A 72089-nucleotide genomic window follows, 5' to 3' on the forward strand; every position below is an offset into this window, starting at 1 on the left:
ATCTTCCTGCCTCTGCCCTGGATTAAAGGCGTGTGCCCCCACCACCTGGCTGTTTTCATCTGTTTGAATCAAGGGCAAGGATTATGGAGCACACACTCCGTGGGGAGGTATGGAATCCACAGTGGCCTGTAGCAAACTGTCTAAGGGGAAAAGGAGTCGGGTCAGACGTTGTGGCCTCTTTGGTACTCCTCAACTCAGGGAGAGCATCACAGGCTTCCTACCAGAGGTTTTCCTTGATGACTTTCTGCTCCCAAGGGCCTTTCCGTTTTGAACCAATGTCCTGCAAGCGCTTTGTGCAGTGTCTCACAAATTCTTTAAAAATAATTTTTAAGTACATTGACATTTTTACGTTGTGTAGTTGCAAAGAGTGAGTTTTAAAATATTAGAAGCAAGCTTTTTTTTTTTTTTCAAAGAAGTCATCCTTTAAAGTATTATTTCCCGTCAACAAATTGAATTGGGTTATCATATGACAGAGAAATTCTACTCCAAGTTACACATGCTTGTACACAAACACTCAGCACCATTCATGAGAGAATCAAATGATACAACAAAGCAAATGACCTGGCGTGACAGGATAAGCACAATGCCTGGATGCAGCCACACAATGGACTGTTATTCAGGCATAAAAAGGAACGAAGTGCTGACACACGATACATGAAGGAACCCTGGGGACATTAGGTCAGAAGAAAGAAGCCAGATGCGAAAGGTCACATTTCCTATGATTCCACTCGCATGACATATCCAGAAGAGACTGTTTTTCGGAAAGAGTACTGGTTGCTGCCTGGCCTGCTGCTGAAAAGGAACTGGGGAGCAAGTGCTAGTGGGGACAGGATTTGCTTTCAGAGTGATACAAATATTTTGGAATCAGATAGTGGTGGTGGTTAGAAAACCTTGTGGGAACATTCCAAAGTGCTGAGTTTGGTATTGCAAGGGGGTAAACTGCATCTGATTCCCACAATATTTTGAAAATAGAGAAAGAGGAAAAAGATTGTCTTTCTCGTCTTTGAGAGTTGCACGCGTCTCGTAGCCACAAGAAAGCACAGCTTATGCCCGTGGGCTGGTGGCATCCAAACTCACATTCAATGAGACAGCAAAATATTGAGTTCTTTATGTTAAGAATGCAACCTCTGTAGCCATGTTGCCTTGGGTTCCAAGGCTGAATTGCCACTTGTACCAGGATGAGCAGGTTGCTTCACAATTATATGGGTCTCCTTTCTCACCAGAAACATTTGGATTCTAGTAACTGCCTTTCAGAGTTAAGTTAGCTTAAACATCATTTCTGTGTTTTTTTTTTCCGTCATTGTCAAAATCATCATATTGAATGGTACAGCAAAAGCAGTATGGTGGCCCATTTTCAATCTGCTTCTTTTGACATTTCTTTCTTAGTTATTTATCATTATCATATATACCTAATTGCATTTATGAACCATACCTGTTCCAGTATATTTAGGAATTATTTAAGCACAAGAGCCTGCTTTTACCTTTCCAACTTGTTCGTTACCCAGGAGAGCCTTCCCAAAGACTCTAATTAAACAGACACTGCTTGAAGTTCCTCCCGCTCCAAGGAGCAACTACTGAGAAAGTTTCAAAGGCCAAAACCTTAAGCCCACAAAGACCACCCGCTCAAATTCCCCAAAAGATTCCTTGGTACTTTGGGAATTCTCAGCCTTAGCTGGTGTCTCAGACATCTCATTCTCAAAGAAGGAGAAAGAACACACTTCGGGGAGAGTAGAGGCAGTCCACACAGTGGCCCAGGGAGGAGCCAGAGTATGAATTTAGAGAGTTGTGTCAGTAAGGAGAGTCCCAGGAAGTGTTCTGTGATCAAAAACTGAGGCCGCTGTGAGAGATAATGAAAATTTATCTCACTTCTTCCATGTACAGGATTTTTTCGGCTTTGTGCCCCTAATTAGCAGTAACTAATTAATCCTCAAACACCTTATTGGGGCCAGGAGAGAGGAAAGGGAACCACAGTAAGAAGTGGTTGTCAACGGCCCTGAGAGGCGTGGAGACAGGATTCTGTCCCAAGGTTTTCCAGCTGCCTGGAGGTCTTTGAGGAACAGCGGCCCATTTCCTGTCTGGAAACTTTGGCATGCATCTTTCTATGCCACCAAGTCTTTGAAATAAAGTTACGCTTTGGGTAGGGGAAAGCCTGACTTTGATATATTTCCATTTGCTCTTGTATGCAAGGCAGGGGTGCAGCAGTCCCAAGAACCACCCATGAAAACATCCGCTTCTTCAGTTACTGAGAGGGCACTCAGTATTCCTTGTGTGTTTTCAGGGCAGTGATAATGGCGTGGAATAAATAAACCAGCAAAACTCTCCAGGGAACACTAGTGAATTTCCGTACTCAGTCCACCTGCGAAGGGCAAAGTGTTTAGAATCCCTCTTGCCGAATCTCAACTTCGAAACCCAAAACCCAGCGGGAAGCACAACTATTTTGACTTGGCAAAGTGAACCAAACAGCATACACCTGCAACCGGGCCTCCTTGACGTGAGGTAGCTGTGGCTAGAGGGTCAGTCTGTTCTCAGTGAGTGTTTCACGTGCTGCAAACGGAGAAAATGCACACACATGCACTCACACACTCACACGAACACATAACAATGTTGGATTAGAGGAAATCCTCGCCACCGAGACTAAGCATACAACTTTAATTAACTCATCATTTTCTAATTAGCATCCCCAGAGCCCTGTGCACGGGCAGCTTAGGCCACAGAATGAGCCATCCAGCTTTTCCAAACAGTTTGGTAAAATGGAGTTTTGTTTTCATAAACATTCATTATGGAAAGTTGGAAAATATTTTTTTTTTTTTTGAGAAGAGGGAGGGTGGACGACTTGGAAGTCATCCTTTCTCTAAACTCTCTTAATATCAGAGCATTTCCTCTCGGCCCTTGTGTCCCTTAATATTTGCAATGTTCCTAAGAGTTGGGACAATCTAAGGCATTAGAGGACACTTAGCTCTCCATTGTGTAAGCATTCCCCATCTTGATATCAACTCTGCATAGATACCACAGACAACATCTGCATATTGCACCGAGCAGCAGGCCTGCAAGGCCTTCAAATAGTATTGCTGTTTATATTCCAGGAAAACTTCAGAACTGAAGATTTCAAGTGCCTAAAACTCCGATGGCATTTTCACGTGACTTAATTCAAATAAGGATGTTAATGTGCATTCTTTTTTCCTTCATAAAAAAATATACAGAGGTTCACAGAACTGGCAGGCTTTATCTACAGCATGATGCTATATTACATTATTACATACACAGAAATATGTCTGAGTTATTTTTTAAAAGTGTGATGGAAAGGAAAAAGGTTTTTTTTTTTTTTTTTTTTTTTTTGTCAGTACATTCCCCTCTGGGAAGGGAGGGATTTAAGTCAATTAAATGTTTATGAATGCGATAGAAAAGTAAATCCATGAAAATAGTTTTGGGCTTATTTTCTTTGATTGCTGTAGGAGAAACGTCTGGAAAGTGAGTGGAAAGGTACACGTACTCCAAGTTTGATAGTCATTGCCACGCTGCCCTTGAATGTGACTGCACCCATTTACTTGTCTATTAATAGTGAACTGAAAATTCCGTTTTCTCTCATTGAACGCTATGTAAGCTTAATTTGGTGAAAAATATAATTTCAATGCAATTTTTAATTTCTATTTCCCTAAGTGTTGTTAAAGTGGGATGTATTTTCTTATATTTTGGCAATGCAGTATTTCTTCTTTGAGTTGACTTTGCATATTTCCTTGTTAATCTTAAGCTGGGTTTATTCACTTTATCTCTTATGTTGCATATAAAGGTCTTTATCCCCCGCTTACACTACAGATTACTCCCCTTCCAGAACGTCCTCCTCTTTTAAGACTATTTTATTAATTTTCCTCATTTGGTATCAGTCATAATTTTTATGTTTTCTGATTTTCTACAATACTAAATATTGTAAGTATTTAAAATATTTAATCTCCCAACCTGTGTAGAACTTAGGTTTTACATACAAAACGAAGAACATGTACATTTATTTGCTGTGATGAGTGTCCAGATATTGAAATTCTAGGACGTGGAAAGTCTGAAAAGTTTAAATGCTATGGTAAAAGGTCCCAAGTAGTGGTGGTTTGTGAGGGAGGAAGCCTTCAGAATGGAGCATCAGCTCCCTTTCTCATGACCAGGATCTCAGTACTACCATCTTGCATCTTCCTAGAAAGTACGCATCTTCTAACTCATAAGTCTGTTTTCCCAGTCACCACCTTGTGCATTTTTCAGTGCCAGAGAGGAATACTTCTTATGGGTGGGGCCCAAGATTGTATTCATCAAATACACTCCTATCCCACTGGAGGAAAATGGAAATCATCAATAACAAAACACAAGAGCTTGATTTCACAGCAATCGCCAGGGAGACAAAGAGATGTGACTCTAGCAAGCAGGAAACATGGACTCTCCCAGCACAGAAGGGAAAGCACACGTAGGGACTGCCAATAGCTGCTACTGTACTATGTTGAAGGATTTCCCCCTGCTTTTTGCATAATGAGAGTTCTTGCCGGAAATGGTGCTTAAACTTCACTGTGTATGCTTTTAACCATCTGCAGAGATTGCTAAAGTTCTGTTTGCAAAGTTTGTCAAGGATAAGTTCCACAGGGAGAGAACTGATAGATAAGTATTACTTTTATTTGGGGGTTGGACATAATTAGAAGGTGATTTTTGATTATGACATTGCTATGTTAATATTGTGAAATTTGAGGGTTTCTTAAATTCAAAATCTAAGTCTCTTTTCTAAATCAAACCTATTATCCAATTATTTAACTATTTAAATTATTTTTAGTTTGTATAAACAAAAACAAAACAAGCCATGAAAGAGCTGAGGGATCACTTTATCAGGAGAAAACTTGGTTTTTTAATTACTCCCCTTGTTTAATGGATTCCTTAATGTTCCATATCATTTTAATCAGCTAAATAATTGACATTTTCTTATATGTACTAAAATGTCAGTATTTTCCATAATTTTATGAATTGAATGAGTTATTTAGAAAGCGAAACCATTGCTTACATTAATATTCACCAATACACATGATTGGTAGGTGCATCAGCATTTACATTTGACCATTCAACTTTTTAGGATGAATTTGATATCCAGGTGATCTACACTGTAATTCCTTTAAATGCCTCCCTGTCTCAATAGAATTTGTACATGAAGGCATTATTCTCAGTGGAATCAGATTCTCTCATTTGATTTACGATTTCTTATAGCACTACTCAGATTATTGCTACACAAATACAATTCACGAATCTGTCCACTCCAGAACTAAAACTACACCGTTGAACTCTAACACCCACTCTTAGAAAGTGAATTACTTGTCTGGTTGCTGTGGCATGAATAGCTGTGCTCTTCCAACTTTCTTTTCTTGTTTTTTCAGTCTAAAACCTACTAACACCCTCCAGGAATGCTATTGTCTGCATGTACGGTCTTCCCATCCTCAAATGCCCTCATCTAGATAATCCTGCAGGCACACCTAGAGGCTTGTCTTCTCCATGATTCTAGGTCCTGGCATCACATCTTTATAGTAGTAATATTTGCCTTGGATTCTAACGGTCACTCTCTGATAATTTTGTGGTTATAAGAAGTTAATATTCTGAGATAAACTTTTGGGTAAGTTAATCAACCAAACAATTCCAAAACCAATTAGAATTGCATAAAAATCTAACATTAATACTCCAATGAAGATAGGTGACGTCACTTAGCCTTCTTAGACTGAGTCTATTCTTTTGGTGATTGTAATAAAATTTGCAAATTTTTCTACTGATTTAACTTCCACATGTCATATCTATGTTCATATGTCTACATATATGTCTACATATATACCTAGAGTAAGTGAAGTATTTTTTTCATTACATTCAATTTGTTTGTGTATTTGGGATGAGCTCTTTCACTAAAGCAGCTTATATGGTTTCCATAGCTTTTTTCTTGGAGTTCCAAGTAGGCAGCAGAATTCTTTTTTTGACATTAGATATTTTCGTTCTTCTATTTCCTTGACTATGCCAGACTTATTCGGTTTCCAGATTCTGCTTATTTGGAGCAGGAAACTGTCACTTATGGGATCAAAGTCTGGAGAAAGGGCCAAGATAGTGGCGAGGTAAGAGAAGTGTCTGAAGATGCCAAATTTAAGGGGTGTCAAATGCTCCACAGTTAACATAAATCATGTTTTGATGGAATAGATTTTTTTTAAAGTAAGTACCAAAAGGAATGGATGCAAACTGAATGCAGAAACCCATGTGGAGACTGGAGAGATGGCTCAGCAGTGAAGAACACTGGCTGCTCTTCCAGAGGGCCAGAATTTTGTTCCCAACAGCCACTTTGTGGCTCACAACCACTTGTAAATCCAGTTCCAGAGGATTTGACACCTTCCTGACTTGAATGAGTATCCACGTACGTACATGTGGCATGCTCTCACACACACACATTAAATAAAAATAAATGAAAAAAATCCATAATGAACAAAATGCCAATATTTAAACAAAAGCAAGATCATTGAATAGAATCAAGTTCTAAAAATAAGACCACAGAAGCCAGGTAATGTGGCGATGAGAGTGACTGCTTCCAGTGAGAACCTCGTATTTGCTGCTCATAGGATGGGTCATCTTTGAGAATATAGTTGGCATCCTTGACAGAGCACTGTGACTAATCCTCTATGACTAACACAATGGAAAAAATATCATTTCCAAAAGGCCATAGGGGAATTATTGCCCTGAACAGTTGTCTACCATATTAGAGGTGTATGGTTCTTATAGTCTTACCCTACCTCCAATTCAAACTGTAGCCTTCATATGTTAGGGCTGCACCTCTGCGATCACATACTTGTAGTCCAGATCTCCTTGCTTCCAGTTGTACTAGCCACTCCAAACTTCTACATAGAAGGAACATCGAAGATACTGATAGGGACATATTAAAGACTTCTACCAATGTTGGAGCATAGTGCATTTCAATAGGGAGTACTTGACCAGCATGCTCGAGTCCCTGGGACCAATCACCATCACCCCAAATAGGAAGGGCTCAGTGAAGACTGGAAGGGGGTGGGGGAAGGAATGGAGATGAGGGAAAAGAGAAAAAGCAAAGGACAGTATCTATTGAGAAGTTAAGTAATCCTGTTTTGAGGATTTTGAGGTCCTGTTTTGAATAAATCCCTGGGGTGTATATACTTGGCAGAGAACATTCCAGGAAGGTCAGAATCTTTTCTTTTCTCAACTGATAATTTTCAAAAGTATATCTAGGTCAGTTTTTCTTATTCTAGATTTATAGGGTTTGTGTGGTTGCTGAAAATTCTTCCCCAAAGAATTGACTTGTAGTCTGTTATTATTTTAATGAAAATTATATTTAATATAGTTGATGGAAAGATGAATTTTATATATGCTATTTTTGTATATTTTATTTCTTTTTTCCCCAATCTGTGATAGTTAGCTTTGTCAACTTGATGCAACCTAGAATTAGCTGGGGGAGAGAGCATCAACATCAGGTTGGCCTTTGGGCATGCCTCTTGGGAGGTTGCCTTACTTTCCATAATTGATGTAGGAGTGCCCAGACCATTGTGGGTAGCACCATTCCTTAATCTGGCCCCTGAACTGTTTAATTTTCAGTTTGCCATGATCTAGAACCACATGAAAATAGTCTTAGTGAGGAATTATCTAGATCAGGTTGGCCTGTGGGCATGTCTTTGGAGAAATGTCTTGATTGTTGATTGATGTAGAAAGACACAGTCCACTGTGGGTAGTGCCATTCCCTAGTTTAGGAACTCCTGAATTACATAAGAGTGAAGAAAGCTAACCAGCAAGAAAGGATCCACATGCATATTCTACCTTTGCTCTTCCTATGGATGTGAAATGACTAGACACTGAAGTTCTCAGTTTGGCTTCTCCAAAATGACAGAACGGAACAGGAATTTTAAGCCTTAATAAATAAACAAACCCTCTTTCTTCTCTAAGTTGCATTCGTCAGGATTGTCTGTCACAGCAACAAAAATGGAATTAATTAGAACAGAACACAATTTTGAGGTGGCTGGAGCTAGCCTGCTCCTGGGTTGGGTCTGAGGGGATGAATATGTGGAACCTTGTCTGGTGTTCACAAGTCACTGAGGTAGATACAGTTTATTCCACACGCTGAACTACATCAGACAGCAGCCTGTCTCTGATAAACACTTAACAATAGAATTTTCCATGAGAAACATGAGTCATGGCTAATAATGTCTAGTATGAGCATTTATTTATTTATTTGCTTATTTGTTTATGTATCTATTCATTTATTTGTTCTTTCAGGAAGCTACATTATAGGCTAAGCAGCTGTAACTGAGGTTTTGGGGCACTTCAAAAATTTATTTGCTTTACATGTGTGTATGTGTGTTTTGCACCTATGCTTGTATACCATATCACATTCCTGTAAGTGTTTGCAGAGATCAGCAGAGATTGCCCTGGAACTGGAGTTACAGACAGTTGTGAGCTCATATGTAGGTGCTAAAGACTAAATATGTGTCTTCTACAAGACCACTATGATTTATCACCAGCTCCAGAAGTCCTATTAGTGTAAAGTTGCTCAATCATTCCAATTCAAAGGATTTTTCAGGTTGTCTAATACTGACATTCCTGTTCTAATTTTCTTTTTCCTGGACTCTACTTGGAATTGATCAAGATCTTAGATTTCAGTATTATCTAGCTATTATGCTTTATATGAATCTTTAGCAGAGAGAATATCATTAAATTTTTTTTTATTGCAAGATGAGTATTGGTTGTAAAGAAATCAAAATCATTTTTAAGCACGACTTTATTTGTATATTTTCCACCATTAGAATGCTTGACCCTCTTTCACTGGAGGTATTCAAAAATCTTTGCTGCATTCACAAGCACTGCCTAGTTGTCCCCTTACTTTCTCTCAGAAATCTGTGGTGAATCAATGGGCGTTACCTAATTTTATGTTTCTTTACTTTCTCGCCTTTCAATATAAACGTTGTAAAATTTGTTCTTCTACGGAGATCCTGTTTATAATTTTATTATAGTTAATTAGAGGTTTTTAGAATATATTCTGCTTGTGTGTGTGTGCTCGAGCTTTATAAATACCTATTTAAACTGTCACCACAGTTCTGAAGTGTGTGCTGCTTTTTGCGTACATAGCAGACTGGGATCAGTAATTGACAGTCTTCATGTTAGAGAAAGAAAAGAAAGGAATACAGGGTTAGTTCAGTAGGTAAAGGCTCTTACTACCAAGAATTACTTGAATTCAATCCCCACGACTCACATGTTGGAAAAGAGATCTAACTCCAGAAAATTGTCCTCTAAGGTACACATGTGTTTCATGGAATGTGCCTATGTATGTGCACACGAGTGCGTGTGTGTTGTACAGACATGTACCCATGCAAACACATAGACACAATAAATAAATGTAATGATTAAAAAATAGAATCTCTCTATATATAATAGCAAAAAGCAGAGAGTAAAAATAAACATTTCAACAAAAACTGAATGAGGAAATTCTTGTCAAGGCATTGGTTCAAGGCTAGGCAACAATTATCTGGGTCCCTTACTGGATTGATGGTTCTGGGAAAACCTGAACTTTATTGAGATTGTGGCTTTATCAGCCCTAATTTGAGAAGTACAGTCAACTGTACCTCATGCAATTAACACACAGACCTTAGAACAGATCCTGGGTCCTCTTGATATTTTAGTGAGCTTGTTTTAGGGTTTTATTTTTTCTTTCTTAAAATTGTGTGTGTGTGTGTGTGTGTGTGTGTGTGTGTGTGTGTGTGTGTGTAGGTCAGAAGACAAACTGAGGGAGTTGGTTCTTTCATTCCACCTATGGGTCTAGAACATAGAGCTCAGCTCAGCAGACTTGGAGGCAAGTGGCTTTACCCATTGAGGCATCTTGCATACCCATTTTCTTTTTTAGTATTTGAGTGCAGAAAAACAACCTCTACAGTATTCACCTTTTGATGAAAGAGGAGGGAGAGAACACTGAAGAACTCAGTAACTGTAAAACTGTGGTGTCTGACTAGGGCAAAAAAAGTTGATGCTGTAGCTCTTGACTGCAGAACCGTGTTTCCACTTTTCTGTCAAGTAGGGAAATATCTAATGCTGACTTCATGTAAGAATCCTAAGAATTGTAACAACAGAAATGTCCTATAATGTTTGATTCCAATGCTACTAAGAATGGATTGTGTTTGATGATAAAGACTATTAGTCTGTTCTATGACCATGTGGGTACATCCTATTCACCTACTTTCCTAGCCCCACCAACATCCGGAAAAGATTCTGCATCATTGTGAACAAGATCTTGATCTCCCTTACTTTCCCATCCCTTGGGTATATTTCATTAGCAAATCTGGATACAATCACCGCATGCAGTAGAAATGAGACAATATTTTGTGAATTTTACATAACTTTCTAACTTTCCATTTTGGCAGAGCTCAGAACCAGCCACTACAACTGTCAGGATGATTTATGACGTTCTTCACCGGGCTGACAGCGAGTGGAGAGAAAACTCCATGCAAGAAAAATTCCTTATATTTATTCTACCTAGTTTAATACCTGATGAACCATGCTATAAGAGCAATTCTTAAAATAGCCATGAGGAGAGCATCTCTACACTTCCCGGGACACACAATCCATCATAGGAAGGCTCCTGGGGAGTCCAGAGTAGACAGTGGCTCTGCTGTGAGTCTGACTCCATTACAGAAGAGACAGTGATTGGAGCCATGACAATAAAAACAGCAGGCTAATATACATTACACACTAACTGACTCTTCCACCCACCTTCAATTATTTTAGTCTTCCAGTAAGTCTTCATCCCAGGTGATAATACTGTCATGTAAATGTGACCGTAAACTGAAGCAGCTGGTAAGTCTGAGGAAGATGAGGTGGGTGGGAGGGGGTCACACCCCCAGAGACACTGGAGAGAGGCAAAAAAAGAAATCAGTGGGTCCTCCACAAGGTCATCTGTGCTTTGTGACTTCTGAGACCTCTGATTGCCATTATGAATTTTGTCTGTATAAAGTTAGCACTTCTCATACATTGACTCGCTTGCATTGTCCCATCAAGTTCTATGACTTGCATGTGCCTTTTCTTCTTACCTGGATGGGAGTGCAACTAACCTCTCATAACCTCTTCCTCCAGTGCAACCAACCTCTCATAACTCCTTTCTTCAGAACAACCAAACCTTAAGCAACCTTCCTCCAGGACAACCAAACCCTAGGTACCCTTCTTTCAACTTGGCACCCTTCCTCCAGGGCAACCAATCTCTCATAACTTCTTCTTCCAGACCTGTAAACATATGAAAAATCTTTTTAGAGAACCAATACACCAAACTGTCAAACAAATGAAGAAAACAATTTCCTGTCTTCTCAGTTTACTTCTTTATCTAGCCGAGCTTCCCATTTTCTGAAAGAGTGAGCTGCACTCACGTGATGTCTTAGCTGTTGCTCTGTATTTGCTGGACTTTGAAGTATCCCTCCCTTACTTCTGTCTGATGCTCTTTTTTGTTTTCTGCTCCTTTGCTGGGATTTCTTTGACCTGTCTTCTCCCAAAAAACCACATGTCCTAGGACTCATCTAGTTTTAACATTCCATCCAAGTTTTCTTTAATCGGGTATCAACAGTTCTCAAATTTGTTTATTTATTTATTTATTTATTTATTTATTTATTTATTAGTTTTTCAAGACAGGATTTCTCTCTGTATCTTTGGAGCCTGTTCTGGAACTCACTCTGTAGTCCAGGTATATAATTAACAGTGGAAAACAAACTCCTAGACTTCATCAACATGTTGTGCTAGGAGTTTGTTTTCCACTGTTAATTATATACCTTAATCACGGCATGCTAATAACATTCTTCTTTTAAACTTTTTTTCCCTAGTTGCAGTTAAAAGAATATTAATTCTTTGAGAGTTTTATCCAATGTATGGAGCCCTTCAATTTTTCCCAGATCTGCCCTCTCCTTTTACTGACCCAAATTTGTATCCTTGCATTATATATTTTAACTCTTCAAGATCAATTTGTTCTGTCCTAATATTCTTGGCTATGTGGTCCAGCTCCAGTGAAAGGTGTGTGGTTGGTGGAAGGATGCCCTGCTCTGATATTTGAGTGCATGTGTCCAGGCTTGTCCACATATACATGCACAGAGGCAGGAGAGAAGGGGGAAAGCACCTTTCGATTGTGCTATTTTCCTGTTAAAAATTCTTGAATGATTCTGTTGATTACAAACCAAATTTGTAGTTCTTTAGAAAGAACTAAAGCATTTTGAATGAGAATTTAGTTTGTCCTCTTTATCTAATTGGCAGCATCTTCCATTGTAGTCTTTTATTTCCCTTAAGCTCATTCTTGTTTCCCAGTTTTTCTTTATGTACACTCAATTTCCATTTTTGTTTTGTTTCCACTTCTTTCTTTTGTTTTTCTTTCTTCAGAGCGCCCTTCCCTCATTGTTCTGACATTCTAAGTGCTTCTCCTTCAAAAGTCTATTTTACCATGGCTCCTTTTTAGGACAGCATCCCTCCATGGGAAAGCAGTGTCAGGCAACAACTACAGAATGACAGTTTGTGAACTCCTTGACTGCTCTGTAACTAGTTGCTGAAATGGTATATTTAGCCAAAGTTCACTTTCAAACATTAGCTACTAGTAGGTAATGGATTCAATTCAATTAATTCCTCCTTATGTGAAGACATCATCCTTTGGAGAAGCCCCAAACATGTGGCATTACATGACTTATCAAAGAAGAGTTGTGTTAGAGACGTGTTAAAGAGCGCCTACACATAACTTAGGTCACTTATATGAGTCAAGGATTCAGATGTACACAATAAATGGGTTGGGTTGTATTTCCACAAAGAGCTCACGTTTCTGTTTAAGGATTTACTGTTTGATTTAACCGTGACCTATTAAAAAGTCTAAAGATAGTCAATTACACATAATGTAGCACCCACTTGGGAAACTTTGCAACTATTCAATGGAATATCCAATTAACAGGGGTCTTTCAGTTCTTCCAAAGGTACCATGTGAAATAAGCCCTCTCCTTGCTGATAGGTTGCTCGAGTATTTCTCTCTGATGTAATCTAAAGCAGTCTCCATGGATAACTTACACATGGGTGGAACAAGAATTCATACAGAACAAATCTGAGGTCATTAGAAGCTAAAAATACTGAACCTTCATGCTTGCCCTGGAACAAGTCTTCTCTAGTGGGAGTGTCAAAGAGATTATAATAAAACAAACTGCCAGCCCACTCATTAATATTTACAATTTATGGATACCAAAACCCAAACATGATTGTTTTGTATTCTATAATTTCAGAAGGTAAGGGACAATGTTGTAAGAAGTTGCTCTTTGGATTAATGTAATGGACCACCATGCTCATTGATACGCAATTCAGAAATAACTGTTTGTGATTTTGTTGTTTGCTTGTTTAATATTAGATTTTATAAAACTCACAATGTTCAACATTTAGGACATAAAATTAGTAACTTCGGAATACAACATCCAATTGCTATCCCTATCTAGCTTTGAACATCCTTGATACCTCAAAAGAAATCTTGTGGGTTGTAAATTTGTGCTCCTTCAATTCATGTTGAAGGACTAAGAGCCCTAGTATGATGTTATTGGAGGTTGATATTTTAGGAGGAAACTGTAGTTAAATAAGATCATAGGGGCAGGTTCCAAATGTAATATAATCCATGGGTCTGTGGCCTCATAAGCAAAGAGAGTCATCTTTCTCTCTACACACATACTCCATGAAAAAGTCATATGAACACAGCAAGAAGGGACCATCTATCTTAGTTATTGTTTCTATTGCTGTAACAAGACACCATGACCACAGCAACTATTTAATTAGAGTTGCGTACAACTTCAGAGGTTCAACCCCTTATCATCATGACATGACATGCTGGCATGCAGGCAGACATGGTGCTGGAGAGGTCACTGAGAGTTCTACATCTTGTGCAGGCAACAGGAAGTAGTCCGAGACACTGGTCATGGCTTGAGCATATGTGAGACCTCAAAGCCTACCCCCACAGTGACACACTTCCTCCAAAAAGGCCACACCTACTTCATCAAGGCCACACCTACTTCATCTAGTGCCATCCATTCCCTCTGAGTTTACAGGGGCCATTTACATTCTAACTGCAACACCATACGTCATGCAGAAAGAAGGCAATTGTGAGAAAACAGGTAGAACCCTGGTCTTGGATTACTCAGCTCCCACACTGTGAGAGATAAATTGTTGTTTCAGCCATCCAAGTTACTATACTCTGATAAAGCAAGCTGAACACTAATGCAGACTCTCATTCTCCTTTGCCTTCACACACCTAGTGGAAAGAAATATATATATATATGTGTGTGTGTGTGTGTGTCCATTTATATATATATATGTGTGTGTGTGTGTCCATTTATATATGTATTTATTCACTATATATGTATATATATATATATCTATTCCTGTGCATCTTTATAATCTGAATATTTCATATAGATGGAGTTTTTAAAAATATGTAGCTTCTTTCCTTTATCATAAAGTTTTTAAGATTTATCCTCAGAGTAGTGTGTATCAATACCTCCTTACTTTTTGTTGATACATGATAACACTTGAGAGGCATATGTAGCATGGATTCCTTCCCCAGCAGATGATCATTTAGGTAATTTCCATTTTAGGGTCATTATGAATTATGCTTCTGCGAACATTTTTATGTACACACAGTTTTCAACATGCCTAGACATGTATCCAGTCTTGAAATTGCTCTATGGTAACTAAGTGAATTATTTTAAAGGGCAGCCCTGCTACATTTCAAAGTAGTCATATCATTTTATATTCCTATCAAGAGAAGCTTCCTGTTCCTCCATTCTTATGAACTCTTGCTATTATCTGTCTTTTTGTTATAGAATTTTAAGTAGTAACAAGATGTGGTTGATTATAGTTTTCATTTGCATTTCTCTAATGACTAACAATGGTGAACACCATTGATGAGGCTATTGTCTATTTGTTCATAATTTTTGAGCAATGTCTATTCAAGTCCTTTACTTTATTTAATGGTCTTTTAAGATGATGTCTTGCTATAGTACCAACCAAGTGCCCAACTCCTAGGCTCAAGTGGCCTCAGTCTTCATAGTAGCTCGAATAGTGTTCACCACCACATTTTTAAAAAATGTATTGTTGTACGGTATTCTTTAAAGATGCTTGAGGTGAGCCCTGATATATTTTACAGTGTGCAATATTTTTCCTGTTCAGTGGGAGAACTTTTCATTTTTTTTTGCTAGTGTCTCTTTAAGCACAAAATCTTAAAGATTTGACTCAGCTTACTTTTATTTTTCTTTTGCCATTATTTGATCCTAAGTCAAAAAGGACTTCCCTGCATTCTAAGAGTGTTCTAGATTTCATACTTTTGAGCAGATTTCTTCTGTTGAGGAGTAGGTAGGTTCAAGAAGTTCTGATCAGTAACTCTCTTTTCCGATGTCCATCAGGTTCCAGAGCGCTCTAGAATCCCGTACATCTCCTGAGATGCCTTGGGACAAATATTGCTTGTATGAATTATGACCTGGCTGAGAGGTCTGTTCAAAATTGGTGCAACAAAGAGGCGCTTGTACTAACTTGAAGAACTTTCATTAAGTTTCAAAAGTGCTTTAAGACTCTTGGAAGCTGGACAGGTAGCTTGAAAGTGCCGATCCTTTTCCAAAGTACTGTGAGTTGCTCTGAGTAAGTAGTTTCATCTTGTGTGCATTTTTGGAAGATTCATTCCATAGGAGTTTGATCCATTTATGCAAAAGTCTTCAAAACTGTCTACATAATATTGTTGATATCTAAGAAACTCTCTGAATTTCTGCTAACGTTTTAAAAACATGACATACTCAAGTTAATAACATTAGGCTCCAAAATGAAACCCTTCCACTTCGTTCTGAGAAGGTTTAGCTCAGAGTGAGTCTAGAAACAAAAATCTATTTTTCTATTTTAAGGATAAAGTTTTTTTTTTTTTTCTGAGAGTCTTCCTTCAAGATAATATTATTGTAACAGTTGGGCTTAGGACCAAGTCAGACACTTGGTGTACAAGATGATGTTTTCATTCGCACTTTTTATTGGTGGTATAACTTGAGAAGCATCCCAGATCTGGTTGCTAACCAGAGGGACCATGAAGGACAGACCACTAAGAAGATTAGCATCCATATCCATCCACAGCACATTTATTATTATTTCTTAGTGCCACCACTTTCCCTTCAAGGAGGACCATTGATTCAGATGATCTTTAGAGATCACATGGTTACATCACGGGTCTTTAATAAGTTATCATTTCTATCTACCGTGTACATTTTGAAAGCATGGAAAGATTAAAGGTAGCTTTCATTTGCTCTCACTTTGGAAAATCAGTTATGGAGAAGAATAGCTCTGACTGCAGGAGAATTTGTAAGAGCCACGTCACTGAGCGCATTACCTAACAGTTATGTAAGTAGCAAAATTCTCCAAGAGTTAATAAACAAATGGGGATCACTAAGCACACAGGTAAGGCCTTTTTCGCCTAACTGGAATAGAAGGCTAGGGTTTATGGGGATAATAGATCACGCTATTTGCATCCCAGGCAATATTGTTGTCACCACCAATTCTAATGAGCATTTTCTAATTTATGTGTTTAATGTATTTATTATGAGAACGCTGAATATGTTACATAAGCAGCAGTCTACACAGGGCTAGATATTTGAGAGAATTAGTTTTCTGACTCAGCTTGTTCACTAATTATTTGGCTGGCTGTTTATTATTTTTTTATTTTTAAAAGGACTGAAGAAAGGGGTTTGCTAATAAATTATACTGCAGTGTCCAAAATTGTATAGTTTCTTAATATCTGTTAGAGCCTAGAAAATTGGCTTAACGACGAATTATGGGGAAATTATGAGAACACACAGGACCACTGAGACCACTTACTTCATTGCTATAGATGAAAAGGCAATGTAATTTAGCTGAAAATGGATGGTAAGACTAATGACAAATATTTTCTGGGGTTTATCACTGGAAACAAGAATGAACAGTAAGGGAATTGCATGAATTACAAAATTATTTTCTGGGGATAGAAGTCATGGTTCAGTACTCTGAAGGCAAGAGGATCTGAGTTCAAATCCCCAGCACTATGTTCCCTTTTAAAAGGTGGGCCTTCCCCACCTCCTGTCTTCCCATCTCTTCCTTTCTCTCTCTCTTTCTGCTTCTGTCTCTCTATCTCTCTCTGTCTCTCTCTCTGTCTCTCTCTGTCTCTCTCTGTCTCTCTATCTCTCTGTGTCTCTCTGTGTCTCTCTCTGTCTCTCTATCTCTCTCTGTCTCTCTCTGTCTCTCTCTCTTTCCTCTACTGCTGCTCCTGTCCCAAGAGGCGGGTGTCCCCTCTCCCCTCCTCCCTTTTCCCACTCACTTTCCCCCAATTAAAAAACAAACAAACAGACCAAGAACCTCTCTGCCTGAGCTCTGCCATACGATGTCTTTCTCTCACACACCGTTCTTGTTTGTAAATTACAATAATTACTAAGAAACAAAGATAATCATTCTGAAATTTTGATAGCTTTCATAGTTTTCTAGGATTCAATTTTGCTTTCACGATTCAATTTTGGAGTCTCGAGTGTTATCATTAGGTTACATACTTAACTGTTAGTGGTATCTGCTTTCAGTATTGATGACAATACTGAAAAAGACAGCATGATCTTTCCAGTAGGTAGCTTCATGGAAGAGCCCCTTAAAGACAATTTTCAAATGACATAATAGGGTTTGGTAATGTGCGTATATGCTTTTGGTTTTCTTCTCAATAGAGAATACTGAATCTGAGTATTGTTCCAGACACTCCCAATTTTGGTACGGATGCATAGGCCCTGGACTAACAGAATGGCTCTAGATCTTTAAAGAACAAAAAATACCTCCAAACACAGAAGGTTTGGGTTTAAGTTCTGAGCTATTCATCTTCTCTGTATTTAGAATCCCCAACACTAAATAGCAGTAGTAATATTTTACTTAGGTGGTGTCCTGGATGAGTCCTTCTGAATTCCTGGAACATGCAGGCTCACTTTAAATGGTAGCTAATTTTAAACCTACCAAAGGAACACTTGCTATACATCAGAAGCTAGAGTATATGGTTTCACTTAATCCTGCCAGTCCCACTGTAGGGAAACTTAAGCTGGGGGAATTTCGGCCATTTGCCCAACATCTCTCATGGGGCCCAGTCGTAAAAGAGCTGGGACTTAACTAAGTAGGCTTGGCCTAACTCTCCTACCTCAGACAATTGTGCTCCTTTTTGAAACTCTGAACTAACTTGGGTTGATTTGGGAAGGATGGCCCTGAATTGGCTTAGCAAAGACGCAGTAGCCTTCCTCCCACTCCACTGTCCCTCCAAGACAAAACCCTTGGGAAACTGCATTCACCCAATGTGCATCCACTTTTCCATATGACTCCCTATTTCTGAGCAGACCGCAAGTGACTCATTCCAAGCTCAGGAAAAACACTCTGAGAATAGTACGATGTGGCTTTCAATCAATTACAGGGACAAGGGTAGTCTTCCTGCTAACACATCTCTCCCTTTCCTTCCTGGCTGCTTGCTGCTTGTCAGCATGATCGTCTTCTGCACAAGGCATCGAGTGCATACAGGATGGTAAGATAATCAATACGAGAGGGAACAGGCGATTGCCAAGGGCACTGAAGGCAAAGGTTATCTCCATTCTTTAACTTCTATTTAACTTTTTATGGAGCCTGAGCCAGGAATAGTGGCTAAGAATGAATCTACTGCAAAACACTCAATTAGTCTATCAATTATCACATCGCATTATAATACATTTAAAGAGGCACTTACCCCCATTTGTAAAAGTCATGCATTCAGTTCTAACAAGCTGTTTTCCTCTTTGCAATTTGAAAAAAAATTACTTTGCTGAAAATTAAATTACTATGTATACAAAAACAAGCTAATAAAAAAGCCTATGACACACACACACACACATACACACACAAAACCTCACCAAGATTATGCAGTACATACAATATTACAGAATGATATGAGATGTAAATATTCTTCCTATATATCTGCTTTACTTTAACCTTGTATGTGTACATGTATGTGGTGAGAGAAGAGTGTGTATGTCTGTGTGTGTGCGTGTATGTGTGTGTGTGTGCATGCATAAGAGTGTAGGTGCCCCAGGAGTCCAAAGGCCTTAGGTCACTTTAGGCTGGAGTTAAGGCCATTCATTGTGAGATACCTGCTGCCTTGTATGCTAGGAACCCAAAAGAAGTTTTCTACCAGGTCAGTAAATGCCTTTAATTGTTCAGTCATCTTTCCATTCCCGTGAACGTTCTTAAATAATCAAAAAGCTTATCAAATAATCAAAAGGTCGAATAGACTTTTAAGTACTCAATTCCTATTTTCTTCAGAAACGCTCTGTGCCAACTACAACTAGAAGCAGGTGTTAGCTGCTGTAGAGTGCTCAGTTGTAAGAAAAAATGGCATATTAGTTTTCAGGTAACACTTGATGCACTTAGAATATTGTCCTCAACAGTGACGTATCACTAGGGGTCCTCACATAGCGTATCATGTCTCTGCTCCAACGGTAAGTATCCTGAAGAGCCTTAGTCACAATTATGGGACTAGCAAAAATCCTCAGCTTCATTATGATTTGGAAGTGATGAGAAGCCAGATTTTATTTTAGGCTTTTTTTTTTTTTTTCATTTCACGTTCAAAAATTTGCCTAAGGTTTTCAATTTACCACATGCCTTCACTGGGAAACCTAAGGCAACTGTATCTACCATGAAGAATTGTGCTTCCTCAAAGACAGAGTTGGCCTTTTGCTTCATGTCATGATTTTTAAAGTCAAAACGAAACTCCTGTGGAAATGGCAAAGGGCCCTCGGCCACATGACTTTCTGAGCTCACGGCTAGTAGAGCATCTTGTTCTGGGTCAGTGTGGACTGGGAAGGTGTGGGAGCGCCGAGTTTAGAATGCAGGGAGCAGAGGTACCTTTGAGGGTTAATGCCATCAGTAGTTCTGTGCAGCTAGAGTCTACCCTTTACCATCTGGTGGCAATCCTTAACCTCCTTGGGGAGACTTCCCATCCCTCATTGCCTACAGTCCCAGTAAATCCGTCATTCAAAATGTCCTGCTCATTGTCTCAGGCCACCAATGGACAAAAGACATACATTTTGAAATCTGAGTATTGAACAAGCCAAGAATTAAAAAACAAATGAAAACAGATCTATTCCAGGGTTGACATGCTGCAAAGACTCTTAATTACTTCTTGTCATATAGACTCCAGGGCCAGTTTTATCTTTCCAAAGCCTTTTTTCTCTACAAAAAAAAATTTTTTTTTGCACCTCATATGCTAGGTTTCCAGTAAGCTCCTTTTGTTTAAAGGTAGCCACATTGATTTTTCTGCTGCTAACAACAGTGACTTTTAACCAGCACAGATTTGTTTAAGACATTGTGAGTAATCTAGATTTTGGCAAACCAAGAAAATGCTCTTTCCGTTAAAAAAAAAAAAAAGTCAAAAGGTGAATAAAAAGGGAGACTACGCATGACCCTATAAAGCTGGTCTCTATCAATTTGTCAATTTGTCATCTCATTAGGAAAGCCATGAGAGCGTTTGCAAAGCCTATAGGGGAAAACCTGCTTTCCCAGCATCCTCGAAGGGTCAGACAAAACGAGCTAGGTATCTCCCCAACCACGAGAGAGTTTTAGAACAGAAAGGAGAGAGAGAGAGACGAGTAGGGACCCATGTGCTCTGTCACTTGGAGTCTTGTGCATGTCACTGGGTGTGTATAGACAGCTAAACTCTGAAGCCCTTTTAGCTGCCCCGTGGCTGGGAAAATGATCTGCTTACATCCTGGGTTAGTGTGGACGAATGGCTTGGATTTCACATGCCGCTGAACAACTTTTTAAATAGACTTACTTGATTATGCTGCTTTTTTTGTTTTATCAACTAAAGATATTAAACTAGAGTACATAAATAAATACAACCATCATGGATTCTTAAGAGAAAGGTAAATACAAACGCAGATAGGGAGTACACAGAAACTCACAGAAACACACACTCAGTTAAGGGAGCTTAAGGAAAACCTCAAGTCATATTCTTCCGATTTTCTTCAGCTTGCTGTATGCAAAACAAGAAAGAGCTGAGCACTTACAGACTATTCCTCCACATACTAGCCATGTAGCAGAGGATTGAAGTCTTGTTGGAACTTGCCAGGCCCTTCTTTAGGAGAATATGACCACAATTACAGTTACAAGCTTTGGTCCAGTGTCATGAGCATGCAGGAGATTTTGGAGGCCATAAGAGGGCATTGGAACCCTTGGAGTTGGAATTTCAGGCAGTTGTAAGCTACCATGCGGGTACTGGGACCCAAATACAGATTCTATGCAAGAACAGTAACCAACCTTAATTGTTGAGCCGTCTTTCCAGCCCTGGTTTTATGTTCTTAACAGAAATGTCTATAGTCTAGGGGGTCATTCATGCGTACACTACACCATGAATGTCCCAGGACTCGGGTGGAGAAGCCTGGAGAACCTCTCTTGACCCTTTTCCTGGCCACCTTCTGAACTCTGACTTTCTAGTTTTATCTCTCTCTCTCTCTCTCTCTCTCTCTCTCTCTCTCTCTCTCTCTCTCTCTCTCTCTCTCTCTCTGTGCATCTCTCTGTCATCTGTCTGTCTGTTTGTCCAGACCTTATTTTCATCTCTCTGCTCAATCTGTTCATACAGGTGTTGACTGCTTGCATTCATCTCAACACCTAAATGGTGTTTGTTTGTTTGTTTCCCTACAGACCTTTAGCCAATTTTGTAACACCCTGGAATCCATCCTAAGTTCTAGAAACTTCTATCCATACATAATAGGCATGTACCCAATGGAATTCAGGCTAACCAATTTAGTCCCTTCTGAACATGACAAATTATGTGTTCAACCTGGCTACCTCGGTTTATTTGTAGTCTGTAACAAAATACCTTAGACTAGGTTATTGATGAGCAGTGGCCGGTTCTGGAGCCTCATATGGGTATGATAAAGGTGCTGGCACATTTAAGTAGTATCTGATAGGGTTTTCAGAGATGGGACCTCGCTCTGACATCTTCCCCTGGTGGAAAAGCAGCTGTTGAGCCTGTCCATGATAGCACGAAGGCACTGAGGTGCTAGCACTTATCACAGTTGGGTTTAATGCCAACTTATCAGAAATTGGAATCATCTGAGCAGGTGGCCTTGGCTGAAGAATTGTCCAGGTTTTCTTGACATAGGAAGGTCCATCCCTATATCAAACAGCACCTTCCAGTTACACTCTAGAGTGTGGTAGAAAGAAGATCATCTTCCCTCTTCCTTGGGCCTCCCCCAGAGTTTAATTGTCCTGATGCTGTTTCTGGTCCCTTGGCTCATACCAGAGCCAGCATTTCCTGGCTGTCATTTCAGAATAGGGACCAGCAGCTCTCCAGGTGCCTTCTGGACTTCCAGGGCCAGGCTGGTCAGCTGAGGCACTCAGTCTAGTGGACTGAGACACTACTTGTTGTCACTTTCCCATCCCCAGTGAGAGACAGCCATTGTTGGAACACTCCAACTGCTGAGGTCCTTTGCTTAAAAGACAAAGTAAATACCAGGTTCTTAACTCTCATGCGTGAGTCTGCTGTTGCTGCTACTTTAAAACATGCATGCTTGCATACACACACACATACATATTCATCCCATTGGTTCTCTTTCAGTGGAGAACGTTAACTAATACAGTGTGTTACCTCCCAAATGCCACATCTTGATGCCATCACTTTGGGTTAGGATTTCAACATATATTTAGAGCAAAAGACAATGGCATTGACAAGCCCTCCTGTTAGCATACTCTAATTCGAAACAACAGACCTTGATATACTTCATATTTGGTCTCTGCGTCGGGTCCTCATAGAAACTGGGGGGTGGGTACTGCTAAGCATGTGTAAGAAGCTTAAATGAGGCACAGAAAGGAAAAGAGGTAGGGTGTGTGTCAGCAGTAATTCCATGGAGAAACAATAGTGGAAGCACACTGCCTACAAACTTTTGTCGGTTAGTTTAAAACACCTTGCATGAGTAGAAGAGAAAGTCAAAGGAGCAGAACTTAGCACGTCACCAGCACTCTTGTTAACTTTATCTGTGTAGATGGACAGATTGCCATGGTTAGCTAATGCGGTCAGAATTCATCAGCTCATAAGATCTTAAGTGTGAGCTCCATCAGGCACCTTCAACTATTTTGCTGTATACGTTCCCTATACATCTTTATATCTGACAAGAACAGCTCAGTATGCTTCATGGTCATAATATGTTAGCTGTAGCTTGTCTCCATATGTCTTCACTCTGGGACGTAGACTGCTGGAGCAGCCCCTGTTAGGGTTGTTCTCGCAGTGTTGGGAACAAGGACTAATCATCTGAAGGGCCTTCATACTCAAGCTGAGAGTCTGTGGGTGACAATTCCACTCACATTCCATTGGTCCATCACCAAATCACGTGGCCAAGACCAATGTCAATCGAGAAAGTCCATGAGTATCATCTACTCCATAAACACTCTGCTTTACCTTGCTCATCAAAATCTCCTAAGACATGCGAGCGCCAACAGTCTTCACAGACCCTGTTAGCCTGGAATTGTAAGTTGTACAGTATACAGACCAAATTCTTCACAGCTCCTTCAGCCTTCAAATCTTTCCCAGATAACTGCCAGTCCTTCGGCACTTACAAAATGGCAGACATGCTCACGTGTGTGTCAGTGTTTAAAGTTGATAATGCAAGCACAGCATTCCACCACAGCGCTGGTGGCTGAGCTGCGGAATTATTTATGGCTTCCCCATTTATGGCGTGCTGCTCAGTTTCCCATGAGTTGCTAGGAAAAACTCCTGATAGCTACTATGAGCCATTGAAACCTATGAGACTTCATTTATTATGGCATAATATACACATTACCTCACTTGTGTTAGACCATATGGAGAGCTCTCTGTTGAATTTGGCATAGTTACTGGGGTGAAACGGGAACGGATTATGCTCCTAGTCCTCCTCAATTATGCTGTGTATTGGATCAGGCAGCCAACTTCAACTGATCATCTGGGCATTGCAGTCAGGCCTCAGGACAGCACCACCGCCTTCACCTATGCCAATGAAGAATAATGAATATGATTTCAAAGGGGGTGTAAGCAGCTGGGAGCAGCATCATCGCTAGCTCGATCAATCGGACTGCCTGTGCACATAAAGCTTTCGAGTGGGAGGTGAAGGAGGAATGGAGCTGAGCCCGCCTTTGTCACACCTTGTAGGATATGATGGGAAAGAAGAGCAAAGTCAATCAAAACAAACCACCCAAGAGAATTGGAAAAGCAGAGCTGGTTCTTGGCCCCAGTGAGCAATGGCTACTATGCCTTACCTGGAGAAAAGTCCAACTTGAGATGGCATAGAATATAATCTACCATATTAATTTTCATCTTGTTGGCTGCAAGCATCAGGGTAGGATATTAATCCCCTTAGTACAAGGAGGAAAGTGACTAATATATAGATATTTACATGACTTCAATTGTTGTTGTAGTAGTAGTTAATTCTGGAGACTGGTTTGTACGATCCACAGTGATTTGGGCTTATTCTGGTATATATATGACTGCTCTGAGGAGGAAGCTCATCATCAGGCTTGTATGGAAGTGGAGAACACTAAGGCTTTAGGATCTAATCCATCATTTTATTATGATAATGAATTCACCCACAGTATTAGGAACCTCAGTAGACTTTCTCAGAAAATTCATATGATGGCCCAAGAAAATAATCCTAATAATTTTTTTCTCGCTGACATTAAAATTTTAAGAATTGTATAATTGTTTTAATTGCCAGCCCATCTGTCTATGGTGTGTTTGAGCTTCACTCTGTCTCTATCTATGTCTCTCTGTCTCTGTCTATCTGTCTCTCACACACATACACACCCACATGCACATGTATGAACACACACGCACATTCGTGCACACACATACACACACATGCATGCATGCACGCACACATGCACACACAATGTTCTTAAAGGCAAAGCCCAGTGAAGAATAGGAAAAAATGTTTTCTGAGCAGTGTTTCTCACCACAGCCCTTCCTTCATCATCCCCCACCCCTTGGCACGTCATCATTCGGGAATGGAGGATCAGTACCTGGGGGGCTCCCACGGCACGATATTAACTCTGACTCTGAACTGTGGGTGAAGCAGACCTTCTCTTCCAAAGGACAAGCTCTAACTTTGATGATGGTTGACTGTTTGAAATAAAGTCCAAAGATTGATACCCACCCTACCCCACCCCCTTAAAAAAAAAGGTCTAATTAGTGTTCCTCTATTGGAGAGGAAGCTGAGCATGAGGCTCCATCACTGCCAAATGAAATTAAGGCCCAATTATTGATAAATGAAGAGTGGTTTGTGCTGGAGCCTGGCCTGGAGTCGCGGAAATACATCTGTCATTTGGCCTGCGCAGGAGTCATTCATGTGTGACATAGCATCCTGTGCATTTATCATGCATCTGTAGATTTTTGTTTTAATTCAGTTAACTGTCTAACTAGATTCAGTGCTGGATGCTTCGAATGGAGTCAGGATTTGGACTGACAGATGCAGCTCCAGTCTGAAGTGATGTGTGGCAGGGCTGGCTATCTTGCATATTAATTATTATTGAAACCATTATAGAACAGCGCTTTTACACTAATGGTCCATTCTCTTATCTGTGTTGTGGCTTCTATGGCTAACAATCGTCCAGTTGCTCCAGGGCAGGTAGGATCAATGGACCATTGTTGTTAAGTGTACCTACTATTACCATGAAAATTAGAATAGAGGTGTTTGAAAGGCAGGAATGAAAATGGCCCCGTCTTACCATTATGCAGATGACAAATCCTATAAATGAGAGAGACTTTTCATAAATCTTAACTAGGGAAAGAGTTTATTAAGTCCATTGTCAAACACAAATTGAAAACAAACATTTGTTAAGTTGATAAAAGAAAAAAAAAAGAATGAGAAGAGATGTGTGCAGGATGGGTCCCATTCGAGCTTGACACACCACACTTAGTTTAGGAGCACGTAAAGACTTAATTTAAAGTTCCTGTCAAAATATCACTAGGTTGTATAAATATTTAAAATTATTGTCACCTTCAAAAGAAGCCATTAACTTTTTCCCCCCCTAAAGTTCTGAGATAATGTCCTATCTGTAGGACTTTAATGAGATCACTTCCAAGGGCAATGCCCCTGCCTCAGCCTCCATAGTTCTCCTTTGTTATTTACATATTTATGTTTCCTCGAGCACATGCAGCCTTAACTCTAACCTCTTTCTATGTTAATCATTCAGTAACACCAGAAAGAACGGTGCTGAAAGCTTCTCGCAGTTGCTTGTAGACCTCGTGTGTGACGTAAGCTGTGGCACTCGCTGTCTGTCTGGTGCAGCCTAACACACACAGTTCTCCTCTGGGAGTTTGTAAATCTCCAATGACTGTAATAAAATGGATGCCGAACGGTAGCGCCATGGAATGTGTGGTGTGATATGAAACGGAAAAGAAATGGTGGCGTTGAAGGAGCAGTGAAGGGTTTCCATCTTTACAAGTGACTTCTGTCGCTAAAGGGCATCTCACGTAGGTATCCCAGGTCCAAGGGACACTCTGTCTCCCCTAGACAACCACCCATGTTAGGAGAGACATGGATTGAGCATTTTACAGGGAACCTGGCTTCAGTTTAAGAGTTCCTGGCATGATAATGATATCAGGTTACAAGATTTTAGTAGTTAAAATTGCTCTGAATAAAAGACCAAGTTAGAAAGCAACGATGTATCGTCACATAAATAGATCTTAAAACATTAATAGTCATAACATTCAGGGAATATGAGCAAATTTTGACTTTATGTTTTGGGAGCTGTTACAGTTTTTCATGTGATGAGGTCTTCCAATTTATAATGTTTGCTTCGCTGCTTTCTTCCTCTCAATAGTTTTTTTTTCACAAGACTCCAAAAACTTAATTATGGCTTATGCAAATACCATTTGAGGAAAAATAGAGTAATATTAAATCTTTAAAAGCATTGTTAAGTTAAATGCTGGGAAAGTCACTGTAGGTATTAAATGATAATCAGGAAAACCGGAATGGAGATGAGGATGCCTCCAAGAGACTTTCTCAGCCTCTCCTAAAACCATTTTCTTGGATCAGTGTTCCCCAACTTTATTCAAAGGCGAATGTTTTAGATTACCAAAGAAACTGGGAAGGATTTTTGCTTCTGATTGTGTTCAAATCAAAGGCCAAGCTAAGGCACATGGGGAGGGGGGTATGCTTGCAGTGCAATCATGGGTGCCAGGCTTTGGATACCCAGAATAATACAAGGCCTGATGCAGTGTCATGAGCCTGGCAAACTCTGGGAGCTTAAGCGTGGTGAATCTGAGTGGGGAGTACATTTCTTTTTCTTTTTTTTTTTTTTTTGGTTTTTTTTCGAGACAGGGTTTCTCTGTAGCTTTGGAGCCTGTCCTGGAACTCCCTTTGTAGACCAGGCTGGCCTCGAACTCACAGAGATCCGCCTGCCTCTGCCTCCCGAGTGCTGGGATTAAAGGCGTGCGCCACCACCGCCCGGCTTGGGGAGTACATTTCTTAAGTAAGGTGAAAGGTTAGGACTGACACTGGGGTTGTTTTCCCAGCACTCAGGAGGCAGAAACAGACAGCTCGAGGCCAGCCTGGTCTACAGAGCAAGTTCCAGGACAGGTCCCAAGCTACACAGAGAAACCTTACCTTGAAAAACAAAAACAGGAAAAAGGGAAGAAAGAAAAACTAAGTAAGAGTAGGAAGGATACATGATTTTATTAATAATTACATATGTGTTTAAAAGTTCACAGGAACAAAATTAAACCTGAAGACGTGGTTTAGTCTGGGAATTTATATGCCACTTTAGCAATCGAAAGACTTTGGGGCTTCAAGGGACCATAAGTTATAGGGACACTGTCAGGAAATGTATATATGAGCTGATGAAGAGTCAGGTTGCTTCAGGGGGGCCTAGTTGAGCAAACTTATCTTGATGTTAGGCTCCATCTTCATCATTGAGGATGAACTAATCTTTTCCCAGTAGCTTCCTCCTAGAACACTATTTTCTCAAAGAAAATAGATGCTCCTCTCCAGGAAGGATGACAGACATTTCTTTCTCTGTCCAATCATTCTCAATTTAATTGACCGCAGCTCAAAATAACCCTTGTGCCAAAGCTGCATATGTGGGGTGGCACACTCTGATCTCCCTCCAAAGGTAATATTTTGAGGGAGTTGAGACAGGGTTTCTCCGTATAACTACCACAGCTGTCCCAGAACTCATTCTGTAGAACAGGCTGGCTTCAAACTACTGAGATAGGTCTGCCTCTGTCTCCCGAGTGCTGGTATTAAAGGCATGCTCCATTACCAGGCCAAAGGTGATATTTTACTTTAAAAGATAACAAATAACACTATTGACTGAACTTATTGACTTTTGTTTTCAGATCTCCTTTCCTTTATTTTCATCTTTTAATGTACAGGTTTTGAAAAGCTGTGCTTGGTAACATTTTTTTTCATCTAATGTCATTACTTGTCTTCAATCAAATCTTGTTGACTCATTGTCATTGTTTTTTGTCTTTTTTTTTTTAAATTTTCAGTGGCCCATGATTTCTCTGAGGCTTGGAAATAAAACTCTAAGACATTGTCTTCAAAGAAAATATTAGCATGAAATCCCTTTTATATTTCTGACTGTATGCTGAGAGATCCACATCTATTCTCTCTTTCATCCCTAGCATTATCTCCAATTCTAATAGGTAGACCATGTTGCCCAAATTAGTTAATGGGGTTAACAAGGCTGATAGAAGCTGGAAAGCTTGATAAGGTTTCATAACTAGAGGATGTCTTTACTGTCATTTAAATAGACTCTAGGCCTTAGGACTGGGGAGGTTGTCAGTTGGTAATGTGCCTGTCTTGCAAGCATGGGACCTGAGTTTAGATATCCAGAGGTTCTTGAAAAAAAAATTAATAATATTAAAACTGGATGTGGCCATGTGCCTCTGTAAAATTAGTGCACTGAGATAGACAAATGTCTAGAGCTCTCTAGCTGACCAGGCTAGCCAGTCAGTAAGCATCAAGCTCACCAAGAGAGCTTGTGTCAAAATACAAGGTAAATGGTAGAGTGAGCTGGCTCAAATGTTAAAGGTACACACCTTCAACCCTGAGGACCTGAGACAGAACCCCCAGGACCCAGTGGTGGAAGGAGATAGCCTACTTCTACAAGTTGTTCTCTGAGTTCTATGTGTATGCTTCTGTACACACACACATGCAAAATAAATATTCTAGAAGAAAGTAAGGTGAAGAATGACTGAGGAAAATAGCAGTGTGGACTTCTGGCCTCCACACCCAGGTGTACCCATACCTATATTTATGTGCACATGTGCACATAACCATATAGCATATATATACACACACAAGTTTATATGACTCTTTAAAGGGAAAGAAAACAATATTAACATGTTCAGCTGGGTGACAGATGTCTTGAGGTCTTTTCCGTTACAACCTTGCAAATAGAGTCACCTCACAGAGCTGCTCTGTAGGCCAAGGGTCAAGTCAGGTTGAGCCTAACGCCACGCAAGCTCTTGTTGACTTTGACTGCTTCAAGAATCTCTTCTTTTTAAATACAAAAACAAAGATACTCGTCGTGAAGAAACTAGATTCACAAACTGTGTGGCTTCAAGACACACAAAATAATAGTTCAATCAGCACTCTACTTAGGATTATTTCCATCACAAGGTATCTACCCTCCAAGGCTATTTTGTAGAAGACTGGACAACGAGAAGACGGCATGCAAAGACGTTGGGTTTACTTCTGTACTATTTGTTGTAGCATTTTTATCATGGAGGAATTTGTTTTCCACATAGAGAAGTTAAACTCATTCAGTAGTTTTGCAGGGCCCTGACTTCATCCAAAAGCATACACAATATGAAGGCATGAGCCCTGATTGTGCCTTACAGGGGTTCAGCAACGCACCCCAATCCTAGCCCCAATAAAGGCAGCTAGAAACTGGCTATGATTTGCTTTGAGAGCGTCTGATCCTATAGCGTAAGTAACCAGAGGTGCTTAAGTTTCTCTCTGTTAGCAGGGTCAGGAGATAAAAGCCCTATGCCAAGTAGAGGAGGAGAACCACGGGAGCAGAGACAGGGGGCTCAGCTCAGCTCTGTCTTCCTGATCTCCCAACGCCTTGATGACTGCCCGGCAGCATCTCGCCTCTCAGTGCTGTGATGAATGGGAAGGCGAAGCCTTGCCATTGACTCCGGTGTCCTCCCACCTTCACTGTGACCTGTAACTTTTCGGTTTTGAGGGAGAGCTTCTTCCCTTGCCAGAAAGTGCTTTCTATTTGTGAAAGAAAATGTAAAACAGCACCAGGTGAAGAACGACTTTTTCACCCAGTCTTGAAACCATCACAAAGAGACAAATTTTGCAGCTTTTACTTTCTGTGTGAATTTTTTTTTCTCTTTTTCCACACAGCTCTATTCATTGCCTGAAACAATGGGGCCAGTGTTGGCCAGCGAAGAATAGTGCTATTCATGTGCCCTGTACCCTGCACAGTGCCTACACTTGTTAGTCTTGGCTGCCCTGCTCTGCTGGCTGCTGGCAAGAAAGTCGGGTCTATGTTGTTGGATGGAGCAGGCAGATCAGAGAATGAATGCTGGCAGCCAGATTCCCAGATAAACCTTAGCTCCGCTAGAAGACTCTTGTTGACATAAGCCTGGGCTTTGAGGGCTGTCTTGGAATTCCAAGCACTCGCGCCAGGTGTGAGGGCAGGTGGTAGCAGTCTCGTTCAATCCATCCTCGACCTCCCGCCGCAGCAATGCGGCTTCATTTAGGGTTCAAGGCGTGTTTCAGGAATCCGACACCTGACTTTAGATGATGGCTCTAAAGTGGACCAATAGATAGAAGGATCTCGAACGGATCTCAGGCTCCCACAGTCTCATTCTTTTTCTCCATTAGACAAGGAATCATCCTACAGAACTGACCGCCTCAGTGGGCCCTGTGAAATTCAGTAACATCGCCCTACGCTGTGATGAACAAGGGATAATTGGTAGCTATCCCTGTCGTGGCAGGAAGACTGGCCGAGGCCATTTTCTGTCTGGGCAGACGCCAACCACTGTGAAATAGTAGGCTTACTACTGCAGTGAGGGGCAGGTGTGAGATGGAAAGGAAAGGCCAGCTTCAGAGTGCGCTGCCCTCACGCAGCCGTGACCTAGAACGTTGTCCACAGGGCAGAAGGTGTCCAGTAGTAGCGGCTACTCTGCTTCTTGAGGACCCTGTAAAAGAACTACCAGCGTGTGTGAGACACTGCCCCAGAAGCCTGCCCTTTAGAAAGCTGCTCGTGGGGATCTCACGGGCCTCCAGTTCTCTGCAACCTTGAGTGAACAGCCTAAAACCTGCAGCAGCCCAGCCCAGCCCACAACACTCCCTTCTTTCTTCTTTCTAAAATGAAACGAAATCATTTGTGTTCCCATAGACTTCCATGGAGATGCGAACTACCAAGCGCAGGCAACCTGTGGCAATCTTGCCCAGAAGCTGGCAGGCTCTGGGATGACCAAGTGTATGAAGCCCGATCAGTCTCCCCCTGGAGTCATTCCTGTGTGGAGCCAGGCAGGCTGCTGGGATCAAAGCAGGTTATTAAGATCAGCACTGCAAAGGGGTTGCAAGTCCAAATCAGGTTCAGCCTTCTTCCATCTATGGAGGCCAGGAGGGAGCCCGTCTTTCAAGTTCCTTCCAACCCATAATGTTTTGAACTTTGAAGTTTCCCTTGCAATAGATGTTAACTGCCTAGCTACCTTCTGTGAAGATGCTACCATGAAAGCCAACAGGCTTGGCACCAATTTCCCTTGGCACAGTTTATATACACATACACTTGTCATAGTACCAGAGCTTTGGAGTCTGCTAATGTACTATATGAAGCATATACTAATCCTAAGGGCAATGTTCTGGGCTATGTGCATTACAGAGGAAGAATAATGTATTCGTGGTGATGGTAGACACGTTAGCCCACATTGTGAGCAACAGACCCCACTTGGTGTGATCACATAATTAGAAGATATTATTGCCATTCATAAATGGAATTAATTAAAATTTTAATTAAATTTTCAAAAGATAATTTAATGGAAGTAGGATTGATTAGAAAATTATCAATGAATTTACAGATTCATTTAAGGCATTTGTCTTTGTCACTTTCAGATTTCATTGAAATCAGTTAATGTAATGGTCGGAATGTCCATACTAGCATTTAAATAGTTCTCATATTGCTTCAAGAGACAAAGAGTATCTAAGATGTATCTGGAGCTCTTACATGCAGTAGTAGTAGTAGTAATGTGTGTGTGTGTGTGTGTGTGTGTGTGTTCCTTTCTGTGTATAGGAGAGATGGGATACATGACATGCATATGGAAATCAGAGTTCATGTGTGTGTTCACACGTGTGTGGGTATGTGTGTGCATGAAATCATGTGGAGGTCAGGAGGTAACGCAAGTGCCTGTCCTCAGATGCATTCCACATTTTATTGGATATAGAATTTCTCACAGGTCTAGAACTTTTCATGTAACTCAGGCTAGTGGTCATGTTCTCCCAGAGGTCCACCTCTTTCTACATCCTAGCTGGCCGTTACTGGGATGGGCTTCTTTCTCTATTGTGGAATATGGCAGCTACAATAATGTCTTTACATTCCTGAGGCAAATGACGCACTAACAGAGTCATTTTGTTTGCCAATTTGTAGCCATTGTTCAGAAACAGATTTAGAGAACAATGTGACATTCCCATTGTTGAATGTGGAATCAAAACCTTTCTTATTGCTAAATACTTCTCATAACCTTGATAAGGATTTCAGGACAACTGAAGGCTAAGGTAAATTTATTGATGGTCTGTGTATAAGCTGGTCTTAGAGCTGTCATGGAATAAATATGAATTCTAGTAGAAGATGAGAAATGAGCATAAAATTCATTAGCAAAAACTAAAAGTACCGATCCAGGAAGAAAAAAGCCCAGTTCATATGTTAGGTCCATCACTAACAGGATATATGTTAGGACAACAGTAGCACAAAGTACATCTTTTCTCAACACTTGATATTTTTTCCTTTGGTTTTGGTTTTTAGACACAGGGTTTCCGGTGTAGCCCTGGCTGTCCTGGAACTCACTCTATAGACCAGACTGGCCTTGAATTCAGAGACCCTCCTGCCTCTGCCTCCTGAGTGCTGGGATTGAAGGTGTGCGTCACTACTGTCTGCCTGCACCTGACCATTTTTTATTTCATTAATAAGAAACACAGTGACTTCAGGGTAAACTAAGAGAGGAAAGAACTCACAGAAAAGCTATAACAAGTGTACAGGCAAGGTTCTCCAGAGTAACTGAAATAATTGAGTGCATATATGTTGGGGGTCATTGGATTGGTTTATTCGACGTGTGCTGGCTAGTCTAACAGAGGCTGTCTGTGTACCACAAAAATGGAGAAGCCAGTGGCTTCTCAGGCCTCAAAACTCATTGTCTCAGCAGGCAGTTCCAACATGACACCCAAAAGTGGCTGAATTCCTGGAGCGTCTTTGGTCTGTAGTTGAGGTTGGAAGGCAGAAGAGGCTCAGTTCCAGGGTTAGCAAATGGTGGTGGTGGCGGCGGCAGAACTAATGCTCTCACCAGCAGAGATCCACAGGCAGGCAAATGCAGCACTTCCTTCTCTCTAGACTTCCTTCTATTGGGTCACCACCCCAGATGTGTGCCCACTCTGGATGAGAATCTCCCCATCCTAACTAGTCCTTCCCGGAGATACCTTCAGTTCCTATCAAGCTGACAACTGAGATTTAACAACCACAGTCAGAAAGCAAAGAGCAAGTTGGGGAAAGTTGTAATACGTGTTCAGTTATCATAAATCTAAATCTAAACAGTTATATCCTACTAGCAACAGTAGTAAACACATACTTTCTCGGGAAAATTATGGTATGGGCCTTGATTAAATAGGCAACTAATGTGTAGTTAGAAGATCTCCAACATGACATCTGTGATTATCCATATTTCTAAGCCTCTATATCTGTGTTCATATAAGTAAATAGTTATTATCCATATGTCCCAGGTTTCTACTTTGTCCTCACATGTGAAATCATGTGTCTTGGGGACATGGATCTATGAAAGAAAAACCAGCCCAGCCATAAAGTGGCCTATCCATGCAGAGCCGGTGTTGAGAGAGAATGGAAATATCCAGAGGGCTGCGTAGTAGGACTCAGGGTTCTTACAGAAGGACAAGAAGAAAAGTCAAAGTCAAGGGAAAAATAAAAGCAGGAAATTAAGTGTATGTGTAGACAAAAGAGGCAGGAACTTCAGCAGAGTCCCACGTATACAAGTACAGAATGCCCTGGCTCCCTTAGGGATCTGAGCAGTGGTAGGAGCACACCAAAGCGCGCTCCCCCACCCTCGGGTTTGTTTTTCCTCTCCATCATAGCTCACGAGGAACAGAGAGAGTGATGGCCTGTCACTTTGATGCTTCTCTCAACTCGAATGGCAGAAACTAACCAGGTGAGTTGTCACAGCTCAGATGAGGCTGGGATAAAAATACACCTTGGAGAGCTCACTTCCTGATTACAGACGAGAGCTGTTCTTTCTGATTTAAAACTGAAATTCCTGCCTGCACGAAAGAGCATCTCGGGTACCCCCTGAGTGGAAGGTGTTCCGTCTGTCTGCCTTCCCTCAGATTCTTCTTCGGAGACCCCACCCAGCGTCCCGACTTAAAATCATAGGTAAAAACAAGCCTCTTTTCTTGTTGTTCCTTGCTTCAGAGTTTATCTTTGAAAGCAGCTCCACGGTGCCAAGTTAAGACTCGTAATTACTCACACCTTCAGAGAAGACAGCTCTTTCCCATCTATAGTCAACTGGTTTGTATTTTATAGAATGCTAAGCAAAATTCCTCATTTGGCAGGGTGTGTTGTTATTGATTTTGTTTGCTTGTTGTTTGTTTTCTCTGTGTTGTCCTGGAACTGGCTCTGTAGACCATACCTCTACCTCAAATTCACCAAGATCCACCTACCTGCCTCTGCCCATTAAAGGCATGTACCACACCCCCCGGCTCATTTGGCAGTTTTAACACACAGCTATTGCAATTGTGAACCTAAAGTTCCAGACCTTGGTCTTCCTTTGGAGAAAACTGTAGGATCCAGCTTGCAGCCTAGGTCTTTCAGCTTTCCTTTCCCAGCTTGCTCAAGGTAGGGATCCCGCTGTCAACACTTACTGTGGAGCCAACAATGGGAAGGAAGAGAGCTACCCAAGGATAGCCATGGCTATATACCCAAGAGTGCAGCCACTGCTAAGGCTGCCTGCAATTGTTCCCTTCATTAAAGGAGGGGGCTTGCCTTTACCTTTTGTGGAATCTTCTGGTAGGAATGACCTTGAGTTTGTCAAAGCTCTTGGTGATTCCTGACTGGTCTTTACTCTCTTCTGATTGGGTGATACTCTTTTTTTTTTTTTTTTTTTTTTTTTTTTTTTTTTTTGGTTTTTCGAGACAGGGTTTCTCTGTGGTTTTGGAGCCTGTCCTGGAACTAGCTCTTGTAGACCAGGCTGGTCTCGAACTCACAGAGATCCGCCTGCCTCTGCCTCCCAAGTGCTGGGATTAAAGGCATGCGCCACCACCGCCCGGCATTGGGTGATACTCTTAACAACGTTTTGAAAATCATTGCTAGTCTGGATTTACCAATGTGATACTTGCCTAAGTTTAAACTAAGGCTTCAAACACAGATAAATTTTATGTATGAGAGTCCACTGCGTAGTGGGTGCTTAACGTTTTATGAAGTCCTCATAACCCGGCTTGTGAAAGAACGTGGAACAATGTTGGGATGCTCAATGTAGGCTTGTTTGCTGCGTATTTTCCTTCTTGATCATAGGTTAGGGGTGCACAAAGAAAGAAGTCATTGTTTCTCGTAGTCACCCAGTGACCATGCTATGCAGCCCACAATCAGGTCAAGGTGCTTGAATATGAGACTCAAATACATTTGGGTTTTCCAACTGTTTTCTGTCATGCAGTTGATAATTGGTGAATTGCTTGCTATTTTAAATTGTGTCCAATTTTTATTACTATCTTTTAGTGTTTATCAATTATCATATATATATTTCCAGTTTTTTTTAAAAAATGATATTTTATGACATCCAACAAAAAATCTGGTTACTTCTTTCCATCCCTTCATCAGGGAATCTTAACCTCTGGCGCATGTCACTCTTCTGACAAGCCTTCACAGGCTTTACAGAAGCTTTTGGAGTGTTTTCTTTCATTTTGTTTCTTACATATTGTTTCTGACTCCATTGGTACCCAAGCTTGCTTGTAAGCATCTCCCCACATCCTCCCAGCAGTGAAGCATTTTATTTATATACGTATATATTTAAATTCCTTAGAAAGAGAAACCCAGTATTTTCCCTTCTATGTGTTTTTGTCTTGCTTCTTTATGATCCATGTTGTCATGTGAGGATGTCAGTACAAGGAAATCAAACTGATGGGAAGTGGGCAGATTATTATACCATTTTCCTAGGTCTATGAATTACATATCAAACTTGGGGCTGATCCTTCCACATATTTTTAACCTGCTGGTAGGGCTTCTAGCAGTCTTCCCTGTTTTTATGACCATGAGTGATTCCTAATTCACCAGGATAACCAGGCTTTCTGGGCACAATTAGAGTCTAGAAGATGACTTTGGAAGGTAGCCTGACATGGACCGAGCACTGTTTCCTCCTCAGCCACATTGATGCTCTCGAGAGTCTCAGACAGGGTGTTTATTCATGCACACCATCATGGCTGTGCAGAACAGTTGTAAGCACCTTCAAGGACAATCTCACAGTTTGTGTCTCTGCCTTCTGGTTTCTTACAGTATCTAGCCTTGTTCTTTGTGTATAGAAACCCCTTCTTAAAGAGATGTGTGTGGACCAGAGGTGCCCAGAGCACTACATTTGGTGAGGAAGGCAAAGCAGAGTGGAACGTCAATCCTTTTGTGGGAAGGCTTGAACTTTGTGCTACACAAACTTCACCATTTTAGAGCGAGCAATGCAGCAATTGCTGGCACATTCATGATCTTTTGCTACCATGATCTCCTTCTACGGCTGAAACCTTTTCATTATCCCCCACCAATGCCTTATATTCATTAGTCTTTCTGCTCAGCCTCTGGTGAAGAGTAATCGGCTTTCTTTATGTTTGTATTGCTTTGTTCTGTTTTTTTCATCCATCCATTTTTAATGGATGCTTGGGTTTCTATTTCACCATTTTTATTTATTTATTTATTTTTTTGGTGGAGCCATTTTAGTGGGTAAAATTCAAGAGGAGTCTGAAAGAGTCCTAGAATCTGGGGGTTCTAGGAGCAGATCCCCCAGTGCCTAGAATGATGACAATGTTTTTCATCGAATGCCTGGTTTGATGCCCTGTGGGAAAGCCAAGATAATGAGTGAGAGTTTAGAAATGACTTCAATGCGGACTTTTTTCTCTCTGTGTGTGTAAGCCAGAGGACAATCTTCAGTGTTACTTCTAGATACCATCTACCTATTGTTTTGTTGAGATTGAATCTCTCATTGGCATGGAACTTGCCAGAAGGCTAGGCTGGCTAATAAGCAAGCTACAGGGATCGGCTTGTCTCTGTCTCTCCAGCACTGGAATTTGGGATCACAAGTGTACAACACAGCACCCAGCATTTTTTTTTCTTTTGATATGGATTCAGAAGGTTGGTTCAACATCCTCATGCTTGCAAAGAAAACACTTTACCTGCTGAGCTATCTCCCCAGCCTTTAGTCTTGTCCATTTCAATGCTACTGGTCCAAAGGACTTATGAAGCGAAGGAGGTGTCTCTGTTTCACACACCCATCCTCTGGAAACAAAGTGGGTATGGCATCAGTCAGGTAAATGCTGCCTGGTAGAGACACATTGCATTTATATCTGTGCAACGTCTTTATTTTGACAATTTCTAAGCATGCCTAAAAATAGAAAGGCTAGTTTAATAGACTCCTACACACCCATCACCTAGCTTCAGCAACTGACATTTGCTGTTCTTATTTTATGTATCTCTCAACCATAACTTAGATTTTTTTTTCATGCTTATTTTTGCTGTATTTGTTACTGGGATATTTTGAAGCTAAATCTAGACATAATATTATTTCATTGTTTCACTTATATCCATTTGTATGAATATCTAATTTACTTTTCTTTAGCATAACTACAGTGTTAAAATCAGATCATTTTTCAAATGATCCCTGGGCTTATAAAATTCCTTCCCCAACCCTCAACCGTATACCAATTATAATCAACCCCTAAATGATGTCCCTAAACCCAAGGGCAAGCTTTACTGGGAGAGGGGACGTCATCCTCTAGAGTTACTTCCAGCTGTCATGGGGGCGACGTTCTTTCTGGAGGATCCTGTGAAAGTAAAATGATGGTTAAATTTCAAGATCAATGTCTTTTAAAATTGCAAATAGTCTCTGAGTATTTTGTGCAGGTCTGGCCAGAATGTTGTATAAGATGTGCACCGTTTCAGCTAACCAAGTTGGAACTGTCTTGTGCAGCTGGTACCCAAAACAGGTCTTGTAGTAGCGCTGATTTGTCTTAGAATTTTAGATTGTCTTTAATATATTTTTATAGCTTTTAAAAATTGTACTACAGTTAATCAATTTTATTCTCTCTCTGTGTGTGTCTGTGTGTCTATGTGTCTGTGTGTTTGGGTGTGTCTGTGTGTATGCGAATGTGTATATACATACATATATAGAATTCAGAGAACATCTGTTAGCAGTCAGCTTTCTCTTTCCATCAAGTAGGTACCAGGGGTTGAATTTCAGAATCAGACTTGACAGCTAATGCCTGTATCACTGAGCTATCTTGCCCATCCTCTAAAAAGGTCTTTTAAGACATGTGCTAATGACTGCTTGAGGTTGTGACTGACCTGGAAATTGTTATGTGGACCAGGCTGGCCTCAAACTCGTGGTCTTTCTGTCACTGTCCCAGTAGCAGAAGAGATTGTCCACAGTCACATTTGGGTTTCCTTGATGAAGGATGAAGTCTACACTTGTCTGTGGGTGTAAGGAAAAATATTTAGAATGCAGTTAGGGATTGTGATGCTTTAGGAAAGTATTGGCTGTAGATTTTCCTCCATGACTTTATTAGGTTTGGGTAGCTGACTAGGTTTCCAGTACCAGGCATGATTTTCCTTGTGTTGAGTTTTAAGTCCAGCTAGAGAGCTGTAAGTTGCCACCAATGTATGTGTGCCTTACGGTTACTGCACCTTGCTGATTATTGTTGTGATGCATAGTCATGGTAGCTAGGTAGGCCTGTTGGTTGCTTTCTTCCTTTGGAAATTTATATAATACCTACCTTCTGGTACCATTAAAGCTAGTCCCCAGGGAGCATACTTTCTTGTCAGTTTTATCTCCTGGGGCCTCTGGGCCATGTGTTTGAAGAGCATGGTGTCTTTAGCAATATCGTCTTATCTTCCACCTCTGGAGGATGATAGCAATAATATGTAATGTTTGAGGAGTCTCTTGAACAACTCTGACCAATAATTCAAAAGCAGACTTCTCTTGACTATTGATGTTTTTGGTAGATGGCATTTGGCTCTTGGAGAGACTGTTGTCAGCCCAGATGAGAGAGTTTCATTTATACTATATATATATGCATGATTATAAATATATGGCTATATACACACTTAGGTGCGTTACAGTTAGTTTTTGGCAGATAGTTAATAGGGTGATTCCTTATAAGTTTCTCAGACATCCTTACTGCAATTTTAGCTTGTTCTCTCCATTTTCTGCATTTATCTCTCTCCCACTAGTTGTCATCCCCACCCCTATTTTTCCCACTTCCCTGATCTGATCACTTGTACCCCACGATTTCCCTCTCCAGTGTCTTCGCTCCCACCCACCTGCCCCATCAGAAACTGAAACCAGTCAAAATGTGGAGTTCTGGAACACAGTCCCAGTGCATTTACAATCCAACCCCCACATCTAAGGCTCAGGAAAAATTGGGGGGGGGGTGGAGGAAGGGAGGGTTGTAAGAGCCAGAGGAAAAGGGAGGGAGTTTGCTACGAGATAGTGTCTCACAGGAGTATCAGAAGCTACATCCATAAAAAGTCTCACCAACATGGCTGCCTAAACATGAGATGAACGAGGACAACAATAGACATGCTAATATGGAGAGCTGAAGGCCCAAGAGACCTCATCATTATGTGTACTGTTACAGGCAACTAGGGAATGCTGAGAACTGGAGAAACCGTCTTCTCGGGAAAGAGCAAACCGATGCCAATGTCAAATGTTCAACCCTGAAAGTGTGCATACTGGTAGCATTATACAGACTGAGAAAGTTGTACTTAAGTATTTAGGAATAGATATGTGTATACATATATGCATGTAATAACAATTAATGAAAAAAAGAAGTCATGAATCTGACAGAGAGCAAGGAAGGATATATGAGAGGGTTTGGTGGTAGGAGAGGAATGAGGAAAATGAGGCAATTATATTATAATCTCAAAAAATAAAGCGAATTATTAGAAAATTAATTTTAAAAATGAAAACATACACCCATTTGAGTCCTTCATCTCACTATCTGATTATTGAAACAATAGACCCTAAAATATAAAACAATAGACCCTAAAGTATTCCCAGGAATCCCTTGTTAGGAGAAGGGAAAGACAGAAACCTGGATCATCCGTAAGAGATGCTTGCCTCCCAGGGAGAGATTTATCAATACGAGGATTTATGGGACCAGTTTTTGAAACAGAGATTGAGATGGGTCAGCAATGGGCAATACTACATCTTGACAAAGACTAATTAGTTATGCGTAGCTCTTAGCTTTTGTTTAACTTGAATCATATATCAATATTCCAAAGATGGGCAGATCATTTATCCATTCCTCTTCTCACTGGCCACACTGAATAAATCTTCTTTCTGTGGTTTTCACTGTGACTTGTCTTTTTTAATGGCATCCTGGGGATGTGTGGCTGAGCCTTGTTTGGCGAGACCACCAGAGCCCAAGCATCAACCCTAACACCTCCACTCTGCCTTCACTGCGCTAATGCGATTACAGACATGCACCGTCACTACTTATTTTTATCAATTCAAAATCTAAGATTCTGTAAACATCCCATACGTTAATATTCTCTGTATGATCGTCTACATATGACTTTATGTTTCATGTCCTCTGTCTTCTTTATCCTATTATTTATTTCCTTTCCTCTTTTATACTTTCACAGTTCTGGGGATTAAACCCAAGACTTTCCACATTCTAGGCAAGAGCTTTGTCACTGAGCTACAACCCCCGGTAGCACCTACATTTCTTTGCTTTTAGTCTTGTTTTCTTTGCTTTGGTGCATTTATTAAAGAAAATAAGAACTCCATACATTGTCCTACAAGACTGCTAGACTTTTCTTGTCATGTGTTTTTAGTATCATTTAGCATAGTTTCTCCTTCTCTATATCTGTAGCTGGAGCCAGACAGTTCTGTATTAGACTACGGTAGGTAGAGTTGTTTCTCAAGCAGGGCTGCTTTATAGTATAGTCATCTCATATCGAGCACATTAGTGATGATAGATTTATCCCATTTTTCTTCAAATATAGATTAGCCAATGATCTAGTGTTGTAAGGGTTGAAAAATGGTCATGTAAACCCAAAGTATCCACATCTTAACCACTGGAATTGATAGATGTTCTTCCTCAATACCTTATACAATAAAGGGAGATAAGCCATCTTGGTGGATGTGACTCACATTCTAGTTGATGAGATGTAGATTACTACTCTGTATTGGTTAATTGGGTTCCAGATACAATCATGGATGACCTCATAAGACAGGAGAAGGATTAAAGGCAGACATGCATGCAACAGAGGAGGAGACAATGCAGTCATGGCAACAGAGATTAGAGCAATACAGCCACAAAACAAAGATGCTAATACTGCTGCAGAAAATGGAAAAAGTGCACAGATTTCCCTAGAGAGCACCCAGAGGGTCTGGAGTCATTTTATTACCTTGATTTCCAACCAACAAAACTGATTTTGAACAATGAGAAAATAACTTTGTTAGAGCAGTCATAAGATGGGAATACAGCGCTATCTCCCTGACTTATCCTTGGAGAAGTCATCCACCAACTTTTCCGGGTCTTATTTTAGCCACCCCGCTTTATTGTTGCCTAGTAGGTTCATCATGTCATTGAGGATTGGAAATGTGATTTTTCCAATTCTTTCATCACCCTCCCCATATTTGCGACAAAGGATTTTTCTATATGAACAGTGACGGTTTTTCTAATCAACAACTAATTATTTCAGTTCTAGCCCAACAGCTAAAGAAAAGAGATGCTTGAGATTTCCCTTTAGCTTATACGTCATTCTGAGTGATGAGCTGATTCCTTAGCCACTTCTGATTTACTGAGTGGAGATTTTAGTTATTGTCTGAGGAACTGTTAGGAACTCCACCGTTGTCATATATCCGATAAGTTTCTATTTGGCATCAGTTATCTCTGGAGATGTTCAAACTGTCCCACCTTTGGGCCATGAGATTCCCTACTCCTACTTGATCAGTTTCCCAAAAGCCAAATCACCCTAGCCATTGAGTGAAGATAGCATACTTCAAATCCGACAGTTAACAACAGAAGAGGAAAAGCAGACTCCCAAATTGTGTGTGACTCACACCGAACATCATTGTTTTCAGTACCTGGCTAAGAATAAATATGATTGAGGGTTCTTACATTTAGTGTCTCCCACATCTTTTAATATTATTATATTCAACCCTAAGCTTGCCAAAGAAACAGCTAGGAGTTTTTGCAGAATAGCCTTGCTGGTTTCCACTGCTGGAGGTCCTGACTCTATCCTTAAGGTTGGAGTGCTGATGGAAAACTTTGAGGCAGGTCTAATGTGTAGGCAGGATGGGGACTTACTGTTTAAATTTAGCAACCGCCACCCTTCTGAGATAGAGTGCTGGAGAATCCCTGGCCTACCTCCTACAAGTAAAAATGTCTAGTGCTGAGCATAGAAGCATCAAGACTTCTTGCTTCCATATTCAAGAAAGCATAGAAGCATCAAGGTTTCTTGCTTACATACACAAGGAAGATTTTATCATCACCCAAATTAACAGACTAACAGAACTTGATTTATAATTTTTATAAGTTGTATCTAGTTTATTTAGCATACACTCCTGTGTGTGTGTGTGTGTGTGTGTATGTCTTAAGAGAAGATTGATTCTCTTCTGCAAGCTTGTGGAAATGGGGATGAAACTTGGGTCTTTGGGCCAGTGTGAAAATGCTTCTACCTGCTGAGTCACTTTCATCACCAACAGCTGACTTACAAAAGCTACCTTCCCAATGAATGAGTGTTGGGTGTCCTAAACCCACATTCAGTCTCTCTCCAGGCTTTGTTTACTACCACATGACAGGGACATTTCTTTCAACAGATTTATACATGTCCTCTTCACCACTGTCGCTTGATTTTTCAGGCTCCATAGATTGAGATTTAGACAAAACCATCATTAATAAAGCTTCTTTTGACATAGGACAATTGCAAGGAGAATTCCTGTTTTCTATCCTCACACCTCTAAAACAAATCCTGTTGAAGTCCGCTGCACGAACCTCCTTAAAACCTTCTATGCTCTTTACATGAAGTTTGTGTGTATGTATGAGTGTGTGTTTATGTCTTCCTTGATTTCTTACCGAAAAGAATTCTGGGTAAAGGGTTGGAAAAACCGAAAAGACATGTAAGACTTAATATGTGTCTGAACTTCTACAAGTTTCTCTTTCTGAATCTGAGCGGGGATGGTAAGGTAAACAGGTGTTGGAAAACATACTGTTGTGAAGGAGCAACCTGGCAGAAAACCTGCAGCATTTAATGAGAACACAGTCCAATTGAATTTGTAATTAGCACATTTGAAATGTGCTCATTATTATTGTTATTATTAGCTACAAAGCTATGCAGTTTTGGCTCACACCCATTGGAATTTTAGGGTGTGAATCTTGCCAAAAACAGTCAGTATAGAACCCAATAAAAGAAGCGTTGCAGGCTTCATGGGTGTAATTGCAAGTTAAATATCCAGGCCGGGCCATTGCTGTGGTGGAGATTATTTACTGTTCCGAACTGAAGGAAGTTTTGCCTTTTGTAGCCTTGTAGTCTTGCAGGAGATTCCTTATAAACGCTGCCCTAAGGATTAGAGGGAAATGAACACACCATAAATGAAACAAACTTGAGAAGTAATTTATTTATTCAGTGCTGTGGGAGAAAGAGGAACGATCTCATAAATTGCGTACATACAAGTAGGAGAGGAGGAGAGGCTCTTGGGGACAATTGCAAAGCAAAATATCTGTGGCTGAAAAAAATAGGGAAGGTAATAATTGTGGGCTCCATGGTGTATGCTAAGGGAAATATTCAGAAAAAGCAAGATAGAAAAAGGCTGAAGAGCTGGAAATAGAAGGTTCCGTGTGTGTGTGTGTGTGTGTGGTGTGTGTGTGCGCGCGCGCACAGGTATATGAGTACACATGTCTATATATGCATTTGGAGGCCAGAGCTGTCATCTTCAGGGGTTATCCATCTTTATTTGGAGGTAATTAAGAGACGTGGCTGGGGACTTGTCGGTGGGGGCATCTCAAGGTGCTCTAGCTGAGGAGGAAGCCCCACTGTGCACATGGCAGGTACCTAGACTGAAAAGGGAGGACGATGATCAAGAGAGTCTGGTGAGCTGACTCTCTGCTTCCTGGTCCATAGATTTTTTTTTTTTTTCCGTTTTTCGAGACAGGGTTTCTCTGTGGTTTTGGAGCCTGTCCTGGAACTAGCTCTTGTAGACCAGGCTAGTCTCAAACTCACAGAGATCCACCTGCCTCTGCCTCCCGAGTGCTGGGATTAAAGGCGTGCGCCACCATCGCCCGACCCTGGTCCATAGATTTGTGAAGAGATGAGAGGTCATGGCTGTGGCAATGACTTCCCTGCCATGGTGGGCTGTGCCCTCACAGAGAGAAAGAGTCAAAATAGCCCTCTTTCTTTAACTTATCCTTCCTGGATGCTTGGTTACAGCAATAAGAATAATCACATACATTCAGAACTTGAGAGGGCCAGCTTCATCCAATCCAATTGATAAGTATTTACTTGTGAACCTAACTTTATCCCAAGTTTTACAGATTTTTTTAATATGTGGGAAATTCCAGGAACTTTTATGGCATCAAAAATCTAATTAAGAGCATTATAGCATTCAATACACTGACAGGATAGTTACTGCCTACTTCCAGGAATTGAGGGAATGATGAAAGTCCTAAGGAAATATGGGAAGTACAATCTTGGTAGCTTAGTGTAGAAAGGGAAGCAGATCTGGGCCTTGAAAGATAATGGTACATTGAATTAGTAGGAATACAGAAGGGAAAATGAAGAGCAAAGAAGTCCTTGATATATACTGGTGGGGGCATGAGCTTGGCAGAGAAAAAGATGCAGAGGAGGGGGTATATGGACCATCCCAAGTGAGCATTTCGAGATGCCTGTGTCTCATTACCATTCCAAAATGCAGGACACACAGACTCCCATTTTTTCCCTGCAAATCTGAGAGATAATTGGCTCATGGCAGGTGGAGGGGACCACTTTAACATGGCAAGAGGCAGCATGTTCCAGAGAAATAGGAATCAATCTGATCTGGCTCATCACAAGTCTCTGCCAAGTCCTAGATGCAAGGTCTCACCCCTTAGAGCTCCAAAGGCTTTTACTTACAGTAGGGCTGACTCCTTTACCAAACTCTAGTCCCCTCTTTGTGGCAGTCTGAACCAAAGTGCCCCCCAAGTGGAGTGACAGTAGAGAAAGATGTGGCCTTGTTGAAGTAGATGTGGTCTTGTTGGAGGAATTGTATCTCTGTGGAGGTGCGCTTTGAGGTCACACACATGCTCAAGTCCCCCTCAGTGAGAGAGTCTCCTTCCTGTTGCCTGCATATGAACGTGTAGCAGCTCCCTCTCCAGCACCATGTCTGCCTGCGTGCCTCCTTGTTTCACATGATGATAATGGAGGCCATAATGTCCCTTGAGAGCAATAGAAACCCTAACTAAGACCCCCTTCTATGTTGCAGAGTTAATCCCTGAGTTATTCCTAACTTCTCAATAAGTGCACCGTGTAAAACACACACATGATGGGAGGGTAGTGCCAAATAACTCAATGTTTCTTATGTCATTTTTACTCTCTGTCTTAGCTACTCTTCTTTGCTATGATAAGACCTTATGACCAAGGAGATTTATAAAAAGGAAGTATTTATTTTCAGGTTTACAGTTCCAGAGGGTTAGAGTCCATGATGGCAAAGTAAAGATATTGCAGTAGAAACGTCTTAAATTTTACATCTTGATCTACAAACTGTAGGAGTAGAGAGAGGGAGGGTTGGGTAAGACCAGGAATGGTATAAGACTTTTGAAACTCCAAAGCCTGGTCCTTAGTGACACACCTCCTCCCAGAAGGCTATATCTCCCAATCCTTTCCAAACAGTTCCACCAACTGAGACAAAGTTTTTAAATATGTAAGCCCATGGGGGTCATTCTCATTCAAACCACCACAGGCTCCTCCGAGTCCAATGGAATCAAATAATGTATTGGAGAAGAAGCCAAACAGGGCTGGGGGTGAAGGCCTAAGGAAGAGCATACTTTTATCAGATACAAACCCTGAGTCCAATCCCCAGCAACAATAACAAGCAAGAAAATACAGACAGGAACAGGAAAGGAAGGAAGGCAAAGTGGAAAATTAGCGATTAAAAGAACTCCAAAGATTCACACTGGATCCCAGCCTTATCACTAACACATTTCCTCAACTTAGCCATACGAGGTAACCTCATAGATCTCCAATTCCTTTTTCAGTCATTAATGTGCACTTATGGCATTACCTACTATGGGGGATTATTGAGATTTAATGAGACAGTGCAACCAAAATGCCTAGCACAGAGCCGGGAAGGTGCTAAGCCTTTAGTAAAACTTAACAATTAGTAAGAGGGGAAAGGCAGTGAGGGGGTTAATTGTCATTGTCAGTTTGACTGCATCTAGGATCATCTAAGAGAATTACTTATGGCCACGTCTGTGAGGAGATTTCCAGAGAGGCCTACCCTGGATGTAGGTGGCACCATCCACACGCTAGAGTGCAGATTAAATAAAAAGAAAAAGGGGAGGAGAACATCGGAGTAGAGCGGTCATCTCCCCTTGCTTCCTGACTGTTGACACAGTGTGGCCAGCTGCCTCATCATTTTGGGGTCAGGTCTTCCCCACCACAATGGACTGGCTCTTTTCAAATCAAGAGCTAAAATAATCCTAACTTTGAGAAAAATTACTGTGGGTAATTTGGTCACAAGATACGGTCCTAACCCAATTGGAAGGGCTTGGAAGGCATGTGTGCCTCTTCGTGACTAGAGTTGCATGTTGGACACAGGGAATAAGTCAGCTGAACCCCTGGTTCCTTGTCAGATGCAGGGAATTAGTAAACTGAGCCCCTGGTTCCTCAAGTCACACGCAGGAACCAAGTCAACATGGCTCCTGATTCCTCGTTCTCTTCCAAAGACCTCCCTCTTTCCAAAAGAGCCATCTATTGTTAAATAAATTTTAGAAACCCTACTCAGAGAACACAATGGCTGGCGTGGGAATGTTTGGTTCAGTAAAATTAACACTTGCAAACTGTCCCGGCCAGACTCCAAACTGCTATGTTCATTTTCTTTCTAATGAAGAAGCAAAAATGATCTGCAGTCAAAAGACAAATTCTTCATCTCCAGGGGAGCCTTCTGCCAAGTCCCTCTACCCTCTCAATCTTCCTTTCAACCAGATCCAAGAACCGTAGATGGAAAAATCTCGGAGTGAAAGACACTGTGTTACAGGTAATTTATACATACCTCCAAAGTGTCACATTTAGCTTTGACATTGTTCCTTGTACCCCATAACAATAAAGGAACAGGACATCTCCTAGGTCCTGGCCTCGTTGAGTGATTCCTACCTCATTTTTCCCTTCTCATTTTTCCCCTTACTTCATAACGTGAGACTGGACCTCCAGGGGTGGCCGCACACCCACTGTAAACCTCCATTGTAGATCATGTGCTTACATGGTTGGCAGCGTTTTATGTAAGAGGAATAAATGATATAGTTGCTTCTATCCATTAAACTATACTGTTATCAAGGGATTGAGAAACTGCCCTGAACACGGCAATTATTTTTGGAGGTTCAGTAATGTTTAAATATAATTGCCTAGTAATCTTGTATTTACTGTGTGGACAAAACACAGCTAGCTTCATGTTGGCACCTTATAAAATGAAAAGACATTTAGCATGTTTAATTCTGTTGCCTGGCTTCTCTCTCTACACCTCTCTTTCCTTCATATTCTGTCCCTAGACATGAGTGTGTGGCTTCTAAGTGCTTTATTTTTTTCTTTTAGCCCATATTAAGTCATCCTTGGAGATCAGTAACTTCCTACTTAGCATGATGTAGAATTTCCTTGGCTCTGACTGTCAGAGGAGAGCCGAGGACTCTGAGGCACAAAATACATTATATGGTTAGGGGCGCTCCGAGAACTAGGGAAACACATCTGTAAGTGAATGCTATAGAATTGAAGGAAGCTTAATTACAGTCAAGGGGAGCTCTTCCCTTCCACAGCCACAGCTGCCCCAGCCTACACGGATGCACACGTCTGCAAGCCCTTGCTTACACGCCATCCACATGTGAACTCTCCAGAAGCTTCCTCACTTCCTTCCCATTTGTGTGTCCCAGTGCTCACAAGCTCCAACTACACCCTTTCCTTTTCTGCTATGCTGTCTGGCCTTGCTCTAATTTTTTAAAGTCATTTTGGAGAAAGCCTTGAAAAATTTAAAGACCAAATTTAATTTGGTTTACTTTATATAGCAAAAATAATCTAAATAAAGTATCTGGGAGCTTGCTGAAGATGAGGCCAGGAACTGTGTCAGCTCTTTCTGGAGTATGATGGAGGATGGATTTTTAAATGTTCAGTTCCTTTTCGTGGGTGGCAGCAATTCACACAGGAAGCATTACATGTTCCGTTGTTGACTCACGGGATGAATTTCTCAGCCTCTGACAATTCTGATGGTTTCAATAGAAAGCCCAAGTATTTGATTCGTGCTTTTTATTGATCTCAGCCTTTACAACCTATGAAGGAGTGAAGAAAGAGAATAAAGTTGTGCTCTATTTTAATCAATGAAGTGCATGAGGAGACCCCGGGGGCTCTGGGTGGCTTAGGAGACTGGTACATTTAGGTACTAGTACGTTGTAGGTTCCACAAGGTGTTCTTGCACCCACACTTTTCTATCCAGGATTTGGTACGCTGTACCTGGCTGGTGTGGTGGACCCTGGGAGGCTGTCGGAGGACATTTGGCTTCGAGTAGCTTGATACTCCTTTGTCTTGGATTCCGCCTCATCTGTTCTGGTCTAGAGAAGCAGGACAGGTCAACGGTATGAACATGAACCTGGAGTCAACCACAGCTTTCACTGTGTGGCTTCTCTCTTTACTGATCATTCAGCATACACAAGCCCCTTATGCTGTCTGTCACAGCATTTCCATTTACAAACTAGGGCTACATGTGGGAATTATATAGCTCTATTTACTGCATGTATTTGTTTAAGTAACGTGTGAACTGGGTCAAGTCTTGTGTCTATGGTTTCCTAAACTCTTCCTTAGGCCAGCTTTGGCTGCCCACATCTTTGTGATTCTTACTTCCACAGATGCACCTCTTTTGAGGACTGCATTCATTCGTAGCCCTCAGCTTTGATTGGCTGACCCATGATGATGCAAAGCATATTTTAAATTGAGAGGTGGAGGATATGGCTGCTTGCTTAAATATTTCACACCATTTATTGTCTTACATGAATGTGGAAAGGTCTGCAAAATTGCCTTTCCTAGCTACTCTGCTTTCTTTTCTTTTTTTTTTCCTCCTTTATAAGAATCTAGCCTTCAGGGCAAGATGCTAGGATAGACGTCTAAAACATAGGTTTCTGTAAGCCTTTCCTTGTAGTTTTCAGTCTGTGAGCATCTTTCACAGTATCTAGCCCACCCAGCAGAGATCCCCAAGGGATCATAAACAAAGGATGGAGGTGAGAACACACAGTTTCTTCTCTTCCCATCTCTATCCATTGCTTACAGGGCCAGTGTGGTCCGGACGCTTACTGTGACCCCAGTGGGTAGGATCCTGCATTGGAAGCCTTGAAACACAGCAAGATCAAGATCACCTTTTCTGTCTCGCTCACTTTTTCTCATTTTACTGGCTAAAGGACAGAGGAATTGAGGAGAGGAAGGAAGAAGGGCAGGTGTGGGCGAGTGGGGATGATTCCCCAGTTGCTTTAGAGGGTCAGGTGTCAGGACTGGAAAACAGTCAAGTTCAGTGTTGCATTAGGACATAGATCAACTGTTATTTTCCCAGTCTCAAAGGAAACCTTGAGGAATCTCATTCCTGCGATTGTATTAAATTATCTGCCAATATTGTCCCTCTCCCCTCCGAGTGCTTGCATTGAAACATGCAGCCTGGCTGCACAAGCAGCGAAATCGCTTTATCATTCTTTGGATGCTCGGTTTACCCTTTGGTTTCACAACAAAATAACTCGATAAATGGAGGGTAAGTGGAATTGTTACTATAGTGATCCCCATAGTAACAAAAGCAGCACTCTCACCCCTCTCACAGGGACTCCAGGAGCTTCCTTTGCTCAGCTCACTCCTCACCCCTCACCCTCCACCCTAACATTCAGTTCCCTCTCTCCACACAGAGGGCTGGTGGTTAAACATTCCTGGAATATTAAATTAAATCCATTCTATGCCTATCCCAAAGAGTTAATAGACACACAAGACACTAAGAATTTACTTCCTCTTAAAAGAGGAAGTCTTGAAAGACTTTCCTTTTGAAAGAAAGTCTGAAGGGAATTTTTTCTGAGCCTGATAATATGTTCAGATTGCCTATACTCATTTGTACTGTTCTCTACTTTTTAGGACCTTCCTCAGAAACAACAACCGCCCAGTCCAAGGCATGAATGGCTCTTTGTTGCTTTCCATGGTCTTACATAACTTGCATGGGGGTGGGACTAGGAGATAAAACATCTTCAGAATGCAGTACTGTGGGAACACACATGTTTTTAATCTCCTATTTTTCCAGAAGATAGCCAGAAGGGATCCCCACGGGGTCACTTGGAGAAGCCTTTTACCACCTGGTATAGTTATAAATCGATTCTCTGATTAGGATTGCTGTTATTAGGGTTGAATTAATGGTTCAGAGGTACGGAAAAATTAAAGGGGAGGCAAAGCCGATTCTGAACAACATGCCGTAGCTTTATATAGTAGGTATTCATGCATACATGGTAATATATATATCACTGTTTATGCATATTTAGCATAAATTTATAAGCCAGATGCTGGATATCAAGTGGCAGATCTGTATATCCTTAGCTCATTGTATCTTGAATATTAATCTTGACATCCTGAAGGCAGGAACACCAATTGGAAAGCACTTGTGCTGAATTTAGAACGGGCGGAGCTGTAAAGTTGTACAGCCAGAGGAAGTCAGGCCAGCCAATCTCTAAAGCAGAAAGCCCTATTAGGTAATGAGAAAGAAGTTGGAAGAATAAAGCATACATCATAAACAAGCAATTCACATGAGAAGAAATACAATTATTAATAACCACGAGCAGTTTCTAAACTCTCTACCAAGCAAAGTAACACACGTGAATGCAAGCGTGCCCAGGATTCACTGCACGTGAATGCAAGCATGCCAGGATGCACTGCACGTGAAAGCATACCTGGGATGAACTGCATGTGAATGCAAGCATGCCCGGATGCACTGCTGTGATGCAGTCAACACAAGGCCCAGAGGTAAAAACCAACAGGTGCCAAATTAAGGGCTCTCGCAGGCTAGCTTTGTTTGTGGCAGGCCTGGTCCTTCCCCCACTTCCTCTGCCTTGGTAAACTGTTTAGATTACATCCCTAAAGCCAGTCACCTTTATTTGGTCTATTCCCTTATTTGGTCACTTCCTCCTCTGTGGCTGGCTATCCAGATCTAGCTATCAAAGATATTGAAGTCTAGCAATCAAAAAAGCCCCATTTGGTTACCCTAATTAGCATGCTCAATTAAAATTAAACAGCACATTCTAACACAGGGTTTCCCTTTCCTTCCCTTTCTAAACTGCCATTTGTCTTCCGGCCATGGCTGCCTCCTCTCTATCCAAAGGCAGTCCTTTGTCCCTCAGGGGCAAATATCCCTCCCCTCCCTTGTTCCTTTTCTCTTCTCCAGCATCCTCTGTCTTTGTCTCTTATTTCCTGTTCTCTGTCCCTCTGGGACAAATAAATCTCCTTTGTGCTGAGATCTTGGTCTTAGGCTATCCTGTGCCAACTCCGGTCCTTTCGCTAAGTGCTGACCCCATATCACCATTATGTAAACTTAGGGCTGGGGAGGGCCTAGGAGGGAATCTGAATCACAGCTGGCAGTGGCAAGGAATGATGCAACATAACATTTGAGCAACAGAAACTTCCACTCTCTTTCCAGTGAGGAGTTTAGGGAGGTGTGATGTCTCCTATGCGACCACAGTGGTAGAGAGGCTTCCAATAAGGGAGACAAAGATGGATAGCGCTTCTCCAGCTGTGCGCCTCTCCTTCTAGAGTAGATCAGTTGTCTGATTTGCCCCCATTCTCATCGAATTGGGAAAGAGAACAACAAGAGAGTCACAAGCTATGGTGTTCCGTCAGCAGTCCACTAGCTGGTGTTCCCAAGAATGTGCAAGTTCCTGGTGAGTCAAACGGATGTCAGAGATGGTGCCTCACTGAGCTCCTTCATGAGTCTATCAATCAGGGAGATACCTCCACAGTGGAGACTAACATTAAGTCAGATTTCCCAGGAAAGGGTAAAATGGAGGGAGGCCCCTGAAAGACCAAGTAACTTTCTCCTCACTCCTCAGAAGATCCAGTTCCTAGGCACCTCCCACACAGAAGCTGTACTGTCCAGTCCAGAAAGCAGCAATGCCCCGCACGTGGTCTCTAGTGACCATGTCCATGTGAGTTAAACACTCAGGTCCTCTTTTCACAAACATGTCAGCTCTGATACAATTGCTTCCTGAGTATTCCAGGGCTAAGATGAGATTGCTCAGGGAACTTGGCATGCTGTGTGATCCTCTGGTTCTATTCCTTAAGGTATATGATAACAACTTAATCAGAAACATACACAAATATATACAAACAGAAATGCCAATTGAAATATTATTCATAAACTTAATAAGAAGGAAACCTTAATTTCAAGGAGATGGTTAAATCACATAGGTGTATATGTATGATAATAAACATTAGATTATTAAAATTGTTCACCAGAGATCCTTTGATGACGCTACACAGTGACTATAAAATAATAAATAGCAAAATTCAAATAGAGCAAGTTACTATCCAGGAAAAGTAGAAAAGAATTAAAAAAAGAAGTAGAAATGCTAGGCATTCTGATACTTAGTATCAGAAAACATGTATACACACACACACACACACACATACCACAAAAGAAAGGATTAAAGAATGTAAAAATAAAGGATTAAGAATTGAACAATGATAAAAAAATTTGAATAGTCTAGTAGAAAGTAGAAGCCAAATATGAAAAACTGGCCCAATGAGAAAAAGCATTAGCTACCAAGAGTAACAAACTGAGTTAGAGCCCTAGCAACTACACGGTGGAGGAGAAAGCCAACTGACTTCTATACACATGTGCCTTCCACGTAAATAAAATAAATATAATAAAAAATTTTAAGGTAAAAGCCAAATAAGAAAAATATAAACAAAAATTTCCATATATACAAACTTAAAGTAATCATAAAATACATCAAAGGTTTTCTTAAGAGAGCAATAGCAACTTAAGAATAAAAATGAAATGAAAGCCAGGCAAACCCATAAGAAAAACACTAACAATACTTGCGAGTGGTGCAAGAGAAAACAAAAATGGCAAACTTATCCATTTTTTTTTTTGATGGACAGAAATCAGTTCTTATGACTGATTTATAAACTTCATGCCATTAAAAATGCCATTCAGAAGAACACAATAAGCCTTGAATAATGAGGACCCCCCCACAAATGATGAGCAGCCGGTACTGCATTAACTGGACCCCCAACCATGAGTTGCTATCCACCTGTTACGTCATCTTCACTCTTCAACACTGGAGCTGCCGAGAGCACAGTGAAGGCAGAAATACATTGGTGCATGTATTCAGATGGTTGGTCACTGTGAACGAGATTGACAGAGGCCTTGGAAATGGAGGTAAGTGTGGTTGTTAGCTGTTTTGTGGGTGCTGGGAACTGAACCCAGGTCATCTGGAAAGACAGCCAGTGCACTAATCCACTGAGCGATCCTCTTGCCGCACATCTATGTATTTTAAAAGGGCAGCTACTCACTTCATAATAGTGTATGGGAACACTAAAAATATGTCAATGAACAGAAACTCTGGAAATAGATCCGTCGCATCTGCAAATACACAATAAAGGTGCCGTCTCAAATTGGTGGCGAAAAGACGGACTCTTAAGTAAGTGGTGTGGAGATAAGTGGATAGCCATATGGAAAAAAAAGATATAATTGGATCTATTTCTCACATTGTAAGTCGGGAACAAATTCCAAAAGACTCGATCTAAATGTAAAATATATGAAACCACGCATGTTCGAGGGGAAGACTCGATGTTTGCCACCAGTCTCAGGGGAGGAAAGCATCTCGACTCGGTATCACAATTCAGAAACATCCGGGCAAAGCTAAGGACACCATAGAAAGACTCTCTTCCAAGGAAAAGCATCCCGAGCCATGTAAAGACATGTATGGAGCAGTTGCAACTTTGGTGACACAGGGTCAGTGTATTTAATATCTAATATAGAAAGAGTTCCTAAAAATAGAGCAGAAGTGGCGCAGTGCAGTTGATAAACGGGCCAGGGGATGAACAGACTGCTTTTTCTAAAAAGAGAAGCAGAGGCTCTTTCCTGTGTCTGCTCAGCCTTATTCCTAATAAGAGGAAAGTGAAGTATAATATCCTGAGACACCATTTCTCACATATCAGACTGGCAAAGATCCAGGAGCTGAAGACTACACACAGTTGGCAGTGCTCGGAGAGAACCAGCATTCTAATATTCCGCTGGTGGAAAGAACAGTGTGTAAATGGAAATTTGACATTCTGCAGCAAACTTGCACTTTCTCCCTGTTAAGTCTCTATTGGAAGAAAAAACTTTTTTTCCTCTTGAAAAGAGCATCTAGTACATTTTGTATTTATTACAGCCCGTTTTCATGGTAAAAGACAAGAAACAATCCAAATATCGATAAAGAGGGAGCAAGCCGAACGCAGAGTTAACGTGACACAGCAAAGTAGTTTATAGCTCTGAAGAGGGTGAAAGAAAAAACTCTTATGAAATGCTTTGTAATAATTTCAAGGCAAAAAGCATAAGTGAAGTGTTTCTGTTATACAATCACTTATAAAATAAAAGAGAAATGTGAATATACTCATATTTGAGTACATATATTCAATAAAAGGATGATAAATATTAAAAATTTCAAAAGTAGTCTTTATGAAGAGAGTAACTCCAGATAGAGCAACTTTGAATATAAGCATGACTTCTCAGATGATGGGGTGTTCTGTTTAGAAATGTATAAATACTTTTTGTAAATATGGATTTAAATTATTTTTAAAATACAGTCATTAAAATCTAAGGCAAAAAATGGGAATAAACTAACTGGATTTTGAGTTGGTCACCTAGAAAGAAATACAAGACATTATGTCAAATTATTTTAAAATTCACAGATCTGGTTTTTTTTTTTTTTCGTCTTAAGAATAACCACAACAAGTAGTAATTTTAAGTGGGCTCATATAATCATGTGACAGCAAGTAACAATTCTGTTATTGTCTCCTGAGTGTATTGAGAGTATAAAACATGCCATTCACTGCATGAAACTTCTCCCTAGTGGCATATTTAGCACATGAGAAAGACAGGGTTATGGTTTGAGCGAGAATAGACTCATGTGTTTGAACACTTGACTTCCAAGTGTTCCCATTGTTTGGAATGCTCGGAACTTATAGGGCGTGGAGCCTTGCTAGAGGAGGTGTGTCACTGGGTGTAGGTACTGAGGGTTTACACCTCCAGCTTGCTCTTTCTGCTTCCTGTATGTGGTTGAGATATGATCTTGCAGCTTCCTGTTCTGGCAGCCTACAATCAAGTCATCCTTGTCAAATGAGCTGAGCATCTCATGCAACATCTTATCCAGTTGCCTACAAAGAGCTTATAACTCAGCATGGCAGAGAGGGCCTGCTCAGCAGGACAGAACCCCTTCTGAAAACCTAGTCAATATGACTGGCAACAGAGTTGATTGCATGCAGTAATAGAACCACCCCTTTCTTCCACTGGTTTCCTCTCACTGAAATCCCCGGCTGCTCAAGTGACTGTGGGGAGCCTGAGACACCCTGGACTCCGAGGGAAAGACAGAACAAAACAGCATTACTAGAGATGCTGTGCCCAGAGGCAAACGGAGAAAAGGCCTAATTCAAGCACCTACCGCAAGCTCTGGCCAAAGCTCCAAGGAGACATCCCAGAGTAGCGCGAGATCAGATTCTCACTTTGATTCAGAAGGTTTCACCATCTTGAATTTATCATTTTGCTACCAAGTGTTTAGAAATCTGCTGTAGCTCAATGCAACCTCCCACAAAGCTTGCCTGAGAGCTGCAGTCACTCATGTGACAATATAATTACACAAGGGACAAAACACTAACCTTGGATTAGCATGCTCTAGGACTTAAGAACAGCCTGAGGGCGAGTGAAGGAGATGAGTTTTGTTGCTTGGCTTTGGCTTTGGTTAGGAGATCTCCCCTCTTGCAAGTCACCTATCATTATCGCTACCGTGGTCATTTGGTAAACTTACTGCTTTCCATACATTCGGGTTCAGAGTCCCCAACCCTGTAGACACAGATCATGTACTTTCTCTTAATACACTGGAGAGGGTCACGCTGAAAACCTGTCTCCATAACCTCTCAGGCTTGGATGCAACAAGCCCAGTCTCATTCAGATGCTCATAAGACCAGCCTCTGAAAACCAGAACAGTGCGTCCAAACTCACAAAAGCCCCACAGTTGGTGTCCTAAAAGCTGTCTTCCAGGCTCTAGGACATATACAACCATCTGCACACGAGATTGTCTTATAAATGTTTCCTTTACTTCCAAATATAAACCCTCTTTAGAGTGAGAACAAACACCGAATTTTTCCTATAGCCACAGTAGAGTTTCTGTATTTAGTGGGTTAGGATCTGTGGAATTTACACCTGGTTTTGTTTCTGTTCTTTGATGCCCAGTGTGATGCTTTGTACCCAACTGGTTGAGTAGGTGTGAACAAGTATAGTAGGTTCCTGCTAGTCACCATCACCGTGTTCTAGAAAACCACTGAAAACACCGTGTGAGCCAGTAGTGAGCCGTTGGGAGCCTCATGTCATGACATTTGGGCCAATATTCAGTACATAACCTAGCTTTATGAATGAAAGTACCCTATTAATATACATTCTTGATTAATTAGCACTGAACTCAAGGACATAAGCATTGCCCATCTTCTGCCTGAAGGATGTTTATCTATCAGATGGATTTTCTTCACAGCATACACTACAGCATTTTTGCCCTTCCTGATACCAGACATCAGCTGGGCGACATGCCGCAGGGCCCTTTTCATTTTTTGTTTTTCTTGTTGTAGATGTCAGTGGTGGAATCCAGGATTTTGTGGATGCTGGGCAAGGTTTCTACTATTGAGCTTCATCCCATCCCCTCAGGGGCTGCCCTAAACAATAAAGAAAGGGATCAAAAGGTGCCACCAAAATGACAATGACACCTGTTCACAATACAGAAGATGAACAAGAAGGTAGACCAGTAGCCCATTCACTCTCAACTGGAGAGGTGCATATTAAATAACTCAAGGCTCCATTTAGCATAAGTCTGTGAGTAACTGGAAATATGGCCTCATCTGTTTGGAGGTTAGAAATAGCTCCCAGTGAGGAGGTAAATCCAACAGTTGTGGAATCCATAGTTAATAAGGATCAGCTGCATGTGAAACTTTGACCTCACGAAACTGAGGGAGAAGTAACAAGTGCAATCCCGACTCACTTGTAATTAAGTCTGTCACAAGTACCCCACTTCTGATTAGTGGGAGCCCTACTACCTCCTTTTCAAATGCCAATTTGGGGCCGAAGCGATCACCCAGCAAATAAAAATGCCCAATCATGTGTGACATGACTCAGAATCTTGGGAGCCACATGGTGGAAAGCTAGAACTGACAGCTACACATTGACTTTTGACCTCCACACATGGACCATTACATGTATACATTCATGTGTGTGCATTGCACACACATTGGAGAGAGTTTAAAATTTTTAAAAAGTTAAAATATTGACTCCAGGCCTATTGGTGGTGGTGCTCGCCTTTAATCTCAGCACTACAGGACTTGGGAGGCAGAGGCAGGTGAATCTCTGTGAGTTTGAGGCCAGCCTGGTCTACAGAGTGAGTTCTAGGACACCCAGAGCTACACACAGAAAAACACTGTCTCAAATAATAAAAACAACAACAACAAAAATTGTGACTTCATGTGTGTGCTGTGAGAAAAAGTGAGATAAATAAATCTCCTCTCCATTGTCACTGTGGCCCCTTTGGTCACCTGTAATTGGCACCGAGATATTATCCTGAAATCCCTCAGGCCACTGTGCCAGGAGGCCGCAGATGAGTCTTTCTTAGCAGTCAGCAAAGCTGACTATAGTCTCACACACACTGGCAAGTTTATTGATGCCTTCAAGGTCAACATGGCTAATGGTATCCAGTAGTGCTTTCATACTCCGAATATGTCCCCTCAGCTGGACAGCTACTGACATGCAGCCAGTGCTGGAAAGCCTGTTGCTCTCTGGGCTGTTGTGTGGGTGTTTCTGGCCTTGCTTTGGACCTAGTTGGCCCTACCCCTTTGTTTCAAACCCTCATGGCACAGACTCTCCTTACACAACTTACCATGTCTTGAAGGCCTAAGGAGAAAGAGTGGAAGGTGACAGACCAGAGGGAGAGGGAAGCTTTTATATTCTCTAAAGAAAGCACAAGGCTGCAGGAGTAAGGACGCAGGACATTGGGAGATAGAGTGCTGGTGGGTGTGTAGAGAAAGGAACTTGTTCTGATCACTGTTTTCCCCATCTCATTCTGATGAATGCAATGGTAGAAGTTGCTTAGTTTAATTGGACATACATATGATTTATCTACTCACTAGCAGCGTGAGTCACGACACTTCTTTTGTGAAATAGAGAAACGTCTTCGGGGCAGTGGCTGTAGTTACGATTTTATTTGGCACTAGTCACATTAGGACAGCAACCAGAAGTGGAAACCACTATTGGTTCTAGGAGGTGTTTGACAAGAGTGGTACACCCATAGCGTTTTTGAGAATTAAGCACAAAAGAGGGGAAACTAGCTATTCAGATTAATAATATGTAAGTTCCTAAATAGTGTTTCTTGGCTTATATATTCTGTAGTTTAATTTATCATATGCAGTTACCTTAATGTGATATTTATAAAAAAATTGTTAAATGAGTTCGAAGTCAAAGAATAATTTTACGTCTGCAAGGAAATTACTAATTCTTCTGATTACTGAATCACTCATGTGACCTATTTTTATATTTTTGAACATATCATTTGGAACCTCACTGTCTCTTACCTCTACCACAGTCCAAATTGGCAATTCTGTCTCCAGGAATCTCAGAATGAGACTGTGTTTGAGAACTGTCTCCTCCCGTCTTATATTCCTCTCTAGCATGGAGATTAATGGTGTGTGTCACTACCGCCCGGTTGCTATGGCAAACTAGTGTGACTACTGGGATTAAAGGTGTGTGCTACCACTGCCTGGTCTGTAAAGCTGACCACTGGGGCTGTTTTACTCTCCAATCTTCAGGGAAGCTTTATATATTAAAATACAGATGAAATATCACTAAACATGTATACCTGTGGAGGTCAGAGGAAAACCTTGGCTGCCATTTCTCAGGTGCCACCCACCTCCTCTCTTTAAGACAGTTTCTCTCCCCAGCCTAGGACTTGCCGAGTAGAGAAGAACTTGAAAGAAAATCTTAGGGACCTTCCTGCCTCTGCCTCTGTTTCTGGGATTACAAGCACATGCCACCATGACTGTTCTTTTCATATCAGCATGGACCTCAGTTCTTTATAGTTGCAAGATGGCAGACACTCTATCTTCTGAGTCCCGTCCCTTACCAGGTCTTCCATTGGATCTCTTCTCCTAGATGACTTCTTGCCAAGTAGCTAATCCATCTCCAACAACCAGGAAGGAAGGGATCAACAATCAATGACCAAATTTTACAATCCAAAAAATTGTTTTATGCAGTATAATCAAGTTCTCTGTTTCTGTCTCTCTCTGTGTCTCCCATTCACTCTTTTAAGATAGCAGAGTTACCATTTGCAGGAAAAGGAGCTATCAAGATACCCAGCTCCCTGAAATTGTATTTCTACTTCTGCCAGGCAAAATGGTAAATATTTTCTGAATTTGTTATTTTAAGATTCTTTCACTTGAAATTGCCAGAACAATGTTAGACATATTCCCCTTAGACATCTTCTCTATGGTAGTCCAACACTGTCCATCTCTGAGACCTTTGTAAGCATTTGCTTCTCATCTTGGGATGCTAAGTTGTCACATACACTAACGATGACTTTAGGTTTCTTCTGGTCCTTCACATAGCCAGTACATTATTCAGGCACCACAGACACTCGAGTACAATTTTTTTCACATCATAAACATTGAAGATAAGAAAAACTTGTCTTATCATCAAACTCGGAGCTCAGCAGCCAGCCTCCATCTGTTGCAAGAACATCATTTAGCTCTAGACCATGGGGACAGAAACACGATGCTGTGTATTCTGGAAGCAACCGTCCTAAACAGCTTATCATCTTTTCTTTTTCTCTCTTCTTTTTTTCATTGAATCCCCACACTGTCTTTCACATGAGGTTTGTCTTGCTTATTAGCACTATCAGCCTTGATCCAGTGACTACCATTTACAGCATGTCATCCAATGCCCCCTTCAAGAGATATACACTGGCTTCACACACAAATTAGCTATTTTTATTGGCAGGAAGCATGTACCATGTTTATTATAGACCCATCTTCATGTTATTCATAGTGCTAACTACCACTGAAGGGACTGAAAATACTGTTGAATATTATAACAAATTTGCTGTGAGATGTCCTTCTATATATGTGTTGCTTTTATTGGTTAGTGAATAAAGCTGCTCTGGCCTATGGCTTAGCAGAATACAGCCAGGCTGAATGATTATATATATATTATGTATCTGCCCAAGAATGGAATTTAGTCCACTGTTATATACCAAGCAAAGAATTTGTTTAACCAGGCCACTAGCTGAGGGATACTCAGTTGGCTGGTTTACACTCATGTGTTAGGAGCTATCAGAGAGGACCTTGCAATGAGGAAAATTAAGAGTATCCTTATTATTTGTAGAAAAATTATTCATTTCCTTTTGCTTTACTGAAAAGACTTCTAATTTCTCATACATTTATAAAATACAGACCATGGAATATCAACACTTTTAAACCCAGGTAACTGTATTTAAATAAAGAAGGGCACAGTAGCTTCCACGAAAACACCTAACAATTACTAATTTCAAGGCTGAATGCAGTTGGTCTTCATGAAGCCATTTTTAATTTAGCCCAGTTGTTTCGAGAGAAATATTTTACAATGCAGACAGCTTGGGAAAGAGAAAAAAAAATATGTATTCTTAAGGCAGAGAGTAGAGTATTGAAGCTCCTGTGAAGTCCCCCTCTCCAGAAGTGTGTTCCATGGTCTCATCACTGCTCTGCTGATGCTTCTTTGAGGAGCAGTTATGAGAAGTTTTAGACATTGGTTCTTGAAATGTCATCACCTTTTTAGAGACAATAGAATGGTTTCTCACAACACGTTGTTTGAAAACTACAAAGGTCAAGCAAACCATTAGCTCCCTCCACTGATCGTCAATACCAATGGTCATGAGAATGGGACCAACGATCCCATCCTTACCTGACATTTTAGAAATATTTCCAGGGGTGGCCTTAAACCCATGAAGCAAGAGGGAACTCAAGAAGCATTTTTTCTATGGCATTAAAACACGTTTGGAATCTGTGCTGGTTAGTTGTGAACTTGCCACAAACGAGAGTAACCAGGGAAGAGGGAATCTCAATTAAGGAATTGCCTTTATTGGATGGGCCTGTGGGCGTGTCTGTGGGGCATTTTCTTGATAAGTGATTGGAGCCAGAGAGCTTAGCAACACCGTAGGGAGTGCAAGTGGTCTTGGGTTGTATAAGAGAGTGAACCAAGCAAGCCAGGAAGCAGCACTCCTCCATGGCCTCTGCTTCAGATCTTTCCTTCTGACTGCTCCTAGAGATGGCCTGCAACCTGGAAGTGTAAACCAATTAGCCCTCTTGTCTCCCAAGTTGCTTTGAGCAAGTGTTTTTTATCACAGCAGCAGAAAGACAAACCAGGACAGAATCTTTCCATAAAAGTAAAGAAAATTAGCCTGGCGGTGGTGGTGCACGCCTTTAATCCCAGGACTCCAGCACTAGGGAGGCAGAGGCAGGTGGATCTCTAAATTCAAGGCCAGCCTGGTCTACAGAGTGAGTTCTGTGGGACAGCAAGAGATACACAGAGAACCGCTGTATAGAAAAACAAAATACCAACCAACCAACCAATAAACAGAATAGAACAAAAAGACAAGAAAACAAGACAAAAATCAAGTTAACTACAGTTGTATGAAGTTTTGGTAGGGCTACACTTTTCAGGACATCACTGACTCTTGCCTTATGAAATGTTGGATGATATATAAGCAGTTTACAACCAATGGGGCAATCCATCCTCTGGGTTTAACCAAAGGGTCTTTGGTTACTTCCCATCAGTTAAGAACTAGATGGTGCCAAGACTTTCTGGGGACCCAGAGAAACAAGTTTGAAATTTCCCCCATACAGCATTCTCCCTCTCGATCTTTCCCGGCAGTAAGCACGTTATCCTCACTTAGGAATACCTAAGTTAGTAAAATCCCAGTCAGGCAGAGCTAATCCGACCATGCTGAGAAGGGGCTGCCGCAGAAACATCTTGTTTGCTAGCATCTACCCTTTTCCTTTATTTCACGTTACTCAAAGTATTATGCATTATGATCTCTTCCTTTATGTTCCTATCCAAAAGGTTTGGTTGAAACACTTAGCTGATTATAGATACCCAGAGGTGTCTGCAAATCGCACTGGATTGCAGACTCCTAACCTGATGCTTTGAATTCCCAGCATAGGTTCTCTAAACCCTGTTTTCCAATGATGTTCAGGGCAAGACAATGCTGACAATATAACTTCTCCTCTTGTAAATTCCCAGTGGGTCATTCTCCAACATAGGCTATTGAGTTTCACAGAAGTCCAAAGAGGAGGAGAAAGACCTGGCCAGGAACCTCCAGGAAGCTGGAATAGCACCACCTGCAGGATCCCAGAGTCTGGGAGTCCGGATGTGCACAGATTCCTGGGAGACAGAAAAAGCCAAAGCAGCTTAAACGGTCAAAGAACGAAATGTAAAGTGAGCTGCAAGGGTCAGATCTGGATGGAAGCCCAAGTCTGAGTCTCCGCATCCGTCTGGGGATAAACTTGGCTCCTCATCAGGGCTGACAATTAGGCCGTACAGTTAATATTTTTACAGCTGTTTTATTAATAACACATACAGTGCATCCAGCCAGGATTTGTTGGAGACACCTCAGGAAAACGAATGATGTAAATAACAGATGGATGTAGAATATTCCTACAAACAGGCATAAAGATATTCCCTTCTTGTTTAAAAAGAATTTAAATAGACAGATTGGAGATAAACAGGCAGACAGAAAGGGGGAGAGAGAGGATTTATGGTATTTGAGGTAGTGGTTGCATGCGTTCACATGGCAAAGAAGCCGGGACATAAACATCCCTACGCTGTGTGGAGATGCTACTGGGAGCTCTGGCTTCTAGAAGACAAACTTCCACAGGGCAAGGGGGATGTGTGCACAGTCAGGGGAGCCATTGGGAGCAGGTGTGGGGAGGCTATTTCTCAGATCCTCCTCTGGAATGTGGTGGGGTCCAGAGGGGTTTTTCAGAGCCTGGCCAGACCTGAAAGCCCAGCCTTGACCCACCACAGAGCCCAGGAGCAGACTCCCTTCTTTCTGCCTCTGTCAATCATGGGTTGGGAGACCCTCACACTCTTGAATTTCACATGTGAACTAGAAGCAATGATATTTCAATCTGAAAAGCGAAATTAAACATTCAGTATCTTCGTGTCTTTTGTTTTCACTCCTACTATCTTTTTTTTTTTTTTTTTTTCTGTACTGCTTTTTCATGAGCCTGCTGCACTGTGTGCTCCTTCCCATACTTCCCAACCAGATGGCTCAGGAATGAAGAACAAAGGCCACTAAAAAGTGGGCGGGGAGAAGAGGGGGAGAGAAAAGCACAGGGCTGAAAGTCAAGGCGAAATCCGAGATGGTAGCACAACTCCATTGTTTAATCACCAGTAATTCCTGGGTGAATTATGAAATAGGACAGATGTCACTCTTCTCAGAGACCCTCTGGACGAAGGAGGCATGCTTGTGTTGGTGTTGCTGTGCCTGAGCCTGTAGCCCAGACATACACAGGCCCAGTTCTGTTTGCCGTGGTGGGGAGTGAAGACAGTACCCTGCTTTCTTCTATGAATCTTCTTGCTTCCCTGCACATGTCAAAAGGAGCGGGTTGGTGTTGTGCAGGGGAAAGAGGAGGCAATGTCTGTAATTATGGGAAAGAGAGTTGCTGAATATCATCCCCCTGCCAAGGTACCACAGTGCAGTTGTTCACATAGCTCAGGGTTGGGATGCATTTCACAGCTGAGTGACCTTGGGCAGGTCACTGACCTTGTTTCACTCTTTTTTTTTTCCTTTTCAGAATATCTTCCCACAAAGGGAGGCCATGGCTGCTAACAGGATAATACCTTGGAAATGGGAACCTGCTATGTGAACAGACAGTGGTCATTTTGGACCTGACAAGGTGCTTTGCTCTGAGAGTTGTCTGCTTAATTTTTTGTCGTCCTTTGACCCTGACCTAACCTGCCTTCCCAGATGGGACCTCGGAACCTTTGTCTTAAAAGATTCCTTTTAAAGTGCTTTCAGAACTTACTATGACCATGAATCTTCTGTCTGACCCCTCTACTGAACTTCCTGTATCTATACCATTGAAAATCTGTTGTGTTCCAGGATGATCCGAGGCTACTTGGTCAGTTGGTGGCTTCCTATGTGAACCATAGACAGTCTTTTTCTCTTCTTCCTTCTCTTCCTCATCTTCCTCCTCCTCTTCTAAATAGGAATTTCTGCATGCTCAAAGCTGTAGTATGAGACTGATCGATTGTTTCCTGGCTGCCCAGAGCCGAATAGTCACACAGAAACTGTATTAATTACAACACTGTTTGGCCAATGACTCTAGCATATTCCTAGCTATAGCTCTTATATCTTAAATTAACACATTTCTATCCATCTGTATATCTCCACGAGGCTGTGACCTACTGGTAAGGTTCCTGAGGTTCCAGTATGCAATTTCTCCTAGACTCCTCCTACACTACATATATATATATATATATATCTTCCAGTCTGGCTATATTCTGCCCTGTCATAGGCCAAAGAAGTTTCTTTATTAACCAATGATAATAAGACATATTCCCAGCATACAGAGGGGAATCTCGCATCACAAAGCCATCAGGCACATGGAATGACTATCTAAAGACAAAATTTCATGAAGATATACCTAACTAAATCACTTAAGGAAGGAAAATATTTGAATTATATACTGGCCTCCCATCTATACACATGTGTGATATTGACTAATAACTAAAGAAGATTCCAGGAAAGGTTTATGAGCACCTTTTCTGATTTCTTCCTCATTCCCTTGTACTCTCCAATGTGAGCTACATTTCTTTCTTCACGGTGCATTGCTATTTTTATCTTTTCATTAAAAGGGTTGAAATTATTCAGAAATTGTCAAGGCCTAAGCTTAATTTCATATGAAGCCATGACTACAATTTGTAATTTTTTTTGACACTCCTAAAGACTCTGAGAGACCAAAACTGAAATTCATATACAGATGGGTAAAATGGACAGGCTACTGTGTGTGTGTATACAAGCATGCATGCGTGCATGTATGTGTATATGTGTTTGTATGTGTGTGCTCATGGAACACATGCATAGGGGTCAGAAAACAACAACCTTGGGTATTGGTCCATATACTTACTTTCCTTTGTTCAAGACATGGTCTCTGTTCACTACTGTCTAGACCAGATTTACTGACCCCTGAACTTCTAGAGACTCTCCTATCTCTAGAGCACTGGGATTCCAGGTGACTGCTACTGAGTCTGGTTCAGGGAATTCAGAAGGATGTTCCTATGCTAATGTGTTAGAGTACAAAAGAGTTCAAAAATAGGCCAGAATGAAGCACAACAAAGGTTTATTTACTAGGGGATAAACTCACAGAAATAATAGTGCTTCACAGTCCTTTGCATGTGCTGGGAACTGGAACCAAATCCAGCAGCCAAGAGGACTGCAAATACTTTTGTCTGCATTTATAGTATATGAGACCACACCCAAAGTAGGGCCAGTATTTTAAAGGCTATTGACTGAAGGAGTTCCCACAGCACCTCCCCATTTTGTATAATTAAGAGAGTTCTAAGCCTAATAGAGAACTATATAAAATAAGAACAAATATTAAGCATTTTCCAGTTAAAAGAAGTGGTAGAAACATACATAAAAATTAGAATTACAACCATCATGAACAACATTAAACAAGAAACATAGCTAAATGTTTCAATAGTTAGCCTATTCTAAAGAGTCTAAGTTTTATATTTAAAATGGCTTGGCTAAGTCATGAGAGGAAAGTAATTATGACTACCCAGTCTTCAACCCCATCAAAGACCTAAGAAGAAAAATATTACTTGAGCAAACAGAGAGTGCAATCAAGTGACTTCTAAAGGGTGCAAGAAATGACAGAGATAACTGGCTACCTGAGCATTCACTAAAATGCTCTCATTTGCAACATTGGGGCAACCAACTTTTTCTAAGACTGAGAATAACTGACAGACCATTTTCAGAGGCAGGAAAACTCGAAAGACTATCTTATCCTGTCTTGCAAGGTTTGGCATTCTTTTTGCTTGTATCCTGCTTGCCCAGTGTGAACACTGTGCATTTTGTCAGTGATTGAGGCAGGGGCAGTTCTTTCTTTGTCTAAAGGCCAGTTTTTCCAAGAAGAAAACAAACTCTGAGTGTCTTTGGTGCCCAACATTTTCTTGGAAATAGATAGGCATTGTCAGGAGCAGTTGTGTTTCATATCAACAGAACCCTAGGTTATTTAAATGTCATATTCTACAGTTCTTTGAAGTGTTTGAAGATTTCCTATCTATGCAGAATACAATCTCTATGCATCTAAAGAACTTGGTTAATCTAACTATGACAAACATAGATGACTATTGACCTATAATTCTTAATGCCTATATAGCTTAAAGATTAAGGCTTCATATAAAAAAAATAATATTTAAACAAATGTGCAGCAAATGAGGACAATGATCTCAAAATGTAAACAATATATAAGCATCTTGATTAAAGGTAGAAATGTATAGTGCAATATGGTAAGTATATCTTAAAATTACATCAATATACAAAATATTAAGATATTTAATATTTAAGCAGAGGTAGAAACATGGATGCATACAATATGACAAATTAATTTTGCATAGGTGCACAAATATTATAAACAGAAATAGGAGCATATTCAATCTAACAAATAAAATTTGAATTTGTATCAATATATAAGAATCTATATCAATGTAAATTATCTATAAATAATATCTCACAAGTAATAATTTAATCTAGCTATTATCCCATCCAATCCAATACCCCATTTTTAATCAAAAAAGATCCCTGATCTTATTACTTTTACACCCTCAAACCTATACCTCTTATAACCAACCCCTAATAGATGTCCCTAACCCTGAGGACAAACTCTTCTGGAAGAGAGAACAATGTTTTCTAGAATTACTTCCAGTTGTCATGGGGCAATGTTATTTCTATGGGATTCTGTAAAAAAAAAATAAAATAAAATGATGGTTAAGTTTCAAGATGACTGTCTGGTATAATTGCAGATAGTGCCTGAGTAGTCAGTAGTGTTTTTTTGAACTTCTTATTTGAAATTCTGGCCAGAATGTTGTAAGAAGGTGCACCATCTCAGCTAGCCAAGTTAGAATCATCTAGAGCAGTTTGTAACTCAAACTGATCTTAAAGTGGTGCTATCAGCGTAATGACATCATATCAACCAGGTGAAATAGTTGTTGTGGGCCCCATCTTCTTCCTGGAAACTTCAAGGATTACTGCAGGAAATTTTATTGTTCATTGTGGAAAACTTAAACATTATTCACATAGACATGTATCCAATGGAAGGTGCCATAGAGACAAAAATAGATATGGGGAGAAGTTTTTTGGAAGCAGAGTTTGTTAGTCCCTAGATTTTATTTTCCTTCTGTCCCATACCAGGTGGATCCTAATATGAGACAGAAACTCTGATTTTTTTTCTTTTAACAACATGCTTGGATTTAGAGAAGGACAGTCACTGTGAAACTCCAAAGCCAGCTTTGATTTTTAAGTGAGTCATGACTATCATTATACTGAGAAGTAGGGAGATATATATGTGTATGTAGTAAAATTTTACCCTGCAGAGGATATTGGTACAAGTCCGATTTCTCTTTGCATGATGATTCTTTCTGGACCGCTTTTTGTTTTCTTCTTTAGGCGTGTAGATGTCCAGGGTCTCTCAACTTTTTGAAGATGGGTATTTTCTCACAAAGACAAGAACAGAACCCTTCCCCAACCCTTATAAGATTTCCTTACAACCTGTGAGATTGTCATTTCTTTGGGTGAACTGTCATTTCTCTTTACCAAGAGTTTTCTTTTTTTTCCAACCAAATCTTGATTTTTATGGTACCCATAGCTTTTCTTTTCCTGTGGAAACAAGAGTGAAACCTCTTTCCCCAATGTTTCCTTGTTTCCATTCTGATTTTTTTTTTTTTTGTATAACAAAGGTTTATTTATCTGAGGGTAAACTCACAGAAAGAGTAATGGGTGAAGTGTTTTTATCCGCCGAGCTATCTCTCAACCTTTGGGAGGATTTTGATGAACACAGTGCCCCTACCCCAGTCCAGAGGCAGGGACATGCCTTACAACCAGCCTTTGCATGGAATCTAAGGAAAAGACCTGTGCTCATCTGTACTACAGGCCCAGTTGTTAACTGATGCTCAGAATCTTGCATGTTTGGCAGCAAATCATAGGAAAAATGAAAGACTTGGGAGTCAGCCTATAAGTTTCAAATCTTGGCTCTGCTGCCAACTATATGCTCTAAACCTCTCCAAGATTGTTTAATTTTCTCAGCCCTTGTAAAACAGCATCACGATTACCTAACACATAGGGCTGATGGGAGTGTTCCGTGAGATGATGCATGGAAAGCAATTAACACATGCCTGAAAGCACAGTAAGCACTACAAACCCGCTTCCATTCCTACCATCATTTTGGACTCAGTGAACATATCTGTCTAGCTCCTGGAATCTCAGAATATTAAAACTGGGTAGAAACTTCCAGAAGAGGTTCTTAAAGCTTTTAATCAAAACTCTCAGGGCAAACTGGATATCTATCTATCTATCTATCTATCTATCTATCTATCTATCTATCTATCCATCGATTATCATGTGTGTGTGTGTATGTGTGTGTGTGTACACATGTGCGTGCATGCACAAACACACACACACACGTGCAAGAGTCAGGTACACATGAGCCAAGGGTCAAACATGGAGATCAGAGAACAACTTTTGGGCATAAGTCTTCCTCTCCAACTCTGGGTTCTGGGAGCTGGGGTCAAAGTCAGATTACCAAGTTTATGTGTCAAGGACTTTCAGCCACCAAGTTATCAAAATAGCCATCAGAGCAGGTTTTATCACATGATCCCAATACAAAAAGAATGACTTGTAATTTGAGTGGGGAGTTAATATCTTCAGGAATTGTGACTAGCTAGGTCTTGCTTGTGATTGCTTCTGAGTGCAGCTTTAAGTATTGCTTCACTCAAAAGTATAGCAAGTATATTATAGAGGAGTAAAATAATATCTACATGGCTGGACATTAAAGTGCAAATGAGTTTCAAGAGAGTTTTGATGCAGGTCACACTCTGAGATGCTTTCTCCTCAGTGTGATTCTGATTTCTTTAGTTTAAATGTTGCTTGTGACTGTCTGAAATGCTTCTAAAGCTCCTAACTCATCACCACTAATGGCTTGAATCAAAGTGGTACCGGTCATAAACTTTTAAAATATTTAAACCTCTTTAATTACTTAATTTTTATTTTCTACACATCCATTAACTGAAGTGTTTCTAGGTCTACTTATCAATTGATGACTAGATAATGAAAATGTGGTAAGTTTACATAACTGAATATTATTCAGCTGTTAAAAATTATGAATTTTTCAGGCAAATGGATGGAGCTAGAAACAACCATTCTGAGTGAGGTCACTCATATATGTGGATGTTAGCTTTTAAGCTTTAGATAAGTGTATTTCATTCAGAATATCTGTAGAAATCAGACAGCCAGTAAAAGACCAAGGAGGGGAGTGGATCTTACAACAGAGGGGAAATAGGATATAGTGTTATAAAGGGATACAAGAGAAAAATGAGAATAAGAAGATTATTTGGGAGAGGTATAGGAGGGCAAAGAAGAGGAGGAGCCACGGATAAGGATAATACTAAAGGCTTTGTGAAAAGCTGTCTAGAAACCTACTGCTGTAGAACTTCCCTAGAGTATACACACACACACGTGAAATTTAAATAAAGTCCCCTTATAATGAGAGGAGACAATGTCTCAATGAGACACCATACACTACCAAATAAAACAGTACCAAGAATAAGTTGCATCATTTTTAGTCATTGGCCAAAGAGTGCCCCATAGTCACCCCTCCGTTATAGGTAGCTGATGATGTTAGTCATTACCGACTATGACCTGATGGGAAGACTCTGTTGACGCCACGTGTCACTGAACATGGAGAAATGGAGCTACAGTATGCTACTGGAGGGGAAAAGTAATCATCAATGTCAACTGGCTATGAATACTGTAAGCTACAACGGAAATCTACCTGCAAGATAGATCCTTTGGTGCAGTAGTGGCCCAAATGGTGTAGGAGCTATCAGCCACCTTTTGCTGAGATTTAAAGCCTACTCTATGACTTGGGATCTGAACCTGAAAGTGTTAGTGAGTCTAAGACCCTGAGATTAGATAGGTCATAGGCCAGGAGAAAAGCTATGACAATCATATTGCTTAAAGATCACAGCACTAAAAGGATTCTTAACTACATATAGTTGTATCCATATGTACTCACTGCTTCACTGAGTCCTCATTAGAAAAGTGTCTTCTTACCATAGATGGTAATTAATTCAGACCTACTACTGGATGAGAGACTTGGGAGTACTCAGTCCTAAATGGAACATCTGTATAACATCTTTCCCCTCAAGGCTCAGGGAGGAGGAAGCAGAAAGGGACGAGAAAGCAGAAGCTGCGGACAACTCACAAGAAACAGGGCTTTCCAGACATAGCAGAGCTGATGCCCATATGAACTCACAGAGGCTGTGAGAGCATCCACAAGATTAGCGTGAGGTCAAACCAGATAAAATCCCAGCACAGGAAAGGGGAAGTGGGCACAAAGCCCGCCCCTCACCAAAAAGCTGTTTGGGATTGACAGCTGGTGTGAGAGGGAGAATCAGCTTTCTTCAGTGCAGTGACTGTGGCTACGTCAACCATTCTCGGAACAAACCCTGTGCTCAGGAGTGGTTGACCAGCACAAAATGGACTACATATTTTGATCTTGTTTTGTGCTTTTGTGTTTGTTCGGTATGGTTTGGTTGGTTTTAAGAGAAAGAATAGGCAGTTGGGTGGATGGAGAGGAAAGAAAGGATGTGGGAAGAGTTAGGGGATATGATCCCAATATATTACACTACAATTATTTTTAAATAAAGTATTTTAAATTAATAACTAATTTTTATTTTTACATGCATACATAGTTTGTTTGTATCCAAGATCTGTGCATCTTACTATCCTTGGTGTTTGTTGAAGCCAGAGGAGGGTGTCAGATCCTCTGAGACTGGACTTACT

This window comes from Chionomys nivalis, chromosome 14 (genome assembly GCF_950005125.1).
Source record: "Chionomys nivalis chromosome 14, mChiNiv1.1, whole genome shotgun sequence".
Lineage (NCBI taxonomy): Eukaryota > Metazoa > Chordata > Mammalia > Rodentia > Cricetidae > Chionomys > Chionomys nivalis.